The sequence below is a fragment of the Berghia stephanieae genome, chromosome 3 (genome assembly GCF_034508935.2).
Source record: "Berghia stephanieae isolate SIO BIC M18660-M18661 chromosome 3, UCSD_Bste_1.3, whole genome shotgun sequence".
Lineage (NCBI taxonomy): Eukaryota > Metazoa > Mollusca > Gastropoda > Nudibranchia > Aeolidiidae > Berghia > Berghia stephanieae.
The window spans coordinates 22,572,487-22,642,486 of NC_088362.1; the positions used below are offsets into that span (position 1 = coordinate 22,572,487).

Sequence of the window (70,000 nt, forward strand, 5' to 3'; positions counted from 1 at the left end):
GTTTGCCTGTCTTTATTTTGTTTTGTTTGTTTGTTTGTTTGTTTGTTTTGTGGGTTGTCGGGGGGTGGGGTTTTTTTTCTTTATTGGACATGTTTTTTGTTTTGATTTTTTTGTTTGTTTGTTTGTTTTTCGTTCTTTTTTGTGTATTTTTGTTTGTTGGTTATTTTTTGCTTTGTGCTTCTTTTTAAAAATGTGTTTGTTTGTTTGTTGTTGTTGTTTTGTTTTTTGTTTTTCGTCTTAAGAGTACTTTGAGATAACATCAGTATCTTATCCGAAGGGAGTAAGACTAAATCTAATGCTACGGAAATCGCAATAAACTCCTGTTCCGGGAGACTTATGGTTTTAAAAAATTACCACTTTTTATCTTATAGACTGGACAGTATCTTTTGATAACTACTTCAAAACGTGTTGCCATATAGGTATCTAGTCGATATAGTTGGTTCTCGAAATTTGATTAAATGTTGAGTAACAAATATGGCAGCAGCTTCTAATGGTGCTCACACTACTGCTATGTTATGACAATCGACCAAATCTGGAAATTCCGTACCGCACTTCTGTACCGTCGCAAACCAGCCCGGAAGCTTCGTCACAACACACCGTATAACTAGATGCTCTGGGTACATGTTGGACAGGTGATGGAGTGAGCGCGCTGTTAAGGAGGTTCTCGACCGAAGCTGATTGGCTGCCACCCAATGTCTCCTCTTTGTGGTGGTGGAAAAGCCTGGCAACTTCTCCCTCCAATTTCGTGGAGTCGATGTCCCCGCTCCCTCGAGGGATTGAATTCGTCCAAACCGACTTCCATCTCGTATATGCAGCTCTGTCCGAAGTCAGGTAATCTACGTACAAGGGGTGCCACACATACATGGCATCTTCACCTTGACGGTGATTAATGATTCATGAAATGCTAAAGGAGCATAAGATAATGATACATATATATATAAATATATATATATATATATATATATATATATATATATATATATATATATATATATATATATATTGCTGTTTGAGTGAATATTTGAAAAATTATGATGTTTCAAAAAATGTTAATATTTCACTGCCTTTCAACATTTTGATGAGTATTTTAGGACTTTTTTAAAATGATATAATTTTCTAAAATTGATAGAGCCGATATCACCGTGTGGTCGCCAGACGGATTACGCACAAAAAGTCAAAAACACAACAAAGTTGAATAACTGAGAATAAAAATCATTGTTTTTAATGGAATATAGAATAGCTTAAATTAAAAATCATTGTTTTTTTAATCAAAGTAAAAAATGAATCGTCACACCATAAATAAAATTCAAATCAAGCATATTAATTTTGTGGCACTTTCGTACTTCAATAGCATTCAATAGTCTGATGTCACGCCCGCCCAGCAACGAGCAGCTTGGTTCTAAACAAAGAAAATCAGTACTTTTTATTCTTCATGGTGGCTAGAACTTTTTCACATGTCATGTGATCAGAATGTATAAAAGTCAAAACACGAGTTTTTCTCCTCTGGATACACTTTTATGCTCATCGGAGAAGTATTTCATAAGGGCGTCCGACATTGTTCCGATAGTTTAGAACCAGTTACTAAGTTACTATGCGTCATTACGAGGGAAGTGACGTCACGACTGTTGAAGCCTATTACAGGGTCCTCGAAACTTCTAAATCTTGTAAACAATTATTTAACATCTGCAATGATCTACTTGGACGTGAAAGATGCACTTCATTACCATCTACAACCAATCAAAGAGACTTGCCAAACACATTTGTCAACTTTTTTTAAAGACAAAATCCATAACATTCGTTCAGAACTAGATCGGCATGAACCATTTATAGATACAAATACATTCTGTGGTACCCCTTTAGACAAGTTCCAACCAGTTTCACCTAGTTTCATAAACGAGTTGATAAAAAAAGCCCCCATTAAATCCTGCGACCTTGATCCCCTACCAGCACAGCTTTTGGCCAGCTCCATCGATACATTATTACCATCCATTACATCAATCATAAATACATCCATACTGACTGGCGAAGTTCCGTCGTGCTTTAAAAGTGCCCTCGTCAATCCACTTCTGAAGAAACCATCACTGGACCACAATATATTAAACAATTATCGTCCTGTATCAAATTTACCTTTTTTGTCAAAACTTTTGGAGAAGGTAGTTCTTACACAATTAACATCTCATCTTAAGAACAACAGTTTGGAACAACCCTTTCAGTCAGCCTTCAAACATCAACACAGTACTGAAACGGCGCTTCTTAAAATCTTTAATGACTTGTTATGTAATGCTGATGCTAACAATATCAATGTATTATGCCTTTTAGATCTTTCAGCTGCCTTTGACACCATTGACCATGACATTTTGTTAAGAAGACTAGAAAATACGTTCGGCATAAAAGGAATTGCCCTTAAATGGTTTACATCATATTTACAGGATCGATGGCAGACTGTCGTGGTGAATGGTGTTCAGTCAGAACAAGTTTTACTAAATTTTGGAGTGCCACAAGGCTCTGTTCTTGGCCCTGTCCTTTTTACTGTATATATGCAGCCCCTTTCTAGTGTGATATCCAGATTCAATCTGAGTTATCATTTTTATGCAGATGATACGCAAATATATGATTCAGCACCTCTTAGTAATTTACAGTTCTTAATACAACGAATTACGAGCTGTTTTAATGAGATTAAATCTTGGATGTACCACAATAAGTTAAAATTAAATGATAGTAAAACTGAGATTTTAATGTGTGGAAGGCCGAGTATCCTTAAACAGGCAAATAAATCACCTATTACTCTCGGAAATAGCACAATAGAATTTTCAAATAAAGCAAAAAACCTTGGCGTCATCATTGATAAAGATCTTTCCATGACAAGCCATGTGAATAACACCATACAATCTATGTACATAGAAATGAAAAAAATAAGCAAAATTCGTAATTTAATACCGAAGCATATAACAGAACTTTTAATTAATTCCCTGGTTTTATCTAAATTGGACTATTGTAACTCCCTTTGGGCGAATTTAGCTAAAGACAAAATTAGCAAACTTCAGGTTGCTCAAAATAACGCAGCCAGGCTCATTGTACGCAATAACAAAAAATACCCGTCAGCAACTCTTCTTCTCCGTGAGTTACATTGGCTTCCTGTTGAAAAAAGAGTTGCCTATAAGATTTGTACTGTTGTCTACAAATCCCTGAGCACGAACAGTCCCTCCTATATTAAAGACATTCTAAACATATATGTCCCCAATAGAAACTTGAGGTCAAGCAATGACCAATCAATCCTTGTCAAACCTAAGCCATTGCGTAAAATAGGTGAACAGTCTTTTCAATTTTCGGCCCCCCATTTTTGGAACTCTCTCCCATCACACGTGAGATGCTCGGATTCGTTGACAACGTTCAAATCTCGCTTAAAGTTTTATCTTTTTACGTCATAATGTTGCAATATTATTTTCATATTTTGTTGTTGTTAAATTGAATTCGTATCACGTTTCCGTCACACTTGTCTCACTGTAATATGTTTTGTTTTATATCACTGTAAAGCGCTTAGAGCCTGTGACAACGGGGTAAACCGCTATATAAATGCCATTTATTATTATTATTATTATTATTATTATTATTATTATTATTATTATTATTATTATTATTATTATTATTATTATTATTATTATCAGTTGTTAGAGCACTCACTTCACACATAAAAGGCCTGAGTTCGGTCACGGCGGGTGAAGTCGATATTTTTATGACCTCCTGCCCCTACACCCTGTCGACCTCGACCCAATCATTGCTGGGTCTGTTAGATCTAGCGGAAAGTACTTTCCAAAGCGTAGCAAATATTTTCTATTGCCCATTTCACGCTATAGAAACCGGGATAAATTCCGGCTTCATGGGCCTCGTGGATCTACTGGGTACGAAGGTAGCAGGTAAATAAATGGATGGATAGATTGGTAGCACACATGTAGAAATTGTTCCTGGAATGACAATCATTGATATAGCACATGAATGATGTCCATCTGGTTGTCACTTTATATATTTTGGTCGCATGGCCGTTGAGAGAAAGATATATATATATATAATATATATATATATATATATATATATATATATATATATATATATATAGAGTGAGAGAGAGAGAGATAGAGAGAGAGAGAGAGAGAGAGAGAGAGAGAGAGAGAGAGAGAGAGAGTGATTCCCTTCCAGGCTAATGGATGAGTACAGTCAATTTCTCCCATATCTTATCTGTATCTGTATCTGTATGGTTGGTGCTGAAGAAACCAATGGTCTGGTTGTATTTCAGCGGCGTCCTCATTGGGCGCAGCCCCATGTCAGTCGGGCCTTGAAATCGTATCAGTGTGGTGCCATGATGACCAGTTCATGCAGCCCATTCCCCTCCGAGATAGTACTAATGGAGAAAGAATTTATGTTGTTTTGCGTTCTTGTCTGTGGGATTTTGAAGCAGTTCGAATTGTTTGTGCTATAATCTCTCAATGTGGTTTTTGGTTATGTGGTTGGCAAAAGTGAGTGCTTGGATTTTTCTTTTGTTTGGTTGTGGCGTGAAAAAAGAGTCGGCCTTTATTGATTGTATTTGATCTGCTATAATCTTGAACATGAATGACAGACGAGTTTCTTTTCTTCTTTGTTGGAGGCTGGTGATGTTTCTTTCTTCTAACATTTTTGTCATGCATCCTGGGGTTCTGCTCTTATAGTTCCCAGTTATGAACCGGGCGCCTTGTCTCTGGACTCTCTCAAGTTTTTGAATATCCTCTTTCAGGTAGGGGTCCCAAGCAACTGCTCCGTATTGATGCGTTGACTGATTGACTGATTAATTTGTTTAATGTTAGGCTAGATGAAGTGACCAATTGATAATGATGATAATATTTGGTGTTGAATTGCCAAGAATGTAACGAATTGAAAATGAAATGAAAATGTTAATGTTGTGTATGTCGCATGCGTGAAAGAAAGAGAGGAAGAGAGAGAGAGAGAGAGAGAAGAGAGAGAGAGGAGAGAGAGAGAGAGAGAGAGAGAGAGAGAAATGGGTAGGAGTGAGGTGTCTGTTCAATGTTATAGTTATCATATAACGTTATGACAAGTGTAACAAAATGACAAATTGCCATATTTATGGACAATAAAGATCTATTATTATTATTATTATTATTAATTGTGATCTCACAAGTGCGAGGTAGACGTTTTGTTTGCATGACGTTGGGGCATGGCTAAGATTTCGGCGGAGAATGCGAGGGTGGAGCTTGCCTTTTGGGTTATTTTGTTAATGTGTTTCCCCCATTTCAAGTCCTTTGAGAAGGTGATGCCAAGGTATGGGTTATCGTCGACTTGTTTCAGGACTGTGTTGTTTAACTTGTAGGTCTCATTGTACTTTTTAGCTGTGCTGAGGATGTAGCATTTGCTTGCGTTAAATTTCATTCCCCAATCATTAGCCCACTGTTCGAGACTATTCAAGTCCTCTTGTAGCAATTTTTGATCGTTTGCAGATTTTATTGGTCGGTATATTAGACAGTCATCGGCGAATAACCTAATCTGAGATTTTACTCGTAGAGGTAGGTCATTGATGAAACAAAGAAATAGTATGGGTCCTAGCACCGTTCCCTGTGGTACTCCTGATATGACTGGACATTCATCCGATGATGTGCCGTCTATGACTACTTGCATGGTACGTTTTGTGAGGAAATTACAAAGCCATGTGTGTAGAGAGTCACGAATTCCGTAATTTTCTAGTTTCTGCAGGAGTTTTTGGTGGGGCACAGTATCAAATGCTTTGGAAAAGTCGAGGCTGCCGATGTCTGCCTGAGTGTTGGCATTCTGGAGTCTCAACAGGTCGTTTACAGTTATTAGAAGTTGGCTTTCACATAAGTATCCTTTGCGAAACCCGTGGTTCAGGTCAGTTAGGATGTCATTGTTCTCAAAATGGTTCATCATGTTCTTACAGATTATATGTTCTAATAGTTTGGATATGACAGACGTTAGTGAGATTGGACGGTAGTTCTCTGCTTTATTTTTGTTGCCTTTTTTAATACAGGTGCGATGTTTGCCTTCAGCCAGTCATTAGGGAGCATCCCGGTGTCGACCGATTTTTGGAAAATTATGCATAATGAGGGGGACAAACTCTCAGCACACTCCTTTGGTACTGTGTTGGGGATGTTATCTGGACCTGAAGCCTTAGATGGGTCGACGTTTTTCAGCAACTTTTCAAACCTGAGATGTTTATGTTGATATTAGTTAGAGATTGGTCACACCTCTGTGATGTCGGTGGGGTGGTTATATCGTGTTGATCATGGGGGGGGGGGGGGGGGGGGGGTAAAGGCAGATTTAAATTGATCCAAAAGGATCGTTGCTTTATCCTTCCCCTCAATGTACAGGGTTTCATTTTCTTTCAATGGGGCTACACCAATGGAATCGTTTTTCTTGCTTTTTATGTAGTTCCAAAATGGCTTGGTATTGTTTGTTTCAACTCCTTTTTCTATTATATTGTTAATGTGCGTCCATTCTGCTTGCCTTATTTCACGCCTACTTTGACACTGTAACGATTTGTATGTGTCCCAGTTTCCGCTCAGTTTAGCCCGCTTGAATGCTTTGCGTCTTAGTAGTGCTCGTATTTTCCTGTTCATCCACGGCGGCGTTCTTGTATTTTTACGTACTTTTGGGGGAATTGACTCCTTGATTGCACTGAGTAGGCAGGAGTGAAAATGGCTCCACATTTCATTTACATCCATACCACTTTTGTGCTGTTCTGTGATCTCTGATGACACTCCCTCGATTCGTTTTCGTAGTGCGGCCCAGTTGGCCTTTTTGAAAAGGTATGTATGGTGTTTTGGGGGGTTGGTTCATATAATTGGGGTTTTGTGTAGTTTCAATAACAACGCAGGCATGATCTGATATTCCTGGTTGTGATGTTGTTAAATGGATCAGTGATCGATTGGATACGAAAACAAGATCTAAAATATTGTCACCGCATGTGCATTCTTCGTGAATTTGTGTGAGGTGCGCTCCTGTTGTAATGTCGATGAGGCTTTGTTGTATTGCCCGTTGTGGACAGGCAGATAACGTTTTTGAACCGACCCAGCGAAATATATAAGATATCAAAATGCAAAAAATATCTCACCGTGCCCAAATAGAAAGCTCAGTGGATTTCTCTTACGAGTTGAAAAATGTATTGTCTATTAAAACAATAGAAACTGAGTTCGAATTTTATTCAACACTTAAATCATAAATCTGGAGTTGATTGACTTATCACCACGTTCAATGCTTGTGGCAGCAGCTTCTTATGGTGCTCACACTATTATGTTATGACGATCGACCCAATCAGCAAATTCTTCACCGCACTCGTGAACCGTCGCAAACCCGCCCGGAAGCTTCGTCACAACACGCCGTTCAACTAGCTGCTCTGCGGTTTCGAGTTCTATCCCACCTCGGGTACATGTTGGACAGATGTAAAGTCCACACTGATAAAGCGATTTTGTCGTGATGCAGGTTCTCGACCGAAGCCGATTCGCTACCACCCAGTGTCTCCTCTTACTGGTGGAGAATCCTGGCAATTTCTCACCTAGTTTCGAGGAGTGTATGTCCCCGCCCCGAGATATTCGTCCAAACCGACTTCTGTCTCGTATATGTATCTCTGTTCGTAGTCAGGGAAGCTGCATACAAGGGTTGCTGGGACTTATTTCGGCTCGAAACGGAGGCGCCGTCCATAATGCGTTTCAGAGGGGTCTCCCCATTCCCTCTCTCTTTGATCTTATTAAGCCAGTTTACCGTAATCGTCTCCCTCCGGACATCGGGGGAGGGGAGGGGGCTGGATTGCTACCATTATCGGGCCCCATTCTCTAGGCGTTATTGCCAGCGTTCCTGACACTATGTGCATTAACTTGCGAAGTTTAACATCTACCTTCTCAACGTTCCTGCTTCTACCCCACACAGGAGCGCAATACTCCGCGGTGGAATAGCATAGTGCCAAGAGGACGTCCTCGGGAGCGCTTGGTTAGCGCCGCAAGTTGATCCCGCCAGCTTCCTCAGAAGACTGTTGCGTTTCTCTACTTTCCGGGCAACTTCTTCGAGATGCATCCGATAGGTAAGGCTGCGGTCCAGCGTAACCCCTAAATATTTTGGATGCGGCTCATATGGGACTAGCTGGTCCCGGTGGAATGCAGTGGCCACGGTTTTCGGATGTTCATCTTCAGGTACCACTCGTCGAAGTAGGATTTGAGTCTGGTGACGTCCTCGCCGAGTACGCTCTCAAGACGGGTCCACACTTTACCTTGAGTAATGAGTGCCCAGTCGTCCGCGTATCCCAGCCTCAGGGAGGAAATGTTCGGCGTGTCACTAATGTAAACGTTAAACAACCTTGGCTAGAACCGAACCCTGAGGGACCCCATTCTTCAGTTTCATAACTTTACTCGTAGCGTCTCCCAGCGCGACGTGGAATTGTCTTTCCCCTTAGATTGAAGAGAACAACTTCAATGTCTTTTTGCACCTTATGATCTTTGCAAGTTTGAGCATTAATTCTTCGCACCAGACCGTATCTTACGCCACCGATAGGTCTATAAATACAGCATTTTTGCTGGTTTCTCTCGAACCCTGCTTCAATATGCTCTGTAAGGACAATGACCTGTTCCGTGGTGTACCTCCCTTCCCTGAAGCCCGCCTACTCGGGTGGCAGGGCAGCGTCTAGGACCGTCCCCCATCGGTTTAATAGAACTCGCTCCAACAATTTGTAAAGACAGCTCAGTATAGATAATATGGGTCTGTCGACCTCCTTCGCCGGTTTCCTGGGCTTCATTATGGCAACTTTCTTTGCGTACTTCCACACTTGTGGTAGCTTTCCTTTTGTAAGGACGTCATACATTGCCTCTGTCAGCCAGGCCCGTGCCCTGGGGCCCAGATGCGTCACTATATCGGGGTATACGCCGTCTATCCCTGCTGCTTTGCCGTTCTTTACATCGCTAATGGCTGCACCCACCTCTCGGGGACTGAACGGTGATGTCCAGTCCGACTCCGTAGGTAGCGAGTCTAAAATCGTAGGTACGCCTTGCGGACACCAGGCTCAAAAGCATGATTAGCGACCCGTTTGCCAAGCAAAATGGCATTGGAAGAGTCTGATATTAAATTTTTTTTTTTTTTAAAACGATTGATAAGGGAAACAACTCAAACTAATATCATGAATTTTGTAGTCGTGGCTATAGTGTTTAGATTATTTCCCTTGATCTTCAAAACTAGTTGCATTGGATTCACAGACGTGTGATTGGATGAGATGTATTGAAATCAAACACTAATTATTATTAATTATTAACGAGCCAGATTAAACATACCAACACACACAACTTTGTGTAACCTTTAACTGTTATATTCCGGTGACATTATTAAGTAAGAACCAAAGTTGATTCTGGTTAGAACTAATCATGAAACAGGTTGCCTAAAATAATAACAGAACTGAGTAGTGACGTCAACTTCGTTCCTTCTACTTCTATACCGTGTGACTCAGATTTGATACGTGACACGGGTTTTTGAGGACACTGAATTCGTCGCAAAATCCAGGGGTGAGGGGATTTTTTTTTTGTTTTTTCGAATAAAGAGGAAATACATAGAGTGTTTTACATAGTTTTTGATATCCATTTATTTTATGATAAGTACAAAAAACAATCACCGCCATTTTGGCGATTAGTTCTCACTAAATGATATTAATAAGACTGTAAACGTTCAAGGGTACACATAGTTTGTATGTTGATATGTTATATCCGACTGGCGCATAGCCAACGCATTGCATCAATAAATTAACGAAGGCAACGGTCTGTCTCGGCTCAAAACGAAGTGAACAAATAAGAAGTCGCAATAAGCAAATGAATTGTTATTCAAACGGATAATGGGGGTGAATAAGAGTTTTTGAAATATTAAAAAAAGGGGGGAGGGTGAGATGAAATAGATTTAGAAGAAGAAGAAAAATAAAGGCACATACACACACACACACACACACACACACACACACACACACACACACATCGTCCTACACGGAAGGGGGGGGGGGGGGGGGGGCGAGAACGTCTCCTCGAGAGGACTTGTTACACAGAGTGTGTATCCAGTATCCAATCGTAACCTTCGTTAACTCATGCAAATGAACACAAGGCGATGATCACATAAAGAAACTGAATAGTGAATTATATTGAATAGTATTAATGGAATCATTCGTTTCCTTGATGGAGCACTACACTGACAATAACCCACTTTCACTTTCTTTATTGGTGATCGTGCATGCGTGATTTTTATTTTTTTTTTTTGTATTTGTTTCTATTTATTTGATAATATCTTTAATCTCTCAAACACCCTTTAATCTTTCACAGATCCATTCTGTTTCACCAATAATTCATTCATTATTTCATTTGTCATTTGGCACAGGGGCACGTCGGGTCACACTCGTTGCGGTCAAGTCCTTCACCTTGTCAAATAAAATACTCGCAGTGATCTCCCCTTATGAGGTTACACACAATCCAAAATGGCGAGAGCTAATGAGCTAGAATGGGCACCCGAATCACTTTACAACACAGCAATTTCTGCGGTTGTAATGCATTTTGGTCAATACAAGAACGAAATAAAAAGTCTCACAGATGACGTTATATTTGATATATACTATAAGGTAAGAGTCAATCACACTTTAGAATAATATAGGTTGTAGACCTTGACCCAGGTTATGACGTGAGTTGTTTGTTTTTTAATTTAATTTTTAATGATTGTTATTTTATTTTATTTTAAGTAAAAATGTTGGCACTGTTCGGGGATTGATGTCCCTGACGAGAGGGCGGCCATCTTTTTTATATACCTCGGAACTGATCCGATCCGGGTTGCTACATTAGCTCTATATCAGTTTGAATAGTCTAGAAGCCCAATTTAAAAATAAAATAGAAAGTTAGAAAAATAGGTAATGCTGTCACTGTCATTATTATTTATTCTCGGACATGTCTGCCAATAAAGAAAACTGGTTATTGGCAGACACCTGTCTGGCAGTAATTAAAAAAACCTGGACTTTTGACTATTGCGTGAAAATACCAAATATATTCTGAAAAAATGCAGTGGTTATGTGAATTTGTGTCTCAAATCAGTTGATATTTATTGCGATATTTAACTAGGTCTAGATAACACTAACACTAACACAAGATGAAAGTAAATAGTGCTCTAATGCCAAGTCCAGCTTTTTTAAAAAGCCCACCTCTATTGTACTGCAAATAGTGATTTCCTCTATTCAGTCTATTCGCAGTAGTATTAGTACTACTACGAATAATGATTTCCTCTATTCGCAGTAGTACTGCGAAAAGTAGAGATAGCATTCGTATTCGTTATTCGCAGTAGCACCACAAATAGGAGATATCATTCATATCAGTTATTTGCAGTAGAACTACAAATGCGGGTTTGTTCTGTATTTGCAGTAGTAGCCTACGAGCCTGGAGCTTTATTGTATAGAGGATTGGGTGCAAAATTTATTTATTTATTTTTTATTTTTTTAGAAATTATCATTTTTTTTATTAATTAAAAAAAAATGATTACTATTATTATTATTTTGCGTTTCGTTGACGATGACAATATGTCTGTTGTTATGTAATGGTGATGGTGTTGATGTGGTGGTTGTGATGGTAGTGGTAGTGGTGATGATGTAGTAGTGGTAATGATGATGACTATAAGGATAATGATGATGATGATTTGGTGGTGGTGGTTGTTTAGTTTTGATAATGATGTGGTAGCTGTGGTAGTGGTAGAAATGATGATTATGTGATGGTTGTAGTAGTAGAGGTAGTTTATTGATGGTAACTGCAATTATTAGCAGGAGCACTGAGATATGAATTTATGAATTATGAGCAACAGCGAGAGAGGGTGTGTGTATGTGTGAGAGAGGGAGAGAGAGATTCCTGGAACTTTATAAAATATATTTAACTAACTGTATATAATACAATAAACGGGGATGGAACTATTCTCATTACAGTAATCTGACAGATAAGCTGATAGATTTCAAGATGTGAACGAATGATTAAGTCGGAGAGGTTGGGACAGGGAATTTTCGTGGATTGGATCAGGGTAACAAAAACAAAACAAAACACGATATTGTCAGGTTTCAGACATAAAGGCGATATTACAATTTTTTTCCGACAGGGACAATGCTGTTAACTGCCAGGTAGTCATTTTACACCTGTGTAGGGGTGAGAGAATGTGAGTAAAGAGCCTTTTCCAAGGACTCAACTATGCGCCGAGCGAGGCTTGAATCCAGGACCTTCCAAAAGCGAGTGTCATACCACTAGACCACATAGCTGCATACTACATCCACTCAATCTTGTAGAAATTATGAAATTATGTGCAGTGAAACCAAAAGAATACCATATTTGGATATAAATATATATTATACAGATGAAAATAAAGTGTTATTCAGAGGAATAAAAGTAAGGGTAAAACACTGGTCTGTGGAATCTTCAAAATTGAATTTACAACTATAAAAAGAAAAAAAAAGATTTAAAAACAAAACACACACAAACTAAAGAAAAAAGAAAAACAAAACAAACAAAAAATTTTTGTCCCAAGCCTGTGTAAACACAGTGGGAAAATGTTGCAATAGTGGTTAGGAATCTCAACGTTGGTTAATCACAACATTTTCGTTGATCCCAAGGTGTTACGATTATCCGGAGTGGACTGTATTATTATTATTATTATTATTATTATTATTATTATTATTATTATTATTATTATTATTATTATTACTATTACTATTACTATTATTAAAATTATTAATATTATTATTGTGAGCCATCAACTGTGCTGACCTTGGTAGCCCAAGCTGAAATGGCGTTACTAAACTTTTAGGCCAGTATAGTCATGCCCATTGCTATTTCAGATCTGCCCATATCTCCGAAAAAGTTGTAGATCTACGAAAAATGTGTAGTTGGTAGACCTGGGCTCTTAAATGCAGAACTACAAAAGATTTTTGATTTGATAAGACCGGTTGAAAAGAAAAATATGGTGCCAGAGCATATAAATGACTTTGAACTATTATTCAGTTTTGTTGAGGGCATATTAGTCGGTTATAAAGCTGGATTAAGTGAGAAATATAATTTATTTCTAACGAATTTTCAAGTATTCATATCTGCTATTGGGCATGACTATCGTCATATAGATAAGACATGACTTTAAAGAACTTGAGCATGATATTATTCGTGTAAATCCTATGTCACAAGCCATATTTTTCACCCATTTTTGAAATATCTTTTTCAGCTTTATGATAAAAATGGCTTAGTTGAACTGGGTGATGAATTCAAAGATCTAGACATATTTTCGAGGGTACTCAAAGTCAACAATAAAAGGTAAGCTGTTTCGTATTGTTTGCTTTATTTTTTAAAAATTGTATCTGAGTGCCTTTAAGGCCAAAAATGCAGACACACAATTTTGGTCAGTGTTTTCTTATGTATCATTCAGTGAGATATATAAATTTGATAGATGCAGAAATGTGTTGCCTATTTTATTGTTTACATAGCTCTCACTTGCAGGAGATCGGCCTGACTCAGTAATGTCATTCCACTTCAATATTAGATAATAGTTTTGAACCCTTCTTTTTTTGTCCCATATTTTTTTATTACAGTTACAGTCATAGGGATTATTATTATATTTTGTTTTCAAAAATTACAGATTTAGATGTTATTATCCAGTAACACCTTCTCTAAGCAGCCACACATTTACTCACACACACACACACACACACACTCTCTCTCTCTCTCTCTCTCTCTCTCTCTCTCTCTCTCTCTCTCTCTCTCTCTCTCTCTCTCTCTTCTTCTCTCTCTCTCTCTCTCTCTCTCTCTCTCTCTCTCTCTCTCTCTCTCTCTCTCTCTCCTCTCTCTTCTTTCCTCTCTCTCTCTCTCTCTTCTCTCTCTCTCTCTCTCTCTCTCTCTCTCTCTCTCTCTCTCTCTCCTCTCTCTCTCTCTCCTCTCTCTCTCTCTCTCTCTCCTCTCTCACTCCTCTCTCTCTCTCTTCTCTCTCTCTCTCTCTCTCTCTTCTCTCCTCCTCTCTCTCCTCTCTCTCTCTCTCTCTCTCTCTCCTCTCTCCTCTCCTCTCTATCTATCTTTCTCTCTCTCTCACACACACACACACACTATCACATACACACACACACACACACACACACACATGAGCCTATTAAGGAGCAGTATATTTTTAATGGACCTTATATGTACCAAGAGATTCTTCCTCTAATTTCCTAATGATGTTTGGTTTTGTATATAGTATTTTCCTTTTTCCTCCTTTTCTAGAGTTCTCTTACACCGCAGTTTCCAAGCAATCCATGATAATGACCTCCATCTGGCAAACATTTTAGCCGAATCATTTTGTAAGAGGCTGACCCCTGATCTCCTTTCCGATGAAATGTTGAAGGAAAAAACCTTACAATTAGGATTTCAACTAGGTATTTATTTTTTTGTTTTTCATAATTTTACATAAATATATCTTCTTTTTTTTTTTAATGAAAACTGCGACAGAATAAATAGAAAATGAATTTTAGTCTTGACTACAAGGGAACATGGTGACAGTGGATAGTGAATTTCATTGTGATTCTAAGCTACTCTAAGCTGTGGACTGTAAAAACTAATGAACAAAAATTAATATAACAGCGCGTGGCTTTGTGGTCTTGTGGTATGATACCTGCTTTCTGATCAGAATGTCCTGGGTTCGGGTGCATAGTTGAGTCCTTGGAAAAGACTCTTTACTCACATTCTCTCACCGTACTCAGGTGTAAAATGAGTACCTGGCCATTTACAGCATTGTCTATGTCCGAAATAATTGTAGTATCGCCTAACAGGCTTCATGTCACATCCTACATGTTAAGTGTTGCTGCTGGCCAGGGACCCCTTGTAAAGCGCTTTGAGCACGTTTAGTGGATATTGCGCTATATAAAAGCTCAATTTAAAATTTAGTATAACAGCTTCAAAAATAGAACAAAATACCAAACGCAAAACATTTCAAGATCCGTTTTGTTACTGACAGACGTGCCAAATATTTCTCTGTCGTCTGTCTAGATAAAAAATAATGTATTAATGTTTTTATTGCTTTAGTTATTGGGTGATGAAGGGTTTTGAGCATGAAGCATTCCGTATAAGCTATTTTGCTGGGGTTTTTTCGAAGCTTTTATCTTTTGTTTTGTTCATTGCTATTTACACTCTCTTTGTAGCCTTTGTAATTTTCATTCTAAGCTCTTTTTTTTCAGGAAAATCCAGAAGATTTAATGAATATCTATGTTGCTTTTGCACAGGTGGTTTTTTGTCAGAGGCTGGTTGGTTTGGTGCTAGCACATCCATTTACTCACATTGTCTTGAGTCCTGTATTGGTGATGAAGGCATCAATGAAAAGCGTCGTGCCATGGAGTTTGCTGTCAGGTAAAAACTTAAACTTGAGCGCATAGCCGTTGAAATAGTCATTCAATAATTAAATTTTATAACAAGGATTAATTTTTTGAAAATCTTTTTTGTTCATTGTCTATCTTTATATTTATTTTTTATCTTTATAGCTAGATATTATGATAGTTGATTAATATGTGACATTGCATTTGTGAAACAGCTGTGAAAAGTTGATTTCTCAGTCTGTCATTTTTGTATAAACAGACCTTCCAACAAGACTTTATCAAGAAATTCCTGATATCCTGTATTTCTTGCTAATTTTCCGAATTTTGCCTCTGAATAGGTTGAAAGTCTGTATGTGGTGATAAGAAGCTTTTTCATTGTTGACAAATGTGGTGGATAAAGAGCTGCTTAGGGTGTGGAAACATCTCCCCTCCTCCCTCCTCCCGCCTTCTGGGCTGATAGTTTTGTACTGCTCACCTATTCTATCTCTGCTGTTCTCTGCATTATCTGTTCTTTCCAATGGCTTTTGAGTCCTGTTTAGGGTCTTTTGCATTGAAGTAAAGATCAAATCGAGTGTTATCTTGTGACAGATATCACATGGATTTGAGTCTTACATATATTAGCCCTGGAGAAATGAATATACACTAAAAATCCTTGAAATCTCTCTGGGTTTGAGACCTAGGCAAACTTAACAGTATATATTTATCATAGTCATGTCATATTAAAGTGAAAAATTAGGGAGCAGGTACTGATGTAAGATAAAGAATTGAAAAATGTATGCCAGACAAAGTAAGCAAGAAAGAAAAATACAAGGAAAAAAAAGCGTCCCAAAAGATCAGCCTGTCTTGACCGGAGTTCGAACCACAGACCTCCTGATTACTTTTTGGATGTTTTTTTTCCTTGTATTTGTTCTTTTTTGTTTTGTATGGCCCTGTTTGACATACACTTTTTCATATTCATATCATATTGCAATATGAATTTTTAACTTCATGTGTTACAGATATTATTTATATATTATTTGCTTGTTTTCAGATTGCTTCACAGTCAGAACTTCAATTGTAGCTACCAAGAAGCAGAGGAAACCTACCAGAAGGCAATTAGCATCTGCACTGAATTAGAGAGTCAAAATGTTAAAATCAACAAAGCTGTTTTGCATGCTGAACATTGCGCTTTATTATTTGCTCAAAGTCGGTACTCTCAGGTTGGTATGATTTGATCATTCATGATAGGACTTCCAGGAGTTTCAGAGTCAAACGATGATTGGTGATCATACAAATGAAAAAAATAGTATTGGTTGTTGAGGTTGTAATATTTGCAGTTGTTCAGGTAATAAATATAGTAGTAATGATGATGATGATGATGATAATAGTAATAGTAATAAGAATGATGATAATAATAATAATAGTAGTAGTAGTAGCCTTCAAATTACTCAACAACATTTGGAAAGCATCAAAAATTAGAATGGAAACAAAATTTAAAATATTCAATTCAAATGTCAGTCTGTCCTGTATGGCTCCAAAACTTGGAAAACCACGAAATCCATCCTTCAACACCTCCAAACATTTGTCAATAGATGTCTCCGTAAAATCCTGAAGATAAAATGGATTTACAAAATTAAAAACAAAGAAGTGTGGAGAAGAGCAGGATAAGAAGCCATTGAATGCAAATTATACAAAAGAAAATGTTGATGGATCTGACACATTTAAAGAAATCCAAAGGGAAATATCACAAAGACAGTCCTGCAATGGAATCCATCCAGAAGGAGGAAAAAAGAAAGACCAAGGTCAATCTGGAGGAGATACCTTCTAGTAGAGCTGAGGAGGTCTGGAATGGGATGGCAGGAGATGGAAAGACTGGCCAATGACAGAAGAGGATGGAAACGTTTCATCGGTGGTCTATACCCACTGTGGGATGAGGACTGAAGAAGAAGAAGAATCTGTGTTAAAAGCATGATTTGGCTATAAGCTCTCTTGGGGCATGAACGATAATTTTTAATATATAAATTTACCCTTTATAAGCATTCTCTCTCAGATGGACTCCATATATATGCACACTCATTTTTATAATCAATTTATAAAATGCAAATGAAATATAGAAAGAATCAAAATACTCTGATGATGTGTTATCAACTCTTACCTTTTTTAAGACTTTTCTTTTATACAATGTACAAATCTGGGTGGGTCTTTAAACCTCCTGTGGTGGGCAGAAAGGTTAGTGTTGCTGTCTTCTATCCCCCTATATTTCCTTTACCAGGTTGCTTTCTGTCTTTGTCTTAGAATGAGATGACTTGGCATTGTCTTGGCCCTTGTCACACTCCTTAGCTGAGAGATAAACAGTCAAATGTGTAGTACAATTTTTTGCAAAATGATATTTTCTTCTTGTACATCATCTATCTCTGTTGATCCTGTGCTCGTGTCTGGAGTAGACTTTTAGGTGATCTCAAACTGAGTACACTAATGGAATGCTCTTGGAGTCTTCTTCTGTTCCCTATTTGAACCAGACCCCTTTGTATGTTGGCTAGTGACCCTTGTAAAGCGCGTTGCATCTGTTTAGTGGATATTGTGCTATATAAATGCTCAAGTTTATCTTTGGTGCTTTTTATCTCATTTTCTTCCTTTTTACTGGTGCTGGTATGACCGTAATGTGTCACAAGCACTGTAAAACCCTTAGAAACAGAATGAACAATGTACAAATTTTATAAGTTAACATCTCCATGATGAATCGGTCAAAGCTGATACATCAACAAAAAAAAAAAAAAGGAAAGAAAAGTAACTCCTAAAGGAAAAAGAAATTAAAATTTCTCTTGATTGGGTGAATATGGGTAGAAATGTAATTAAATTTGAAAATTGATGATGTGTGTCACCATTCTATTTCTGCTGGACTGATATATTTTCAAACTGCATATTTTCATTTCAGGCTTTCAACGCATGCTACCATGCCATTTGTGAACTGAATGATAATTTGCCATCTGCAGTAAGTAGATAAAATTGTTCACAATATTGTTTATTTACGTATTTTTATTTGGCGGTCCCAATAACTCAGTTGGTAGAGCTCAAGCTTCACACGCAAAGGAATCTAGATTGATTCTGTATGAAGTTGAGATTCTTTTTCTGACCTCCCTGTCCCCCCAGCAGTGATTGAGTAGTTAGGTCAGTTAGATTTAGTGGAAAGTAATTTGTGATAGACTAGCATCCCATCCAAAGGGTTGTAACTCCCCTTAAATACTCAGGATGATTATGACTTATTGTCTGGATTGCTGTTTTTATTGAACTTGATTAATTGTGGAATATAAAATCAATGAAACGTCCTTACATTTGCAAATATATTTCCTTATTATTTTCTCAAATTTGAAAGCCAGATAATTTCAGACATTCACCATCCATCACCTTTTTATTATTATAATTTTTATATATCATGTAAATTAAATGGTCGTTTCAAATGTCCATGTGTGAGATAAGAAAGGGTATATTTGAGGTTGAATAGCATTTCTCGCGTTAAAGATACCAATCCCATTCAGTCTGTTGCTTTAAGATTTATTGACATTCCTCTTCCAATTAAAGGATGCAAATGATTTTAACTGATATGACTAAAATAACAAATATTCTAATATTTAAATTATTTGTCTTGTTCTCAGGCTGTTGTGAACGTTCTCAGACTTTGTTCAAAGGTAAGTGACAGGGAAGGTGGTGGTGGTGTGTATGTGTGTGTGGGGGGGGGGGGGGGGTGGGGGGGGGGTCATATTTGACTTTATATTTTAACTTCCAAAATTCCTTTTATGATCTTACCCATCTTAGATTTAGATCTATTTCTATTTACAAGACTAAGTACTTTTTAAGATGGTAAGTTTGGTTAAAAGATTAAATCAATTCGTTTGTTATACTTATTATTTATTTTGAATGAATAGTTAATGTCACAGAGCAAATAATTGTTTGTTTTTTTTTGTTTTTTTTTTTTGTTTTGTTTTTTATATTTAAGGATTCTGTTTTATATATTTTGACATATATTTTGACTTTTCAGTATACATTACTTGCCATTCTTCAAATGCGTTGTGATTTAATTCTTATCCTTTGTTCCACCTCCTTCTCCCTTTTTCTTTTCCATTTTTTAGGCCTGTGTTGTAAAACGAGAGTTCAAGACAGCTGAACTGATCATTAAATACGCTGTAGCTTATGCAAGGTAAGAAGGTGACGAAGAAATTCTATGTCCTGTAGAAATATATATTATATTTACACAGTTCGCTTTTTTTTTTTAAGCCTTGTATGGTATACATCATAAAGGTTTGTAAGAAGGCATTGGCGCCTGGTTAATTGGGACAGGGGAAGTAATTTTGGATTGCATTTTTTGATACTTCCCGTGTGTCCATTAATAGACATTTTTAAAATTCAAAGAATTAAAGCAGGTATAATCAGAAATCAGCCCGCCTTGCTGGGGATGGAACCTCAGAACATCTGATTACTGGTTAGGTCTGCTACCATTTACACCACAGAGGTTGTCCATAGTTTGGATGATTTTATGCTTTAAATGTTCACAAGAATATGCTCCTTTTCAAAGAATTTCAAAGTGACAAGTAAGGGAGCAGGCACTGGTTTATGATAGAAATCTGAAAAGGAAAATAAGAAGCCAGTCAAATCAGAAATAAAAATAAAAAAATAAAAAAATAATATCCCTATAAGATCCGCCTGCCTTGACCGGGGACCTCATTATTATTATTATTGATATTAATATGATTATTATTTTTATTATTATTATTATTATTATTATTATTATTATTATTATTATTATTGTTATTATTATTATTATTATTATTATTATTATTATTATTATTATTATTATTATGGGTGTGGTTTTAATAAGGTGGTGGTAGCGGGATCATTAGAATTTAGTGATAATGCCATTAAAGTTTGTGTTCTGAAACTGGTGGTTGTGGTAGTATAGTAGTTCATGATTGAATTAGTGTTGGGGTTGTTGGAAGCAGGTATGATCATTTTTGTCATAAAATATAAGCAATATGTACTTAGATTAAGAGCATTATACAATGAATAGAGAGAAAGCCTAGTTAGTAGTTTTTAATCATGACAGCAGTTACGCTCGATCCAGTTTCAGCAGCACTATGTTATCATCGGTGTCAGGACATAGGTATCAGGTTGTCCATGTCTATCAGCAGTATGGGTTTACCCTTAACCCACTCCATACCACCAAGCAGAAAAACGTTGCATGCGTTATGATATAATCACTTTGTTTGTTTTTTTCTCATCGATATCATCATTTATATTATCAAAATATTTGAAGACACTGTTGTAATGATTGTTTTTCTGAATGAATTATAATACACATGCCGCCTTCACTTGAGATTGAGTGAAAAATAATCTATTTTTGTATTATCTGGAAAGGAATTTTCTGGAAAAATCATGAAAAGAAAAGGCCTGGTAAGGAGAGAGTTAATTGACTTACTGAGGCAACTTCAAAACTTTTATTATGATTTTCAATACCTCATTTAGTCATCATCCTTTTATTATTAAATTCATCAAACAGAGAAACATTTGGTAAGCATCACCCAAAACATGCTGACACACTGCTGGACTATGGGTTTTACTTGCTCAACTCTGATTCAGTCACTCCTGCCGTTAATGTTTACCAGGTATTTTGTTGTTATTCATTTAAATTTATGGTTTATATTAGTAACCTTACCAATAGATTAACTGAAATAATTTTACATGCCAGATATTTTTTTGTTATTCATTTAAATTTATGGTTTATATTAGTAACCTTACCAATAGATTAACTGAAATAATTTTACATGCCAGATATTTTTTTGTTATTCATTTAAATTTATGATTTATATCAGTAACCTTACCAATAGAATAACTGAAATAGTTTTACAAACGGTTTTTTTTTTAAAATTGTGGTCAAAGTATCAGTTTTGTCCATACTTTTGCAACACCTTACAAAGCTATAACTACTATAATTTTGATGCTAGATCGTCAGTGGGTTTTTCTTTTTTTTTTTTTTTTTCATTATTCAACCCAAACCCTTTCCATTTTCACCTTTACATTAGTATTTTTACAATCTCAGACTTCAGGCTGCCCCCACCACTCTCTACTTTTTCTCATGTCCAGATAATGATCTTGAAAAGTATAAATTATATACAGAAAGTTTCAATTTGATATTATTGGTTGTTTCGTGTTTGCCTCTCCAGATTGCATTGGACATTCGCCAGCAGGTTTTTGGTGGAAATAATTTGTATGTAGCCATAGCTTGTGAAGATTTGGCATATGCATCTTATGTTAAGGAATACAGTTCAGGAAAATTTGTCCATGCAAAGCAAGTATCAGTGCCTTGTTTAAATGAAAGAAAATAAAATGTATAGATTTCATTGAGTGATAAAGCTTTTTGAATTTCATAATATCTGAATTTATTGAGCATCACATACAGAAAATTTTGTAGCTCGTTACATTTGAATTAGTTGTTTATCCGAACATGAATTATTATCAATCATTTTCTTTCTTATTAATTAAGAAGTTTAATAAAAAAAGAAGTTTAATAAATCATTTGGCCATTTTAAGACTTATTATTTTTAAGGTTTCCTTTTCAACATCAATTCTTATTTTATTCGCTTGCTTCAGTCATTTCAAGTGCTTTCAAATACCCAAATTAATCTAAATAATATATTGTACAGAGCTGTTAAAAAGATGTGTAAAAAACAAAGGTATGCACATTTAGCACACCACTGTTATAAAAGTTGATTGTTTTCTAACAATGAAAAACTTTTTTTAATGAAATAATTTTTGTCAAACAGAGATCATGCTGACAAGTCATTACGCATTCTAAGTAAGATTCTTCCAGATGACCATCTCCTATCATCATCATCAAAGAGGGTCAAAGGTTAGATGTGACTTGATATTCTTTTTAAAGGAACAAAAAGATAAATGCAGAAAGGCATAATATGTTTTTTTACAGTAGGCAAAGATGCCAAAACTCTGGTAAAATTGTGGTTTGGAGCTCAAAATTCCAGGTTTTGGGCATCGTCAATCTATTTTAAATGATGTTCATATCCCATCATTGGCCAGCTATTTCACCTTATATGAACCCAATGGAACATCTATGAGCCCAACGGAAAAGAATACAATGAGCCCATCCACAAATCAATGACAATGACAAATTGGTTCAAACTTTGTTTACATTAGGGAGGCCAATTCATTTGAGTGTATCGAAAGCCTGACAATTTCAATGAGACGCCATATTTGCAGTTTATAAGATGCAGATGGTGTTCATACATGATATTAAAGTAAAATTGATTTTAAGTAAACGTTTTTGGAATTTTATGTTCATCTTTTTGTGAAAGTACTAGAGTTCCTCTGTACATTAAAATATCATATATATATATATATATATTAATCTGCAGAAATGAAAAATCTTTCAAATCGGTATTAACTTGTTCCTTTCCATCAAAGCTGTGAAACACTTTTTAAATGATGTATAGGCATTATCTTTGTTACCTTTTATATACATTATACATTAATTATTTTGGATTTTTTTGATATATTGTTTTGTTTTTAATCACAGAGAATCAATACTTTAAGATTTTGATTTAACATCATTTTCGTTAATATACTTTCAGCAGCAGCTTTTTAATAGATTAATATCAGCTAACAAATCAGATAGGAAGGGAGCAATAATTTGAAAGTCTCCAGCTTGGATTTGTACTTTCTTGAACAGCATTTTTTTTGTCTTTCATATATAATTGTTTGCAATTAGATACAATTTAATTCAACTTTTGGGTGGGGTTCCTGGCCTCCCATAGTGGGCAGGATGGCACTTACTGTGTCTTCTATCCCCTTATGTCTGTTTTCCAATTTGCTTTCTGTCTTTGTCTTGGAATGAGATTGCTAGGTTTTGCCCTGGCCTGGCCGTAGTGCTTGGCTGGGAGGGAAACAGTCAAATGCATAGTTACTGTTTTTGGGAGATGATTTTTTTTTTTACCTTGTAAATCATCTCTCTGTTATGTATTGTTATATTTGTTATTTTGAATGTGCAATGTAAGCATTTGAGTGTATTCCTCGTAGTGGTTTCTTGCACTATTGTCTGGGTGAGACATTTAGGTGATCTCAAACTAAGTAATTGATATTGTGCTCTTGGAATCTACATCTGTTTCCTATTTGAACCAATTCCCCTTTGTCTAACCTTTTTCGTGTTTACTTGAATTGTAATTCTAAAACTTTTTACTATCCCATATTCTTCCTTTTTACTCGCGCAGATTTAACCTAAATGTGTTGCAAGCGCCGCAAAACCCTAAAAATAAAAAAAAATTCAACTTTATTTCCTCATACTTACAGCCCTAATTCTTGAAGAAACTGGAATCGACTGCCAGAACAAGGAGGAGGAGAGAAAATATTTGGAGGAGGCGCTTGGCTTACATTTGTATTCTCTTGAGCAGGCTAGAAAAGCATTTGGAGAGGAAAACGTTCAAACAGCTAAACATTACGGAAACCTTGGCAGACTCTTCCAATCCATGAAACAATACCAGGTGAGTGAACTGTCAAAAATATATAAATCATTACTCTCTACTTTTGCCAAAATTTCTTGCAGAAGATGATATTCTTAATGTACAGAGATATATAGAGATCGATCCCTGGTGCAGTCAAAATTCTTTCTGCCCCCCCCCCCCCCCCCCCCCCCCCCCCCCTGTCCATCCAGCAGTGATTGCGTAGTTGGGTCTGTTAGGTCTGGCAAAAGTACTTCGCAATAGACTAGTGTCCTATCCAAAGGGTAGCAAGCAACCGCTATAGTCCGTTTCGTGCAATAGAAACTGGGATAAACTCCGGATCCAAGGGCCCAGTGGCTACTACTACTACTACAGGGTGTCCATAAACTCTCTCCCTGATAACAAAGACTTATTATTGTAAAACCATTAAAGATTTTTGCATCTAGTTTTCACCTAAATATAAATTTAAATGGTCTTATTTAAGTAAGCTGTCCTTACACTTACTCATGGATTAAAGGGAAGCACCCACTAAGCATCCGCGTAGATTAAACCATAATTATAGATGAATCTGTGCAGCCAGTTGCATAGGATGGACAACTTTCATAATAGCTTGCCTTTGAACTGACAATTGTATTTGACTTTCTTAGTACTGCCTGTGTCATCTAATAAGAGGTCAACTGGAAATGGCTCGCCATTCTTCCCGGTCTCGTACCAGTCTGTTGCATTCTTCAGTTGTCGGCCCAGTCTAGCTCTCAATGTTGTCTAGCCAATGTCATGGTGGACGACCTCTTGGCCTTGCATAGCTGCCTACCGTTACGGAATTTACGGAATTGTTACGGAAATTTGAAAAAATGCAGCGCTGTTCCGGAAAATACGGATGTTAATTTTTTTGTTCCGGAAGTAAAATGCGAATTTTATTTTCTCCGATTGCGATGCTTTAATAAACATTATTTCGAAATAGGACTTTGACGACGTATTGCCAGATTGGACTTTTTGGCACCAATCAATCAGAGCCAAGTTTCTTGCCTCAAACTTTGAATAAAATATCAACTTAGCTCTTTTGGTGTAAAAAAATGAAATAATTTAGTTATTTTTGTTTTGTTATCGACGTTCATTACTATTCTCCGGTCACTTCCCATTTTCATTTCGTCTTTGTGATTCACGTTGGTCGCGGCTTCAACATTTAAATACAACTATCCCGTTCGTCTTATATCTCTAATTTTTAAAAGTAAACTTGATCAACAAGAATGTCTACCATTGGAAAAAGGAAAATTACTTCCACTGAAGAATCTTCTTCAAAAAGACGATTTCAATGTTACCGCGAGGAATACACGGAGAAATATAATTTTATTAAACCAGTGAGCAGTGACGATTCTCGCGTATTTTGTGAAGTTTGTAATTCTGCATTCGGAATTAAACACGGTGGAGTTGATGATGTGAGGAGACATGTTGAAGGCGCACGCCATATTAGAAATTGTGATTTGAAGAAAAACAGTAAAGTCAAACACTTTGATTTCTGGATTTTTCAATAAAGCACCAAGTGGAAATGTGACCGACTTTGACATGCAAGTGATAAGTGCAGAGGCAAAAATGGTGGATATTGTAATTGATTTAAATCTTCCCATGGCATCACTTGATAAGCTAAGTAAAGGGGTAAAATCAATGTTCCCCGACTCCAAGATTGCAAAATCCTTTCAGTGTGGTCGTAGTAAAGGCACTGCTATAGCTAAAGAAATGTCTGCGCTCACTGTGGACAGTTTGGTTGAACGATTGAAAACACAATGTTTTACCATCTCAACGGACGGCAGTAACGATAGAGGTGGTGAAAAACTTTTTCCACTGGTAGTTAGAACTTTCAACCCTGACATAATGGAAGTACGATCGGATGCACTGTCAGTTCCTGCTATCGATGGATCTGCTACAGGTGAGTCTAATTTAAAAAAATAATATTTTCAAAATATAAATTAATAATAAAATTCCTATTTCTATTGGTTTTATTCATATCCTATACTATAAATATTATAAATAGTATTGTGGGATGTGTTTAAAATATGTCTGACTTATTATTATTGTTATTATTATTATTATTATTATTATTATTATTATTATTATTATTATTATTATTATTTTCATTATTATTATTATTATTATTATTATTATCATATTCATTTTTATTTTTATTAATTAAATTGTAAATTGGAGGCTTTTGGAAATATGTTACAGGTAGATAATGAGGCTATTGATGCTGTTATGAATTGTTCTATTTTTTTACCTACAAAGGAGTGCTCTCTTAATAGGTGTAGACATCCCGTAATTGTTATAGTTATATAACGTTTTATATCAAGGTCACTCATTTATATTTGTTTGATTTAACCATTTCAGGTGCTATAATCTTTGGCTTGATTGAGGCTGAGTTTGGTGTTCATTCAATTCCTTGGGAGAACTGTCTGGCTCTTGGGAGTGACAATGCCAACGTCATGGTGGGCAAGGAATCTGGGCTGTATGGCTGCATGCTGAAAAAGCATCAGGAATTGTATTTGTCTGGATGTGTGTGCCATTTAATTCACATTGCTGCTGAAAAAGGTGAGTATTTTGTGACAGTTTGATATCCAATAATTTAGGTCCACTTCGAATGGTTTATAAGGCTTTACTCTGCTCCTTTTATCTCTCTCTCTCTCTCTCTCTCTCTCTCTCTCTCTCTCTCTCTCTCTCTCTCTCTCTCTCTCTCTCTCTCTATCTCTCTCTCTCTCTCTATATATATATATATATATATATATATATATATATATATATATATATATATATATATATATATATATATATATATATATATATAATTTTTTAAAGACCAAACTGATTAATTCTACTTATGCCACGAAGTTGTCTTTGATTTTTTAAAAATTCAAATTTCAAAACTTGGATTTATTGCCTCAAATGCATTGTACTTTCCAATGTTGTGAGTATGAGTGGGGAAGGGATCATGGTTGCAGACAGATTAGCAACACAATTATTTATATTAATGTTATGGGCAACATACAAAACTTTATTTTTCATTTAGTTGTCTATAAGTTTTTTGTTTTACCTTACAGGTTTTAATTGTACTGCTACCCATTCAGATGATTATGACCCCTCTTAATTTGTTTTGTCTATTAGGTGCTGCTTCATTGCCCTTCAGTCCCAGCCAGCTTCTTATTGATGTTTTCTACTACTTGGATAAGAGCAGCAAGAGGCAGTCTGATCTGAAATGCTGTCAACTGTTCCATCTTATTCAGGAAACAAAGATACTGAAGCATGTGGCTACCAGATGGCTGAGCATTGGAATGTGCCTTCCTAGGCTCATCAGTAGTTGGGATGCCCTCTATGCTTTTTTTAGGGAGGAGGAGAAAGGCATGAAGGAGGGATGTAACACGAAAAAGAAGGTCAGGGGTCTAAAAAAACATCTTCAGTTCCACCACAAACAAGCTTTACTGTATGTTTCTTTTTCATGCTGTGAAGCAGTTTGAATCAATCAACACTGAACTCCAATGTGACAAACCCATGATTCAGGAATTGCAGGCAAAGTTAAGGAAATTGTTTAAAGACACCTTGATCAATTTTGTCAAGCCATCTGCCATCAAGGAGGTTGACATTTTGGACGTTGATTTTCTCTCACCTCATAACACCAAGCAGTTTCTGATGTTATCATTGGTGACGAAGCTCTCCAGCTGGTCTTTGAAGGAACTCTCAAACCAGAGAGGGTAGAAACGTTTTACAAAGATGTCATCAAGTTTTATCAGGCTGCATGCTCCTACATGAAAAAAAAACTGCCCCTCACTGATCCACTTCTCAAACACACATCAGTATCGCGGATCCTGCTCAGCAGAACAACACCACATTTACAGACATGCTCTTCTTCCTCAAAAAATTCCCTCAACTGATTAGCAATGCAACATTTACAGACATACAGAAAGAATTTTCAACATACCAATGCACAGACACATCACACATACAAACAGACAGAGCAGACACTTACTGGCACCAAGTCGGCCTTCTCAAGGAAGATAGTAAATTCATTTTTAACCACTTGCCTAGGATAATGCTTTCTCTCCTCACCATTCCTCATTCTTCTGCTCATTGTGAGAGAATTTTCTCTGTTGTTAGAAAAAACAAGACAGACTTCAGAGGCAGCATGTCTCAACAAACACTTGAGGCTCTGGTTGTGGCCAAGTCTAGACCTGGGGATGCACTAGGGAGGAGCTACTCCAAAAAGGATTTGAAGAGTTTGAAGAGTGCCTATTACAGGTCTCTTCAGGCTTAAATCCTCCACCCTCTTTCTGTTTATGTATATATGTAAATATACTGTAGCTGTAAATATTTTGGTGAGTAAATTTTTATCTTTAAAAAGTGTCAATATTGTTAGTAAACCAATCTGTTTACCAAGCTTTGCATGAGTTGGTGCTTGCATTCCTCGCGTGGAAAAAAAATTTCCGCGTAAAGTGTTCCTGAAGTTTGAAATCTGGGGTTGGCAGCCCTGGCCTTGTGCCCTCTTCTTTTCCTTCGGCCATGGTTTTTATAGACGCTGTTGTCATGGGTGCTACTTTTCAAGGTTATCCGGGAATTCCAGGATAGTAAGCTATGTTCTATTTCATTGTCATCCTCTGAGGTCTAACTCTCATTGAACTCATTGAAACAATTATATTTTGTTGAAGAATTGCTAAAGGTCTGTAGCTGTGTTCTGTGAAGAAGTTTTTAAAGTAGAAAACAGATTTTATTCTTTCTTTTTTCTCTCTCTTTAAAAAAAATTATTTTTTTTGATAATGAAAATGTTCATTGATTTTACGGTGCACTAACATTTATCAAAACACCAATCATTTCTTTCAAAGGATGCTGAAATAATGCACAAGAAAGCCATTGCTATTAAGGAGAGACTCTTGGGTCCAGACGATTATGAGGTTGCTCTTTCCATAGGACACCTTGCCTCCCTCTTTAACTATGACACGAGACAATATGAGGAAGCTGAAAAACTTTATCTGCGTTCAATAAAGATTGGTAAGAAAGAATTTTATTTTTTATCTTCTTTTCAAATTGTCACGTCAAGGTGGGAAAGAAAATAATTTGATTTAGAACATAAAAAAAATTTTAATTATCATTTCATAAATAATATTTTGTCGCTGTCAAGATCTTATCAGGTTTTTTAATTCTTAATTGTGATCTGTTGTCTTTCAATGCCCATAATTTTCCATAAACATACCGTAAATTTCTGTGAGTCTTAAATTCTTGTGACCCAAATTCTATGTGTTATGTGATTATATTAATTCAGATATGTTTTCCTTTCAGAAAGATTTTTTTTTTTAAATCTTATGTTTATAAAATAATTTTTCTTTTTATGTTAGCACAATTTTGAAGATGTTCAGATGTCAATTTGTCAAAAATATTCTGTTGTTTCCTTTTTTTTGAAAATTAACTCCTTCGGAATGTTGTAGGAATTGTTTTGCTTGATTTTTTTTTTCTGATTTTTTTATTCTTTTAAAAAAAAGATTTTTTACTATTATCTTTCACTTTATAATGATTGTTGCTCTTCACTGCAATGGATGGCATGTCTCTGTGCTTTCAGGAAGGAAATTATTTGGAGATGGCTACAGTGGGTTGGAGTATGATTATCGTGGATTGATGAGGCTCTATTCTATGATAGGAGATGTAGAGAAAGCAAATGAATACCATTCCATTATCAATCAATGGTCAGTCATTCGAGACACAAACTCTGCAAAAGCGGTAAGAAATACATCATTTTACTTTTCTTATTGTAAATTTTGAACAGGTGTGTATGAAACGGTGCCTGAAAGAAAGAAAAATACAAGATAAAAAAAAAATTCCGAAAATTCAGACTTCCTCGACTAGCACGGTTTCAAACACACTTTTCAGATATTTATCTTACACCGGTGCCTACTCCCTTATTTCTCAATTTTATATTTTCTTATTGCATGAATTCTTATCATTGACATGTACTTTGTAACTCTGAATAAACCGAATAAATAATGATGATAATAAAAGTAATAATATTAATGATAATAATCTATTCTTTAAAAAAAAAAAAAGGGTTGGGGAATCAACATTGTTCCGAACAGCCAATGTTAAACTTTTGTCTTCGAGCACATAATTACTGGCAAATCTAAAAATTATTTAACTATTTTTCACAGATTGATATATGAGTAACGTTTAAACATTTCTTAAATTAAGGGTAATACTATTGTCCATTGATTCAAATCGTTATTTGGAATATCTGATGGGGCGCAATCATGAGTCCTTTGGCCTTCAGATTTGCCTTAATTTGGTGCCATTAATGCTTGATCCTTAATTTGACCTTGGAAATCGCTTACCAGATAGATTAAAGTTGGTGGCTCAAAAGATTTGTCTTGATCTATGATAAGTTCCCAATAAAGTAGTGTAATAATTAGAATAGATGAATGCCTGTTCGTCATAGACTTTATTTCTCCCAAATTCTGTGGGTTCTTCATAAATAAAATACATCAGTCACCAATGCCACAAGACACATTAGGAGTAAAGAAATATTTTGTAAGTTTTGAACTACTAAATGTACAGTGATTTAGCATTTAAAAATGTATTTTAATTTTAAAAATATAAATCTGTATTTAAACATATTTTATTTGTCAATTTCATTAACATTCTTTAAATTATTTACTAATATTCACAATTTTGACACTGTCTTCATACATTATTATATTGAAATATTAGTATTTTTTAAAACATAGCATTTTAAAACAATGCTCTTTATATACAGCGTGTCTGGGTTTCTTTGGGGGTTTTTTAATCCGTCCCCTCACTCAGATATTGTGATGGGTCATTCGACATTGCGAATCACCATCTGACCAGCGACCCTATTGCCAAATTCATTTGCACACACCTACACACTTGATACCAAACTGACTTTGATTGTTGGTGGCTCAAAAAGAATAGTCTCAATCAATTTTAATTTCACACAAGATGATTGTGTAATAAGTAAAACAGATGAGCACCTGTTTTTAATAGCCTTTAATTCCACACAAATATTGCCGATTCTCCACTAGTAATAATAATAATATTAATAAAAAGATTTGTGTCAAGGACATCGTAAAGTTTGCTAATTTTAAATTTGATTATAATAAATATGTCTTCAACTTCGGGAGGGGGGGGGTATCAATTACCAATTATACATTGTACTAAGTAACTTATCAAACTCTGCTTGAATTACTTTTCCAGTATTTCAATTTTCAAAGAAATCATAAAAGAACAAAAAAAAAAATTTTTCTTTTTTTAAAATATTTTGCACGGGTTTAACAGTGCTTGAAAATTAGCAAAATTTTAACCATTTCCTAATTTTATTGTAAATCTATTTCTTTTTAATATATATATATATATTTATTTTTATTTGTTTGAAATTTATATTTTGTACTCCACAGACAAGCCCTCTTGAATATGAAATGAACATGACGATATCAGAACTTGTAGAGAAAGTGTTGAAAACACCTTGCTTCAACAGTATGGCCCTGTGCTGCCCCGGAAGTAAATCAGATGTAAAAGAAACAGCAGAGAGAAGTTCAGGGGAATAACAGTCAGAGTTTATCTTATTTGTATAATAATGTTCCATGCATTCATTGTGGTCATGATTTTATTTTTTAATTCCGGATGATTGAGTGGTTTTCATTTTTAACGGAAAAAAAAAAAGATTAATCCAGATTTCATAAAGGGAAAAACATTGTTAGCCATAGTGGTTATATATAGAGTCGTCCCTTCCCTTACTGACCATTTCCCAGACCGACCAAATAGAGAGTTTTTGTTTTGTTACATCTTTAATTGAATGACTTTTGTTGTTATAACCCGATTACATCATTTACAAAGACTGCTTCCGTCACTACAACCTGTCAAAATAGCAAGTTGTTGCGAAAACTCACTCAAATTGACATTTTTTGATCAGGTAAGATGAAAATGTTTCTTGTCTTATGGCAAATAAGCCAAATGTAACTATTCTAACTGTAGAAATACATTGAGTTGCTTAAACTGCCTCCTGAGATCTATATTTAGGCATTACTATTGTCAAATCGGTGTTGAATCTCCACTGTGCCCTGATAACAGGTTGGTCGGTGAGGGAAGGGCATTTTCGCATGTCCCATCCCCTACCGACCAAACACTTTAAATGGGTTTTAAAAACCCTACCAAACACCTTAAAACGTTTTATGTTGTTTGTTTTTTTTTATATTTCCTAAACCTAGATGTGTAAATTGTTGCTAAATAGTTTGTCGTTTAACAGTGGCTGCTATTAAGAAGGCAGAAAAAGAGGCTACAAAGAAGACTGAGTAGGAAAGGAAACGTCAGGAGAGGGGAAAAAATGAAGCAGAGAGATTGGCACTGAAAGAGAAAGGGAGAGGAAGGGGAAAAAAGAAAAGAGAGAGACAGAAATCATCCTCGGCGAAACTAGTCAGAGACGCATACAGATGTAGATTGCTTCAGCAAAAGAGAATACAATGGCCGAATTAGTTGCGGCCAGTGCAAGCGCTGGTTACGTTTTTAAAAAAACACAAAACAATGTTCGGGCAGCCAGCGTGATATCATTGAAGCCCTTGACAAGGAAGGGCTCGATGATATTTGTTTCAATTTAATGTTTTATGTAAAATCTGCATGTCACGTCTTGTCCTCATCATTGTTACTATATTAACCCTCTAGTGCCCAGACATAGAACCCGGTGGTTTAAAAATTCAAAACTTTGAACAAAGGCACATTATGGGATGCAATAACAGTAACTTTAATCAATTAAGAAAAAAAAATATATGAAGATGCTGAAATAAAATTGGACAAATCTGTCCTATCAGGATTGTGGGGAGGTCAAATTTGTCCCTCTGGGCAGTTAAGGCACTCTAACTTGTCATTTGTTATGATAAAGGTGAAAACAATTCCTGTCTTTATTGAAGCACAGATGAACCCTGCATTTTTTACACAACACATGTGACTTTTGACTACATCCTTTAAGTTTGCATAATTTTCTGTCTTCATATAATGGCCAATGATCGACCTTGTCATATCTAATGTCAGCGATTGGATTTGTTTCAAATTGCCTTTTGTTAGGATTTGAAGGAGCACATTGTATACGAATAGCAGGTCTTCCGGGGTTTTTTTGAACATGAACAAGCGCATCAGCTACATCCTCTATGAAATGACTGAGTTTCATAGGTTTAGTATTCAACACTGTGCAATGGCGTCTGTAGCACAACCAACTCGTGACGACTGCCATATTCAATGTATGGTAGAATATGTATATATACCATCGCCTTGTCTTTATCTTTGCCTTATACAACGAAGTTAGAGAGTCCAGTAAATCTACCCCTCCCATGTACTTGTTGTAGGTAGATATGGCAGCTGGACATGGAACACCAACAATCTCCTTCTGTTTCTTGTCATAACGTTGTACCTCACCGACAGGTTCCACTCCAATGTAGGATGAAATCACATCAACCTTTCTATTATCAAACCATCGGACTGCTACTACATTCGAATCGCACTCAAACAGACAATCCATGTCACCCCTTGGTCCTTTTTTCATTGTTTTTTTTCTGGCTTGAGTTCACACCCTTTCAGTCTGTTTTGCCGTACCGTTCCAACATACCAAATGTTTCTCTCTTTCAACAATTTCACCAATTCAAGACTTGAGAATAAATTATCCGCCAACAGTTTGAAATTTTTCCCGTCCGGTAAATGTTTTGCCATATCTAACACCACTTCTCCCGATAATCCAACTTTTGATACAGAATCGTTTTGGTTTCTACACTTTGCCCCTTGGTAAATATCAAAGTCATGCAGTATACCTTCACTTCCTGCTCTGGCCCATAACTTTATCCCCCATTTGTGTGGTTTATTTCTTATGTACTGTTTGACAACACTTTTGCTTTGAAGGCAACCATGATTTCATCTACCGATTGGTGTTCAGCCGGTATTATTTTTTTCAAATTCTCCCTCAAGTCACTGATCCACGGACGAATCTTCCACAGTTTATCATTATTATCCAGTTTTTCATTTTCAATGAAATGCACGTGTCTACATAAAGACTCGTATCTATTTCTCACCATCACATCGGCAACAGGACCATATCGTGAACGTGTAGCCCAGTATGCGCGTACACTGTATGCTTTCATTAGCCCCATACGAAAGTACATTCCAATGAATTGCTCCATTTCTTTTTCTGTTGTTTTGAGTTCAACACCGTTCCGTGACAATGCGTACATATTACTTTGTATTGTCATATTCTGTATCATTTTGTCAGAAATCAATTCCTTAAAAAATGTGTAAGGACTCTTCAGTTCTGTTGGTGTGATTTCAACTTCACCAGTAAAAATTGTATCAAGTGGAGGAGAATATGGCATTCGTATCCACATTGGTGAGTCGAGCATTGCTGTAAGTATTGCCTCATCATCATATTGCGCTGCACGGATTTGTTCCTGAAGTCTAGCCAGTGGTAAGTCATCATCCTCATCATCATCAAAAATGAAATTGTGATCGAACTGAAAGGAATCGGTTGGATTTCGCTTGTTGATTGGAGGAGAGTTGTCATTTCCCTTTTTTGAGCGAACTTTCTTCATTGATTTGTGTTTTTTGCTAGTTGATGGTAAATCCATATCAAAATATTCTGAATTGCTACTTGATGAGTCATCAGATGGAACATATTCGTCTCCCGAATCGAAGAAATCACTTTCATTTGGGTCGGCTTTATCCAACAAATTGTCAATTTCATCATCACTTTCCATGGCTGTTGAAGCAAGAAAAGAAATAATCTATTAAGCACAATTATATAAACTATGAATTCATTTAAATAATGGTAAATATACACCACATATACATTTTCTTTCTTAGTAAATCCAATCACATAATGCTTACATTCATTGTCATTTTTAAACTATGTCACCCCAAATGCCCAGTTGGACAAATTTGTCCAGCTCATGTTCCCAGTTGGACAAATTTGTCATAGTAAAATTTTGACGCTCACAAAATTAATTTAACTTAAAATTATCATTTAATACTCATTACATATGTTAAGAGTGGCTCTTTATTTCTTATTTAAACCATGCAACATATGAAAATAACTTACCCGAGCTGAGATGTAGGTTGATATTTTCAAGATGTATTCTCTGTTTCAAAGTTTCTTGGATGGACCACATTCAACCGGAAGTGGAAGTACAATGTTATTGTTAAAATGTTTGCCCTCTGGGTTGAAGAGTGAGGTTGGTCAATGGAGATAACTCTTAAAATAAGTATTGTGTTAGTTTTGTAAATTTTGCCTCCCCTTTGGACCCAAATAGACCATAGGACAAATTTGTCCTAGTGGGCACTAGAGGGTTAATGTTTCCTTGGCAGGAAACATTATACATTAGACATAAAGAGCCTCGAGCGACAATTTTAAGCTTATTTTTTAAATGAATAAATGATAGTCTTAATTACTGTATACTTACGATGATATTTACAGTACAGTCTGCCTTGTTATTCATTTGAGCTGTATATCAAATTGTAGTGCATCATAAAAATGTTCTGTTAGTGATAAGATCGGGTGGTCGGGCTTTGGGCGGTAGGGGAACGATGGAAAAGAATGTGGTCGGTAGGGGGAAAATATATCCCATATTTAACACCACTAGAACATGGATAATATTTCTTGCCAGGGAAAAGTCAGTTGACAACCCAAACCTATCAACATGTCTTAAGATTTTTCGACATTGCTCTTTGAAAATGGTATTATTTATAGTGCTTGTTTTGGACAGATTATTTCCCTTTTTCTCGTAAGGCGTGACAAGGCTCTTAGCAGACGGTAGGGGATGGAACGACTCTATATATATCCTAGATATAATTTTTAAACAGTTGTCTCTGCCAAAGATCCCAGTGCTTGTGAACCGAAGAAGAATTACTTAATTTAATTAATTATGGTGATGATGAGGTGATTAAAAAAAAAAAAGTAGTCTGTCAGAGCCATTCGGCCCATTGAGCCGGAGTTTATCCCGGTTTCTACAGCGTGAAACGGACAATAGCAATTGCTTGCTATCCTTTCGATAGGATGCTAGTCTATCGCAAAGTACTAACAGTCTCAGCTACCCATTCACTCCTGGATGGACAGGGAGGTCAGAAAAAAATCTCAACTTCACCCAGGATCGATCTCAGTCCTTTTGCGTGTGAAGCGAGTGTTCTACCAACTGAGTTATCGGGACCCCCGATGGTGATAATAAGAAAGACTAAATTAAGTGCAAGCGTTGAATGTGAATAAAGAAGGAGAAAAAACATCCCCATCCATGCTGTTTACAGAATTACTGATTATCGGAATGTGACTATATTATTTTTGAAATAGGTTTGCCCCCTGGTGGATTTTTGGTACAGAGGAAGTCAGCTGATCCTTCAGGGCCCGTGGATATATCACAGTTTCTGTAGCATTAAATAAACAGTGACAGTAGCTTACTAATCTTTTGACAGGGCACTCTATCGCAAAACTTTCTTTTACAATCAAATTAATACTAAGCTGTTAGATGTTGTGGACTGTAAAAAGTAATGAACAAAAATATATACAACAGCTTTGTACAAGAACAAAATACCAATCACAGAACATTTCGGGATGAAAACCCTTCCTTAGCCAATGACAAAAACAATAAAACTAGAATTATTTTTTTTATAAAACTAGGCTTTTATTCTTTTTTGTTATTGGTTGAAGAAGGGTTTTGAGCCCAAGACATTCTGTGTTTGGTATTTTGTTCTTTTTCGAAGATGTTATATTCATTTTCATTCATTATCTCTCACAAAACCATTACCTCCGGGTGGACAAAGGGTTCAGAAAAAACTCGTGACTCGGCCCATTATCACTCTTGATTTTGTGAGTTGACTGCTCTTCCAAAGAACTCTCAGGTGGGAGGAGATAAATACATCAGCTTGTCACTTCTTAGTTTTACTTGGCACTAGAAGGCCGATTTAGTACAGGCTCTTTTGTGTCTCTCCGAAAATAAGAGTTTACAAGTAATTACAGCACACGTATCAGTTTTCTTGACAATGGGATCTAAACTGAGCCAGATTCTTGGGTGAAGACAACTCTTTTTTTTTATTTTCTGGCTAGGAAAAAAGAAAAGTAAAAAGGAGGGGGGAGGGGGTTGGTTGGGTTTTTTTTTTTTTTTTTTTTTTTAATTTTACTTTTTAATATTCTTTTTCATTCATTTCTTTTTAATTGAAGTTAGGAGACTTCAAGGAATTTGTCAGTCATATTTATTTTTCCAAGCCGGATATTGTGATATCATTGATGGAGTACTAACAACGTGAAAATATTTGCAGGTCTGATAACCCATACGGTTATGGGCTCATTGTAGTAATGGAAATATTCTAAAACCACCGCCCATCATTGCATTCGGTTATCATACTTGATAGTATGTGCACGCCTAGTAATAATGATTGATTTGGGAAACTAGTACAAGTCGAAGTTGAATTGTTTTATAGATTTTTGCATTCATGTTTTATAATATGTCATGAATATTTTTTTTTGTCATGCTTTTATGCAGAATATTTTGTGTTCAAGGCATCCATGCCAATATTCAATCGTTACTTTGTTACTGAATTCACTATCATTTTAATTTACCATTAGCTTTTTACTTGTTTTGTTGTTTTTTTTACCCATAGATATGTTATATTGAACCAACTTTGTATATGTCAACAGATTTTATTTCTCTTTCTTTAGATCTGTGCAATGAAGAGACTGAGAGAAATGAATGGAAAGGGATAGAGAGAGAAAGAGAATGTGTGTGTGTGTGTGTGTGTGTGTGTGTGTGTTTGTGTAAATAGAAAATGATTACTCAAATTTATATAGACGCTCTTCTTCTGTTCCCGTCTCTTTGATATTTTTGAAGTTCTCTTTCTTTCTTCCATTCCTCCCCCTCCTTCTCCCCTTCCCACCAATTCATTGTAAATACCATGTCGTTATAAGAGAGAACTTATTGCACTCAAGACAATCCTATGATTGTTATTTGCTAATAATATGTAAAGAAGACCCAAAGCAAGAATAAAATCCTCCAGAAAGTAGAATTGCACTGTTGAAAGTAAGAATTAATTTTCCATTATTGAATTGTATAGAATTGTCAAATGAATTTTCAAAACGAGATTGATAAAATGTCAAATAAGGAGTAGGTGATGATAAAATGTCAAATAAGGAGCTGGTGAAATTGTCAAATGATCGTCGCATGTTTATTTTCTGATGCAGAACTCTAGAGTCCGTTATTGATGACATAGAATTATTTTATCATTTTACAATTTAGTTGCTTTGTTTGTCTTTGGGTGGCATTTTTTTCGATTTTTTTTTTGCTTTAGAGGGCTGTCCCCTCGGTTGAATCATTCGGGATTTGGTTTCTTGGTCAAGGCTTGCTGGTTGTCTGGTTGGGGCCTTCTTTGGAACTTCACTTGTTCGGAGTGATAGATAGGTTCTTGGACTTGTTTTCAATTACTGTCGGTATTTACCTAGTTGGTGTTTTGTGCTGTGTGTGGTTCACATGGCGTTGAATATTATCATAAATAGGATTCATTGATCATTGGGTTAGGGTCCATCAATATTCATCTGATTCCTCGGAAAATTGGCCGGACATCAGAGGTAGACTGGGTCTGGCCCCACTTCTTTCTTGATCAGAATTATTGATGATGGAGATTGGTCCTTCTTGAACGACATTATGTTGGAATCTGGTATGTCCTTCCTCTCTAAGGTTCAAATTATTGCTGAGTGCATTGCTGAGAACAGTTCCCATTAAGTCTGAAGCCCCAGTTGTTGTCCCACTTCTCTTGGTTTTTTCCTCAACCAGTACCTGAGCAGTCAAGTCTATAATCCTTTGGGCATAGGCATCAAGAGTGCTGCCTACCAGTTGACTGGCTGTGTCACTTTCTTCAGCAATCGTCACAATTTGGATGCCCAATTTTGTTAATTTGGGGGTGGCTTTTTGGCTCAGAGTGGTAAAGACGTTATCGGACAAGATTCGAGCAAAGGGAGCTAACCGATTGAGGAATATACTTTGGTCTTGGTATTTGATCAACCAAGGAATGATCGACTCAATTTCTTTTTGATAAAATTTACAAGCAATAGTTTGAAAGAATTCCTTGTATGTCAATTCTAAGTCAAAACAAGAACGATTGATCAAATTGAGAACTGGCATACCTGAATAGGCAGACCTCATGCCAAGAGTCATGTGAATCATCTTGTGTAATAAGTCACTTTTTCCAACAGTTGAAACATAACCTATTATCATTTCTTTAGTAATGTAATCCTTGGCATGAACCACAGCAGACAAGGCTTCAAATCCTGCCACTGGATATGGTGTGGAGGATGGTATAACCAAACCGAACATTTGAGGGACGAATTTCGGCATACTTTCTTCTACAAATCTGGCTACTCTAGCTGGATCTCTTTTGGAAAGTTGAAGAAGTGATAAAGTTGTTAAAAAGATGTAGTCTTTCCAGTCTATTGTTTCCGGCAAGGTTCCTTTGATGGTTTTCCATGCTTCAATAACTGCAGCAATCCAATCAGTGTTTGAAGAGGCCCCGCTTGATGCATCATGGCCTTGGTTCTTTTTATTGATCATAGCAAGAAGATGAGAGTTCGAGGATTGGTCATAAAATTATTTTCTGAATTCCACCGACAAAGAATTAGCACAAATAGATAAAGATTTAAATTTTAACGAAATCCACTTCCTCTTGACTCACCATGTCCAGTCCCAAACTCGCCGACTCGTGGAAGCTTGATCACTTGCCATTGGGCAACACAAGCACCATAGAAGTCCCATTTTCAATTCAGTCGATTCAGAGCGCGGACTGCAGAAATAAAAAGTCCGCAGTGGGAGAATACTTTCGCATTTTTCCTTTTTTTTTTCGCTTCAGAGCGCGGACTGCAGAAATAAAAAGTCCGCAGTGGGAGAATACTTTCGCATTTTTTCTTCTTTTTTTTTTGTCGATTCAGAGCGCGGACTGCAGAAATAAAAAGTCCGCAGTGGGAGAATACTTTCGCATTTTTCCTTTTTTTTTTTCGCTTCAGAGCGCGGACTGCAGAAATAAAAAGTCCGCAGTGGGAGAATACTTTCGCATATTTTCTAATTCTTTTCCAATTCGAGCTGAAGCTTTGCAAGCCCAATAAACAGCACTACTGCTTTGCGCTCAGACAAACCAAAGAATAGATACACATGCGAGTAAACAAATAAATCAATCAATAATTGAATGAATGAATGAATGAATGAATGAATTTGAATTGCTATACCTAATCTCACGACCACCAGCTCATTCTGATAAATATGAATCTTTTCATTCAAATATTTGTTTATTTGGTTATTTATTTATTTATTTTCAAATTTATTACCAAATAACCAAGGGATTACCTCCTAAAGTAAATGCTAACAACTTGCGTTTCCAAAGTGATCGGGTAACAAAATAAACTGGTAAGCCGATTGGCCCGGGCTCTCGGTAATTGACCAATCAGAACGCTGAGATAACAGGTATATAACACGAACGGGCCCTCTATTACGAATCAGTCACTTTCGAGTAACGAAAATCTAAAATGGCACGTACCAAACAAACCGCACGTAAATCCACCGGAGGAAAGGCTCCTCGTAAGCAGCTGGCCACCAAGGCTGCCAGGAAGTCTGCCCCAGCCACCGGCGGTGTCAAGAAACCCCACAGATACAGGCCTGGAACTGTTGCCTTGAGAGAGATCAGACGTTACCAGAAGAGCACTGAGCTCCTCATCCGCAAACTCCCCTTCCAGCGTTTGGTGAGAGAAATTGCCCAGGACTTCAAGACTGACCTGCGCTTCCAGAGCTCTGCCGTTATGGCCCTGCAGGAAGCCAGTGAAGCTTACTTGGTTGGTCTGTTTGAGGATACCAATCTGTTGTGCCATCCACGCCAAGCGAGTCACCATCATGCCCAAGGACATCCAGCTCGTCACTTCTTAGTTTTACTTGGCACTAGAAGGCCGATTTAGTACAGGCTCTTTTGTGTCTCTCCGAAAATAAGAGTTTACAAGTAATTACAGCACACGTATCAGTTTTCTTGACAATGGGATCTAAACTGAGCCAGATTCTTGGGTGAAGACAACTCTTTTTTTTTATTTTCTGGCTAGGAAAAAAGAAAAGTAAAAAGGAGGGGGGAGGGGGTTGGTTGGGTTTTTTTTTTTTTTTTTTTTTAATTTTACTTTTTAATATTCTTTTTCATTCATTTCTTTTTAATTGAAGTTAGGAGACTTCAAGGAATTTGTCAGTCATATTTATTTTTCCAAGCCGGATATTGTGATATCATTGATGGAGTACTAACAACGTGAAAATATTTGCAGGTCTGATAACCCATACGGTTATGGGCTCATTGTAGTAATGGAAATATTCTAAAACCACCGCCCATCATTGCATTCGGTTATCATACTTGATAGTATGTGCACGCCTAGTAATAATGATTGATTTGGGAAACTAGTACAAGTCGAAGTTGAATTGTTTTATAGATTTTTGCATTCATGTTTTATAATATGTCATGAATATTTTTTTTTGTCATGCTTTTATGCAGAATATTTTGTGTTCAAGGCATCCATGCCAATATTCAATCGTTACTTTGTTACTGAATTCACTATCATTTTAATTTACCATTAGCTTTTTACTTGTTTTGTTGTTTTTTTTACCCATAGATATGTTATATTGAACCAACTTTGTATATGTCAACAGATTTTATTTCTCTTTCTTTAGATCTGTGCAATGAAGAGACTGAGAGAAATGAATGGAAAGGGATAGAGAGAGAAAGAGAATGTGTGTGTGTGTGTGTGTGTGTGTGTGTGTGTGTTTGTGTTAAATAGAAAATGATTACTCAAATTTATATAGACGCTCTTCTTCTGTTCCCGTCTCTTTGATATTTTTGAAGTTCTCTTTCTTTCTTCCATTCCTCCCCCTCCTTCTCCCCCTTCCCACCAATTCATTGTAAATACCATGTCGTTATAAGAGAGAACTTATTGCACTCAAGACAATCCTATGATTGTTATTTGCTAATAATATGTAAAGAAGACCCAAAGCAAGAATAAAATCCTCCAGAAAGTAGAATTGCACTGTTGAAAGTAAGAATTAATTTTCCATTATTGAATTGTATAGAATTGTCAAATGAATTTTCAAAACGAGATTGATAAAATGTCAAATAAGGAGTAGGTGATGATAAAATGTCAAATAAGGAGCTGGTGAAATTGTCAAATGATCGTCGCATGTTTATTTTCTGATGCAGAACTCTAGAGTCCGTTATTGATGACATAGAATTATTTTATCATTTTACAATTTAGTTGCTTTGTTTGTCTTTGGGTGGCATTTTTTTCGATTTTTTTTTTTGCTTTAGAGGGCTGTCCCCTCGGTTGAATCATTCGGGATTTGGTTTCTTGGTCAAGGCTTGCTGGTTGTCTGGTTGGGGCCTTCTTTGGAACTTCACTTGTTCGGAGTGATAGATAGGTTCTTGGACTTGTTTTCAATTACTGTCGGTATTTACCTAGTTGGTGTTTTGTGCTGTGTGTGGTTCATATGGCGTTGAATATTATCATAAATAGGATTCATTGATCATTGGGTTAGGGTCCATCAATATTCATCTGATTCCTCGGAAAATTGGCCGGACATCAGAGGTAGACTGGGTCTGGCCCCACTTCTTTCTTGATCAGAATTATTGATGATGGAGATTGGTCCTTCTTGAACGACATTATGTTGGAATCTGGTATGTCCTTCCTCTCTAAGGTTCAAATTATTGCTGAGTGCATTGCTGAGAACAGTTCCCATTAAGTCTGAAGCCCCAGTTGTTGTCCCACTTCTCTTGGTTTTTTCCTCAACCAGTACCTGAGCAGTCAAGTCTATAATCCTTTGGGCATAGGCATCAAGAGTGCTGCCTACCAGTTGACTGGCTGTGTCACTTTCTTCAGCAATCGTCACAATTTGGATGCCCAATTTTGTTAATTTGGGGGTGGCTTTTTGGCTCAGAGTGGTAAAGACGTTATCGGACAAGATTCGAAAAGGGACAAACCCGATTGAGGAATATACTTTGGTCTTGGTTTTTGATAAACCCAAAGGAATACACTAATTTTTTTTTTGTAAATTTAAAATATTTTGAAAAAATTTTACAATTCAAAAAAAAAACTTGAAAAAATTGAACTGATCCCTGAAAGGAACTTCCAATTTTATCATCTTGTGTTAGTTTTTTCCCAACAAAAAACAAAAATTTTATATTTCTTTAGAAATTAACCCCTTTAAAAAGGGAGGTTCAAATCCTCCCATGGATGGTGTGGGGATTTAAAAAAAAACGCTTGGGGAAATTTTGGATCTTTTTTAAAAAATTGGAAATTTTTGGGTTGAAAAAAATTTTTAAAAAAATTTCTTCCCTTTTTTTTGGCAAGGTTCCTTTTTTTTCCAGTTCAAAATGGAAACCAATATTTTGAAAAGGCCCCGGATACATCTTTTTTTTATTATTAAAAAGAATGAGATTCGGGGTTTTGGTAAAAATTATTTCTTTTTTCCCCCCCAAATTAAAAAAAATTAAGTTTTTAAATTTTTAAGAATCCCTTTTTCTAAGCCACAACCCCCCACTCTAAAAACTTATATTCCATGGAAACCGCACCTTAAACCCCCTTTAATTTCAAAGCGGCGGCTAAAATAAAACCCCATGGGAGAATCTTTTTTTTTTCCTTTTTTTTTTTTAAAGGCGGATGGAAAAAAAACCCATGGAAATTTTTTGATTTTTTTTTTTTTTTTAAGAAGGCGCTAAATAAAATCCGCAGGGGGAGAATATTTATTTTTTTTTTTTTTTGTTAAGGGGATTCAAAAAATAAAAACCCCGGGGGGGAAATTTTCCATTTTCTAATTTTTTTTTCCCAATTGGGTTGAAGCTTTAAAAAAAAAACCCAAAACCGGGTAAAAACCAAATAATAAAGGATTAAACAAAAAATAAATCAAAAAATAAAAAATAAAGAAAAAAATTTGAATTTGAAAACCCAAACTCCCCCCAGCTTTCCCAAAAAAAAGTTTTTCTTAAAATTTTGTTTTTTTGGTTAAATTTTTTTTTTTTTAATTTTTCCAAAAACGTTTACCCCCAAAAGTAAAGCTAAAAACTTGCTTCCCCAAGTGAGGGTAAAAAAAAACTTAAAGCTTCCCCGGCTGGAATTGGACCAATAGCCAAAAAAGGTTTTTAAAAAAGGGGCCCTCTTTAAAGAATCATCATTTATCGAAAACAAAAATGGAACCCCAAAAAAAGGGAAAAAACCCCGGGGGGCTCTTAAACTGCCAAAAATAAAATCCCCCCACCCCGGTTAAAAACCCCAAGAACACCTGGAACTTTTCCTTGGGGAAGACTTAAAAGGCTAGTTTCCCCCAAACCCCCCTTTTTTAAAAAATTCCCCAGTTCAAGCGATGGTTAGATTTGCGTTTTTTAAAAAAATTATTGGTTGGGTTTGGGGTCCCAATTGTTCCCCCAAAATCCCTCTTTTTAAAACCCCCCCGCTCCATCTTTTTTTTTAAAATTGGTGGGGGCCTTTATAATTTTTTGTCTTCCCCGGAAAATGATTTAAAAAAACCCAAATTTGTTTTTTTAAGGGGGGATTAAATGACCAATTTTTAAAAATTTTTTTTTTTTTTTTGGTGGAAAAAAAAATTAAAAGGGGGGGGGATTTTGGGGTTTTTTTTTTTTTTTTTTTTTTTTTTAATTTTTAATTTTTTTATTTTTTTTTATTAATTAAAATTTTAAAGAATTTTATAATTTTTTTTTAACAATTTTTTCTTTAGGGGTATAAATTGAAAAAATTTCCTTTTTGGAGGGTTTGTATTAAAATTTCAAAACCCCCCCAAAAATTTGGCTATTGGGGTTTTAAAGTAAATGTTTATTAAACTTCAATTCAATTTTTTTAAAGTTTTTGATTCAGATATATGCATGAAATTTTTTTTTGTCATTTTTTAAATTCGTTTTTTTTTTTGAAGTTCTTTTTTTTCTTTTTTTCCCCCCTTTTTTTCCCCCTTAAATTATTTAAATACAATGTCGTTTTAAGAGGAATTAAAATTGATAAGACAATTATGATTTTTTTTTTGAATAATATTAAAAAAACCCCAAAGAAGGGAAAAAAAATCCTCCAAAATAGAATTGATTTGAAAGTAAAAATTAATTTTCATTATGAATTGTAAAGAAAATTTTCAATGATTTTCAAAAGGTTTAAAATTCAAATAAGGGGTGGGGATAAAAAGTAAAAAAGGGGGTGGGGAAATTTCAATGGTGCATGTTTATTTTTCTGATGCAAACTCTAAGTCCGTTTTTGATGACATGAAAATTTTATCATTTTACAATTTGTTCTTTGTTTTTTTTGGGGGGATTTTTTTTATTTTTTTTTTTTCTTTTAAGGGTGTCCCCCCGGTTAAACTTGGGTTTGGTTTTTGGGCAAGCTTTCTGGTTGTCTTTTTGGGGCCCTTTTTTGGAACTTTTGTTTTGGGGTGATAGTTGGTTTTGGAATTTTTAATTTACTGTCGGATTTACCCATTGGGGTTTTTTGTATTTTGGGATTCACAAAGGGTTGAAATTAACCCTAAAAGGATTCAAAGAACATTGGGGTTGGGGCCACAAAATTATCTGATTTCGAAAAAAGGCCACAAAGGAGACTGGGGCCCCATTCTTTTTTTGATGAATTATTTATGGAATTGGCCCTTTTTGAACACATTATTTGGGGAATTGGGATTTCCTTCCCTTTTAAAATTCAAATTATTCTGGTCCCTTGCTGAAACTTCCCCTTAGTCTGAAAAAACCCGTTTTTTCCCCCCTCCTTGGTTTTTTCCCCAACCGTTCCCGACATCAAGTTAAAATCCTTTGGCATAGGATAAGATTGCCCCCATTTCGTGTTCACTTTTTCCCAAACGTCAAATTTTTGGGTGGCCCCAATTTTTAATTTGGGGGGGGCTTTTTGCCCAATGGTTTAAAAATTATGGGAAAAATTGAGCAAAAGAACCATTGAGAAACTTTGTTTGTATTTATAACCAAAATAAAGATCAATTTTTTTTTGATAAAATTTAAACAAAATTTGAAAAAATTTCCCCCTAGTCAATTTTTTAAATAAAAAAAACGATTATTGAAAAAACTTGTCCAAAAGGCGACCCCAATCCCGATCAAAGGGAAACACTGTTTAAAAAATTTTTTTTCCCCCAGTTTTAAAATAAAAACCATTTATTCTTTGAATTAAACCTTTGAAACACAGCAAAGGGTTCAAATCCCGCCATGGGTAGGGTGGGGGAAAATTTTTAAAACCCAAATTTAGGGGAAATTTTGCATACTTTTTTTAAAAAAACTGGGACTCAAACTTTTTTTTGGAAATTGGAAGGTAAATTGAAAAAAGATTTTTCCCTCTATTTTTCCGGAAGGTTTTTGATGGTTTTCCCCTTTTAAAAACTAAATCCCCAAACAGTTTAAAAGGCCCCCTTGAAAATAGGCCTTTTTTCTTTTATTAACATTAGCCAAAAGAAAGATTAAGGGTTGGCTAAAAATTAATTTTTAATTCCCCCGCAAAAAATTAGCACAATGGATAAAATTTAAAAATTTAAAAGAAATCCAATTCCCTTGCTCACCAGTCCCTCCCAAACTCGCCAAATCCGGGGAAACTGACAATTTCCTTTGGAAACAACACCAAAATCCCCTTTTAATTATTTAACGGGACGCGAATAAAAATCCCCTGGGGGAATACTTTGAAATTTTTCCCTTTTTTTTTTTTTTCAAGGGGGAAATGGGAAATTTAAAAATCCCAGTGGGGGAAAAAACCTTTTTCAATTTTTTTTTCTTTTTTTTTTGGGCGAATTTAAAAGGGGACTAGAAAAAAAAAACCCCATGGGGAATTATCCAATTTTTTTTTTTTTCGCTTCAGAGGGCGGACTCAAAAAAAAATCCAGTGGGAATTTTGCATTTTTTAATTTCCTTTTCCCCAAATTGAGCGAAGGGTTTGCAACCCAAAAAAAACCCACTTTTTTGGGTCAGAAACCCAAAAAAAGAAAAAGATACACATGGGTTAAAAAAAAATTCAATCAATAAATTTTGGTTTAATAATTTAAAAATGAAAATTTAAAAAAAATTAATTTTTTTATAATAACTAGACCCCCAGCCCTTTAAAAAATTTAAATTTTTTATTAAAATTTTTTTATTGGTTTTTATTTTTTATTTTAAATTTTTCCCAAAAAAAAGGGTTTTCTCCCAAAAAATCAAAATTCTTTCCCAAAATATCGGGGCAAAAAAAAACTGGAACCGATTGGCCCCCTGCTCCCCGGTAATTACCAAACCCAAAAGTTAAAAAACAGGGTTAAAAAACAAAAAGGGGCCCCTATTCGAAACGTACTTTTGGGAAGAAAATTAAAAAAGGACAAACCAAAAAAGACTAAATCCCCCAAAAAGGCTCCCCTAAATTTTTCCCCCAAGGTGGGCCCGAATTGCCCCCCACCGGGGTTTTAAAACCCCCCAAAACAGGCCCCGGAACTTTGCCCTTAGAAGATAACTTACCAAAAAGGATGACTCCCCATTCCCAAAATTCCCCCCCCAGGTTTTTTGGGAAATTGCCCCGGGTTAAAAACGGGCCCGGTTCCCAACCTCCCTTAAACCCCCAGGGAACCCGGAAGTTTTGGTTTCTTTTTTAAAACCCTCTTGTGCCCCCAGCCCAAGGGGTACCAAACATGGCCCCAAGGGAAACCAGCTTATTTTTGTTTTTTTTGGGATAGAACCATTTTTTAAAAACTCTTTTTTTCTCTCCAAAAAAAAATTTAAATTAAATTTAACCCAAAAACCCTTCATTTTTTAAATTGGGTTAAACAAATTTTTGGGGAAGCAATTTTTTTTTATTTTTGGTAGGAAAAAAGAAAAAAAAAGGGGGGGGGGGTTGTTTGGGTTTTTTTTTTTTTATTTTTTTTTTAAAAATTTTTCTTTTTTATCTTTTTCATTTTTTTATTTTTTAAATTAATTGGAATTAAGGGAATTTTTCAGTCAAATTTTTTTTCCCAACCGGGTATTTTGATATCATTTATGGGGTACTAAAAATGAAAAAATTTTAGGGCGAAACCCCGGTTTGGGGCCCAAATAGAAAGAAAATTTAAAACCCAGCCCCCATTGCTTCGACATCCTTTTTTAAATTTTACCCCTTTTAAAAATTTAAAGATTTGGGAAAATATCAATCGAGTTGAAATTTTTTTAGTTTTTTATTCATGTTTAAAAAAGTCCCTGATATTTTTTTTTTTTGTTTTTTTTGAAAATTTTTTTTTTCAGGGACCTGCCCTATTTAATCTTCTTGGTTTCGAATTCCATCTTTTAATTTTTTCCTTGTTTTTCTTGTTTTTTTTGTTTTTTTCCTTAGTTTTATTTAACCCCAATTTTTTTAAGTCCCCCAGTTTTTTTCTTTCTTTTAAACTGTGCAAAAAGGCTGGGGAAATTGGGAAAAGGGTAGGAAGAAAAAAATGTGGTGTTGTGGGTGTTGTGTGTTTGAATAGAATGATTCAATTTTTTTTTTTTTATACTCTTTGATATTTTTGAATTTATCTCTCCAAACTCCCTCTTCTCCTTCCACCATTTGTAATACATTTGTATAAAGAACTATTGCACAGAAACTATGTTTTGCATAATTGTAAAGAAACCAACAAATAACCCCAATGATTGCATTGTTGAAAGTAATTATTTTCATATATTTATAAATTGTAAATGAATTTCAAACGATTGATAAATTCAATAGAGTAGGTATGTAAAATGTCAATTGCTGTATTTCAAAGACTGCATGTTATTTTCTGATGCGAACTCAGTCTTTGAGCATGATATTATATTTTACATTGTTTTTGTTGTTTGGGTGTTTTTTTCATTTTTTTTGCTAGAGCTGTCTGTTAATCATTGATTGTTTTTGGTCAGTTGCTGTGTGTTGGGCCTTTGGAACTTCATGTTGGAGAAGATAGGTTTTGGATGTTTCATTACTGTGTATTTACCTATTGGTTTGTTTTTTTCACAGGCTTGATATATCTATGGATTTAACATTGTTAGTCCATCATTCACTGTTCCTCGAAATTGCGAATAAGTAGAAGGACTGCCCCATTCTTTCTATCAATATTGAGATGAATAGTCCCTGAACGATATTTTGAATCTGTATGCCTAAAATAAATATTGCTGAGTGATTAGAACATTCAATTATCAAGCCATGTTCATTCTTGGTTTTTCTACCATACTGAGCAGTCAAGTCATAATCTTGGCATAGCATAAAGTCTGCACAGACTAGTGTATTTTAAATGAAATTTGATCCCAATTTTGTTATTTGTTGGTGGCTTTTTCTGTAATTTGCAAGGGGCAATGAATAACGATTGGATGTACTTTGTGGTTTTGATCCTTTTGATCGTCATTTCGTTTGAAAATTTACAAGATTATTGAAGATTCTGTTGTCATTCTAGTGCGAACAGATCAAATTAAAATGCATCTTATGGGATCATCAATATAATATCTTGGAAATATTTCCGTGAACATAACGATACATGCTTGAAATCTTGATCACAGACAGGTTCCTGACGGAATTGTGAGATGGTATACCACCAACATTTATGGCATTCGGAACTTCAAAAGGCTATCAGCGCCTTTTGAAATGAAGGTTTTCAAAATTAGCTTCAGTCTTATCTTTGGCATGGGTTCCTACAGTTTTCTGTCTTCTACGCAACTCAAATTGAGTGCCTTGTGATCATGGCTGTTTTTTGTGTTAAGCTAGAAGATTGGAAGAGCAAATTATTTTTTGATTCACAAAATAGAATAGATAATTTATTTATAAAATCAACATTTAATTCTTTTCCATCAAACAGCGATTGAGTTAATTGATGGCAAAACATAGAGTCCTTAATTCATGATTCAGCGGTGAAAATAAAATCCCAGTGAAATACTTCCATTTTTTCTTTATTTTTCTGAGCGACTCAGAATAAAGTCCGTGAATACTTGATTTTTTCTGTTTGTTTTTAACCGAACTTGAAAATTGTCAGTGAATCTTCCATTTTTCTTTTTTTTTTGTTAAGGCGAGGAAATAAAGTATGTAAATATTCGTATTTTTATTCTTTGCAATTCCTGATGTTTCATCCAATAATACACCTACTGTTTGAGACCCCGTCAAGATGATCTCTTATTGAATAAAAAAAGTGATGATGTATAAAATATTAATAAGAATATTGCTAACTAATTAGACCACTTTTATAAATTTCTTTCTTCAAATATTTTATGCTATTATTTATTCATTATTCAAAACAAGACCTAGAAATTAAAATTGCGTTCAAGGCGTAAAAATAAATAGCCGTGGGCTTCGATTCTATGATCAGACCGGCTCAATAATCGCATGAGTACGAATTATGCTCACACGACGCACGGAGAAATAAGCCGCAGGAGATTCCACCTTCAACCGATGTAAGTGCTGGAGAATACTCGAAACTCTCCGAACCTCCAGCTTAAGAATGCGCTCGCATTCATGCGAGAAGAACATAATATTGTGTGAGAATGGATGAAGCATCCACCAGACCAGCTCTCTTATTACTTCATAACGTTTAGGTTTTTTTTCAAATAAATTACAATAAAGACTTAGTTTACAATGCTCAGCGGTAAAAACTTTTTTCGCTGGAAAGAAAAAGGGAGGGTTGGTTTTATTTTCTTAAATCTTTATCATCTAGAGTAACAAGGTTAGCATATCGCCGGATTGTCAGAGGTGAAAAACGACTGATGGCCTAGAGATATTCAAACCACCCATCTGTAGAATGCTATAGATGTGGCTAGCGAGAGAATGCATTGTAAATTTGTCTGCAATTTGCAGCCCATCATATATGACGTTATACATTTTATAGTTTATTGTTTTTTTAATGATACATATGTGAATCTTTACTGCTGAAGAGAAATGAGGAGGGTGTTTTTTTTGTTTTAAATAAAATATCTATTAACTTTTGTCGCTTTTTTTATTTTTTCATCTCCCTTTTCACCAATCTGTCCATGTGAAAATTGCATCGACAATCTATGATTATTTGCTAATAAAAGCAAATATAATGTAAAAATTCTATGAATTGTTCAAATAACGTAAAATATAAAAGTCAAAAAGTAATATCAGTTTTTAATCTAACATAGAAAGAATTTTTTTTATTGTGTGTTTTTGTGCTTTTTCGTTTTTTTTTGCTTTAGAGGGCTGTCCCCTCGGTTGAATCATTCGGGATTTGGTTTCTTGGTCAAGGCTTGCTGGTTGTCTGGTTGGGGCCTTCTTTGGAACTTCACTTGTTCGGAGTGATAGATAGGTTCTTGGACTTGTTTTCAATTACTGTCGGTATTTACCTAGTTGGTGTTTTGTGCTGTGTGTGGTTCACATGGCGTTGAATATTATCATAAATAGGATTCATTGATCATTGGGTTAGGGTCCATCAATATTCATCTGATTCCTCGGAAAATTGGCCGGACATCAGAGGTAGACTGGGTCTGGCCCCACTTCTTTCTTGATCAGAATTATTGATGATGGAGATTGGTCCTTCTTGAACGACATTATGTTGGAATCTGGTATGTCCTTCCTCTCTAAGGTTCAAATTATTGCTGAGTGCATTGCTGAGAACAGTTCCCATTAAGTCTGAAGCCCCAGTTGTTGTCCCACTTCTCTTGGTTTTTTCCTCAACCAGTACCTGAGCAGTCAAGTCTATAATCCTTTGGGCATAGGCATCAAGAGTGCTGCCTACCAGTTGACTGGCTGTGTCACTTTCTTCAGCAATCGTCACAATTTGGATGCCCAATTTTGTTAATTTGGGGGTGGCTTTTTGGCTCAGAGTGGTAAAGACGTTATCGGACAAGATTCGAGCAAAGGGAGCTAACCGATTGAGGAATATACTTTGGTCTTGGTATTTGATCAACCAAGGAATGATCGACTCAATTTCTTTTTGATAAAATTTACAAGCAATAGTTTGAAAGAATTCCTTGTATGTCAATTCTAAGTCAAAACAAGAACGATTGATCAAATTGAGAACTGGCATACCTGAATAGGCAGACCTCATGCCAAGAGTCATGTGAATCATCTTGTGTAATAAGTCACTTTTTCCAACAGTTGAAACATAACCTATTATCATTTCTTTAGTAATGTAATCCTTGGCATGAACCACAGCAGACAAGGCTTCAAATCCTGCCACTGGATATGGTGTGGAGGATGGTATAACCAAACCGAACATTTGAGGGACGAATTTCGGCATACTTTCTTCTACAAATCTGGCTACTCTAGCTGGATCTCTTTTGGAAAGTTGAAGAAGTGATAAAGTTGTTAAAAAGATGTAGTCTTTCCAGTCTATTGTTTCCGGCAAGGTTCCTTTGATGGTTTTCCATGCTTCAATAACTGCAGCAATCCAATCAGTGTTTGAAGAGGCCCCGCTTGATGCATCATGGCCTTGGTTCTTTTTATTGATCATAGCAAGAAGATGAGAGTTCGAGGATTGGTCATAAAATTATTTTCTGAATTCCACCGACAAAGAATTAGCACAAATAGATAAAGATTTAAATTTTAACGAAATCCACTTCCTCTTGACTCACCATGTCCAGTCCCAAACTCGCCGACTCGTGGAAGCTTGATCACTTGCCATTGGGCAACACAAGCACCATAGAAGTCCCATTTTCAATTCAGTCGATTCAGAGCGCGGACTGCAGAAATAAAAAGTCCGCAGTGGGAGAATACTTTCGCATTTTTCCTTTTTTTTTTCGCTTCAGAGCGCGGACTGCAGAAATAAAAAGTCCGCAGTGGGAGAATACTTTCGCATTTTTTCTTCTTTTTTTTTTGTCGATTCAGAGCGCGGACTGCAGAAATAAAAAGTCCGCAGTGGGAGAATACTTTCGCATTTTTCCTTTTTTTTTTTCGCTTCAGAGCGCGGACTGCAGAAATAAAAAGTCCGCAGTGGGAGAATACTTTCGCATATTTTCTAATTCTTTTCCAATTCGAGCTGAAGCTTTGCAAGCCCAATAAACAGCACTACTGCTTTGCGCTCAGACAAACCAAAGAATAGATACACATGCGAGTAAACAAATAAATCAATCAATAATTGAATGAATGAATGAATGAATGAATGAATGAATGAATGAATTTGAATTGCTATACCTAATCTCACGACCACCAGCTCATTCTGATAAATATGAATCTTTTCATTCAAATATTTGTTTATTTGGTTATTTATTTATTTATTTTCAAATTTATTACCAAATAACCAAGGGATTACCTCCTAAAGTAAATGCTAACAACTTGCGTTTCCAAAGTGATCGGGTAACAAAATAAACTGGTAAGCCGATTGGCCCGGGCTCTCGGTAATTGACCAATCAGAACGCTGAGATAACAGGTATATAACACGAACGGGCCCTCTATTACGAATCAGTCACTTTCGAGTAACGAAAATCTAAAATGGCACGTACCAAACAAACCGCACGTAAATCCACCGGAGGAAAGGCTCCTCGTAAGCAGCTGGCCACCAAGGCTGCCAGGAAGTCTGCCCCAGCCACCGGCGGTGTCAAGAAACCCCACAGATACAGGCCTGGAACTGTTGCCTTGAGAGAGATCAGACGTTACCAGAAGAGCACTGAGCTCCTCATCCGCAAACTCCCCTTCCAGCGTTTGGTGAGAGAAATTGCCCAGGACTTCAAGACTGACCTGCGCTTCCAGAGCTCTGCCGTTATGGCCCTGCAGGAAGCCAGTGAAGCTTACTTGGTTGGTCTGTTTGAGGATACCAATCTGTGTGCCATCCACGCCAAGCGAGTCACCATCATGCCCAAGGACATCCAGCTCGTCACTTCTTAGTTTTACTTGGCACTAGAAGGCCGATTTAGTACAGGCTCTTTTGTGTCTCTCCGAAAATAAGAGTTTACAAGTAATTACAGCACACGTATCAGTTTTCTTGACAATGGGATCTAAACTGAGCCAGATTCTTGGGTGAAGACAACTCTTTTTTTTTATTTTCTGGCTAGGAAAAAAGAAAAGTAAAAAGGAGGGGGGAGGGGGTTGGTTGGGTTTTTTTTTTTTTTTTTTTTTAATTTTACTTTTTAATATTCTTTTTCATTCATTTCTTTTTAATTGAAGTTAGGAGACTTCAAGGAATTTGTCAGTCATATTTATTTTTCCAAGCCGGATATTGTGATATCATTGATGGAGTACTAACAACGTGAAAATATTTGCAGGTCTGATAACCCATACGGTTATGGGCTCATTGTAGTAATGGAAATATTCTAAAACCACCGCCCATCATTGCATTCGGTTATCATACTTGATAGTATGTGCACGCCTAGTAATAATGATTGATTTGGGAAACTAGTACAAGTCGAAGTTGAATTGTTTTATAGATTTTTGCATTCATGTTTTATAATATGTCATGAATATTTTTTTTTGTCATGCTTTTATGCAGAATATTTTGTGTTCAAGGCATCCATGCCAATATTCAATCGTTACTTTGTTACTGAATTCACTATCATTTTAATTTACCATTAGCTTTTTACTTGTTTTGTTGTTTTTTTTACCCATAGATATGTTATATTGAACCAACTTTGTATATGTCAACAGATTTTATTTCTCTTTCTTTAGATCTGTGCAATGAAGAGACTGAGAGAAATGAATGGAAAGGGATAGAGAGAGAAAGAGAATGTGTGTGTGTGTGTGTGTGTGTGTGTGTGTTTGTGTAAATAGAAAATGATTACTCAAATTTATATAGACGCTCTTCTTCTGTTCCCGTCTCTTTGATATTTTTGAAGTTCTCTTTCTTTCTTCCATTCCTCCCCCTCCTTCTCCCCCTTCCCACCAATTCATTGTAAATACCATGTCGTTATAAGAGAGAACTTATTGCACTCAAGACAATCCTATGATTGTTATTTGCTAATAATATGTAAAGAAGACCCAAAGCAAGAATAAAATCCTCCAGAAAGTAGAATTGCACTGTTGAAAGTAAGAATTAATTTTCCATTATTGAATTGTATAGAATTGTCAAATGAATTTTCAAAACGAGATTGATAAAATGTCAAATAAGGAGTAGGTGATGATAAAATGTCAAATAAGGAGCTGGTGAAATTGTCAAATGATCGTCGCATGTTTATTTTCTGATGCAGAACTCTAGAGTCCGTTATTGATGACATAGAATTATTTTATCATTTTACAATTTAGTTGCTTTGTTTGTCTTTGGGTGGCATTTTTTTCGATTTTTTTTTTTTGCTTTAGAGGGCTGTCCCCTCGGTTGAATCATTCGGGATTTGGTTTCTTGGTCAAGGCTTGCTGGTTGTCTGGTTGGGGCCTTCTTTGGAACTTCACTTGTTCGGAGTGATAGATAGGTTCTTGGACTTGTTTTCAATTACTGTCGGTATTTACCTAGTTGGTGTTTTGTGCTGTGTGTGGTTCACATGGCGTTGAATATTATCATAAATAGGATTCATTGATCATTGGGTTAGGGTCCATCAATATTCATCTGATTCCTCGGAAAATTGGCCGGACATCAGAGGTAGACTGGGTCTGGCCCCACTTCTTTCTTGATCAGAATTATTGATGATGGAGATTGGTCCTTCTTGAACGACATTATGTTGGAATCTGGTATGTCCTTCCTCTCTAAGGTTCAAATTATTGCTGAGTGCATTGCTGAGAACAGTTCCCATTAAGTCTGAAGCCCCAGTTGTTGTCCCACTTCTCTTGGTTTTTTCCTCAACCAGTACCTGAGCAGTCAAGTCTATAATCCTTTGGGCATAGGCATCAAGAGTGCTGCCTACCAGTTGACTGGCTGTGTCACTTTCTTCAGCAATCGTCACAATTTGGATGCCCAATTTTGTTAATTTGGGGGTGGCTTTTTGGCTCAGAGTGGTAAAGACGTTATCGGACAAGATTCGAGCAAAGGGAGCTAACCGATTGAGGAATATACTTTGGTCTTGGTATTTGATCAACCAAGGAATGATCGACTCAATTTCTTTTTGATAAAATTTACAAGCAATAGTTTGAAAGAATTCCTTGTATGTCAATTCTAAGTCAAAACAAGAACGATTGATCAAATTGAGAACTGGCATACCTGAATAGGCAGACCTCATGCCAAGAGTCATGTGAATCATCTTGTGTAATAAGTCACTTTTTCCAACAGTTGAAACATAACCTATTATCATTTCTTTAGTAATGTAATCCTTGGCATGAACCACAGCAGACAAGGCTTCAAATCCTGCCACTGGATATGGTGTGGAGGATGGTATAACCAAACCGAACATTTGAGGGACGAATTTCGGCATACTTTCTTCTACAAATCTGGCTACTCTAGCTGGATCTCTTTTGGAAAGTTGAAGAAGTGATAAAGTTGTTAAAAAGATGTAGTCTTTCCAGTCTATTGTTTCCGGCAAGGTTCCTTTGATGGTTTTCCATGCTTCAATAACTGCAGCAATCCAATCAGTGTTTGAAGAGGCCCCGCTTGATGCATCATGGCCTTGGTTCTTTTTATTGATCATAGCAAGAAGATGAGAGTTCGAGGATTGGTCATAAAATTATTTTCTGAATTCCACCGACAAAGAATTAGCACAAATAGATAAAGATTTAAATTTTAACGAAATCCACTTCCTCTTGACTCACCATGTCCAGTCCCAAACTCGCCGACTCGTGGAAGCTTGATCACTTGCCATTGGGCAACACAAGCACCATAGAAGTCCCATTTTCAATTCAGTCGATTCAGAGCGCGGACTGCAGAAATAAAAAGTCCGCAGTGGGAGAATACTTTCGCATTTTTCCTTTTTTTTTTCGCTTCAGAGCGCGGACTGCAGAAATAAAAAGTCCGCAGTGGGAGAATACTTTCGCATTTTTTCTTCTTTTTTTTTTGTCGATTCAGAGCGCGGACTGCAGAAATAAAAAGTCCGCAGTGGGAGAATACTTTCGCATTTTTCCTTTTTTTTTTTCGCTTCAGAGCGCGGACTGCAGAAATAAAAAGTCCGCAGTGGGAGAATACTTTCGCATATTTTCTAATTCTTTTCCAATTCGAGCTGAAGCTTTGCAAGCCCAATAAACAGCACTACTGCTTTGCGCTCAGACAAACCAAAGAATAGATACACATGCGAGTAAACAAATAAATCAATCAATAATAATGAATGAATGAATGAATTGAATGAATGAATTTGAATTGCTATACCTAATCTCACGACCACCAGCTCATTCTGATAAATATGAATCTTTTCATTCAAATATTTGTTTATTTGGTTATTTATTTATTTATTTTCAAATTTATTACCAAATAACCAAGGGATTACCTCCTAAAGTAAATGCTAACAACTTGCGTTTCCAAAGTGATCGGGTAACAAAATAAACTGGTAAGCCGATTGGCCCGGGCTCTCGGTAATTGACCAATCAGAACGCTGAGATAACAGGTATATAACACGAACGGGCCCTCTATTACGAATCAGTCACTTTCGAGTAACGAAAATCTAAAATGGCACGTACCAAACAAACCGCACGTAAATCCACCGGAGGAAAGGCTCCTCGTAAGCAGCTGGCCACCAAGGCTGCCAGGAAGTCTGCCCCAGCCACCGGCGGTGTCAAGAAACCCCACAGATACAGGCCTGGAACTGTTGCCTTGAGAGAGATCAGACGTTACCAGAAGAGCACTGAGCTCCTCATCCGCAAACTCCCCTTCCAGCGTTTGGTGAGAGAAATTGCCCAGGACTTCAAGACTGACCTGCGCTTCCAGAGCTCTGCCGTTATGGCCCTGCAGGAAGCCAGTGAAGCTTACTTGGTTGGTCTGTTTGAGGATACCAATCTGTGTGCCATCCACGCCAAGCGAGTCACCATCATGCCCAAGGACATCCAGCTCGTCACTTCTTAGTTTTACTTGGCACTAGAAGGCCGATTTAGTACAGGCTCTTTTGTGTCTCTCCGAAAATAAGAGTTTACAAGTAATTACAGCACACGTATCAGTTTTCTTGACAATGGGATCTAAACTGAGCCAGATTCTTGGGTGAAGACAACTCTTTTTTTTTATTTTCTGGCTAGGAAAAAAGAAAAGTAAAAAGGAGGGGGGAGGGGGTTGGTTGGGTTTTTTTTTTTTTTTTTTTTTTTTAATTTTACTTTTTAATATTCTTTTTCATTCATTTCTTTTTAATTGAAGTTAGGAGACTTCAAGGAATTTGTCAGTCATATTTATTTTTCCAAGCCGGATATTGTGATATCATTGATGGAGTACTAACAACGTGAAAATATTTGCAGGTCTGATAACCCATACGGTTATGGGCTCATTGTAGTAATGGAAATATTCTAAAACCACCGCCCATCATTGCATTCGGTTATCATACTTGATAGTATGTGCACGCCTAGTAATAATGATTGATTTGGGAAACTAGTACAAGTCGAAGTTGAATTGTTTTATAGATTTTTGCATTCATGTTTTATAATATGTCATGAATATTTTTTTTTGTCATGCTTTTATGCAGAATATTTTGTGTTCAAGGCATCCATGCCAATATTCAATCGTTACTTTGTTACTGAATTCACTATCATTTTAATTTACCATTAGCTTTTTACTTGTTTTGTTGTTTTTTTTACCCATAGATATGTTATATTGAACCAACTTTGTATATGTCAACAGATTTTATTTCTTTCTTTAGATCTGTGCAATGAAGAGACTGAGAGAAATGAATGGAAAGGGATAGAGAGAGAAAGAGAATGTGTGTGTGTGTGTGTGTGTGTGTGTGTGTGTGTTTGTGTAAATAGAAAATGATTACTCAAATTTATATAGACGCTCTTCTTCTGTTCCCGTCTCTTTGATATTTTTGAAGTTCTCTTTCTTTCTTCCATTCCTCCCCCTCCTTCTCCCCCTTCCCACCAATTCATTGTAAATACCATGTCGTTATAAGAGAGAACTTATTGCACTCAAGACAATCCTATGATTGTTATTTGCTAATAATATGTAAAGAAGACCCAAAGCAAGAATAAAATCCTCCAGAAAGTAGAATTGCACTGTTGAAAGTAAGAATTAATTTTCCATTATTGAATTGTATAGAATTGTCAAATGAATTTTCAAAACGAGATTGATAAAATGTCAAATAAGGAGTAGGTGATGATAAAATGTCAAATAAGGAGCTGGTGAAATTGTCAAATGATCGTCGCATGTTTATTTTCTGATGCAGAACTCTAGAGTCCGTTATTGATGACATAGAATTATTTTATCATTTTACAATTTAGTTGCTTTGTTTGTCAAACACATAACGGCCAACTGTCCTGATAAAATCATGACTGTCCCAATTTGGCAATCTGAGAGAAAAATTAAAGAAGAAAAAAAAAATTTTTTTTAAAAGACTGTTTATGTGTATGGAAATTACTCTTGCATTTCCCAGGGTTATGCTTTTTTGACTAGCAAATTAAAACAAGGAACAAGAAAAATCTCTAAATGTAGATAGATTATATTATATTATGATATTCCGAACATGCTGCTGTGTGGGATCATGACAATATTGTGAGTAAGTGTGTCCGGTTTTAACTAACTCAACCCTAACACCGACTATATCAGTAGTTTACCTGGGTTACTTTTACCCCATGCCTATTTATTACATTTTTCTGAGACATATTATAGACGTAGTATCAAAGCTGTTTTTAGCTTCTGCATGTAAATGATAGTTGAATAAAACAATCTATGTACATGCTCATTTTTAATACTTTTTTTTCCAATTTTGAAAAGTAGCAAAAATCTCTAGGATTTAGTGAGTTAACTCTTTGAAAAGTTGGCCGCTATGCTAACTGATATACAAGTATATATACTTGGTTATTTTCTCTTGGGATCAACCATAAAGTTCATCGCAAAAAGAAGAATCTCCACATCCCATAGCTATGTATGAATGTATTAGCTGTGAGTACATGTTTTCTTTTTGTCTGTTCAGTCATCATCCAAATCATCTTTATCACCATCACCATATTGCCATGCAATGATCAAATTCTAGATTTGATATCATGCTGTAAATCACATTTTATAAAAAATAAAACATATGCCTTTTTTACACAGTGATGAAATAAATTTCTTATGAAACTGAAATCACACTAAAATAATTAATTTAACTGCTGGCACCAATATTGCATAAGTTTGTGGTACCTTTACTCAGTTACTAAATAAAGTAGAAGAAGGCTTTTCTTAGCATTCACTATACTCGCTTTGCAAATATAATAATAATGATAAGAATAATAATAATGATGATGATGATAATAATAATATTGATGATAAAGTACTTTTTTGTAACGCTATGTATTGCAACCTGACGTAACTCACTCACATTGCATTAAGATCTCTACAGCAGTTGCCCTGACTAAATAACATTTGATGATTTGGCAAATAAATACTGAAAAATATTAAATAAGATAATTTAATTGTCAAGCAGAAAGCATCTATGATCAAAACAGATAAGTGATGTTTATGTTTTTTGCTAAACTTTATCATAATTCAATTGAAAATTTTATTATTCAGTCAATATTTTAAAAGCAAGATGATGCAAACAGAATGCAGTTCAAATGGTGCCGAAATTTTCTCAGAATGCGAACTACAATCCGGAAAATATGCTTTTAAGTTATAATTTTGTCTTGTTTTTTACTAGAATCATTATTAACTCCCCTCTGTTTTGATTGTGATAATGTCAGATTTTCCATTTGTAATGGTAACCCTTGTATAAAGTACACCCATGAGTATTATACATTTTAATATTAGTTCTCTAGTTTTTGATGCAAACCTCAATTGTAAGCATCAACAAAGTAGACTTCCCACCCTCAACCCCTTTGTATGGTTATTCCACTATGTAGATCAAGACATACTTTAGGTCAGTTTTTACCTTCCGTATCACTTTACATTTGTTGTCCTCTTATTATATATGGTTCTCTTTTCTTGTCCTAGGATGAGACACTGGGTGGGCTGGGTGGGGATCCTGACCTCCCATAGCGGGCAGGGAGGTACACACTGTGTCTTCTATCCCCTTATATCTGTTTTCCAACATGCTTTCTGTCTTTGTCTTGGAATGAGATTACTTAAGTTTTTTTCCTGGCCCTGGTCGGAGTCCTGGCTGGGAGGGAAACAGTCGAATGCATAGTTATTGTTTTGGGAGATGATATTTTTTTCCTTGTAAATCATCTCTCTGTTATGTATTAGTATATTTGTTATTTTTTAATGTATAATGTAAGTATTTGAGTGTGTTCCTCTTTGTTGGATTTTGTTCTTCTGTCCGGATGAGACTTATAGGTGATCTCAAACTCAGTACATTGGTGATATGCTCTTGGAATCTACATCTGATCCCTATTTGTTCCCAGTTCCCCTATGTCTTACTTTCTCTTGGATGCTTCAATTGTAATTCTAGAACTTTTTACTATCCCATTTTCTTCCTTTTTACTGGCGCTGATATAACCTAAATGTGTTGCAAGCGCCGTAAAACCCTTAAAAACAAACAAACAAACATCTTTGTTGGATTTTGTGCTTATGTCCGGATGAGACTTATAGGTGATCTCAAACTAAGTACATTGGTGGTATGCTCTTGGAATCTAATCTACATCTGATCCCTATTTGTTCCCAGTTCCCCTTTGTCTTACTTTCTCTTGGGTGCTTTAACTGTAATTCTAGAACTTTTTACTATCCCATTTTCTTCCTTTTTACTGGCGCTGATATAACCTAAATGTGTTGCAAGCGCCGTTAAACCTTTAAAGAAATTTTTAAAAAAAAATAGGATGAGACAATTATTATACTGCAGTAATCTCGTTAAAAAATCATTTTAATCGATATATGAAAGACAGGTTTTCTGGCCAAAATTTGAAATAGGTGGGGGGGGGGGGGGGGGGGGTGTGTGTACATCAGTAGTATACTGTTTTTCGTGATGATCAGACCCGTTTTCAATATGGAATCAATGTCTTTCAATTATTGTTAATATAAATATTAGTATGATAAATATTTCGATGATTTAAGTCTGATTTGATGCTCTATCTATGCTTTTGATTTTTATTTGAAATTACTGATGCATTGTTTTCTCCATTCAGAAGTTTTACCTGTCAATATATTACCATTCATACGCAGTGGGCAAATTTTGTGAAAATGTCTGTCCCATTCCATAACCTATTTCAAGGAGTGGAGAGTGAAATTTAGGTGTACTAATCAATGTCCTAAATAACAAGTAGGACAAAGTTAATATTTAATGTTTGATTATTGCTAATAATGACTTGATCTTGTGGTTTTTATCCTATAGAAATATCAATTTTTGGTATCCATTTTTTTGGACGAGCTGAATGAGAACTGAATTTGCCTTTTCTATGTTTGTTTTGATGTACTTGAATATTTTCCATCATTAAGCTTGCACTAGACAAATATAAGGACTCCCTTCTTGTTACACATTCAAAGTAAATCAATTTTTTTTCCAGGTTCTTTTCTGTTGTGATTACTTTGTTTTGACCTGGCTCTGGCAGGAGTTCTTGGCTGAGAGGGATACAGTCAAACGTATATTATTATCTTTGGGAAAGGTTGTTTTTCTTTACTTGTAAATCATCTCTCTGTTATGTACTTAATGTTTTTTTTTTAATAATATTGTTTATTATGTGAGCGTATTCCTCATAGTGGGATCCCATGCTTGTGTTTGTGATGTCAAAGTACATTGATAGTTTTCTTGTAGAATCTACTTCTATTCCCTATTTGAACCAGTCCCTTTAACCTGCTTAAAAAAAAGAAAAAGCAAACAAAAGCAAAGCGAGGTTAAGAGACATACTCATAAATTTTTCTATTGGTGTGTAATGTGTTCAGCACTGGAAGGCTGCTTTTCACAGAGCTCTTCAAATTATCTCGGAGTGGAATGGGCTGGATGAACTGGTCATCATGGCACCACACCTAAACGATTTCAAGGCCCAACTGACATGGGCCCACGCCCAATGAGGATGCTGCTGAAATACAACCAGACCATTGGTTTCTTCAGCGCCAACCATACAGATACAGAAGTTGGCCTCAAATTAGGGGGGCTATATCTTAGTGATAACTCCAGTAAAAAAAAATTAATTAAAAATTAAGCTTTTATACAGCGCAATATTCACTAAACGTGCTCAAAGTGCTTTACAATGTGTCCCTGACTAACAGCAACACGTAACATGTAGAGACATGATACATGTCAGGCGATATTTTTCCCAACATAGACAATGCTGTTAACGACCAGGTACTCATTTTACACCTGATGACAGTGAGAGAATGTGAGTAAAGAGCCTTTTCCAAGGACTCAACTATGCGACAAGCGAGTCTCGAACCCAGGACTTTCCAATCTGAAAGCGAGTGTCATACCACATAGTCGCCCAACGGTAATGGCCCTTTCCTAAGTCAGTTGTAAACTCTTCTCAGAAAAACAGTGGGTTTTTTGGGGGTTTTTTGGTGTGAAACCAAAAATGTTTATTTATCACAAATCCCATATTCTAAGGTTCTAATCAATCTTTATTTTGTATTGGATATGAATCTAAACCCCCGTACTTATACCCTTGTTGGCCAGGGAGATCAACTCTTGCTGTTTCTTTTGTCCTCCAATCATATAACTATACTATAACTTCCAGGTTTGTTTTTTGTTTTTTTGGTAGTTTTTTTTCTTTTGTTTTTATGTTATTGTTTTGTTCTCTTTTTAATTTTTTTTTTTTTCAAATGAGCCCTGTCTGATGTTTTGTGCCATCTTACTTATGTTTAACCTTTCTGTTCTAAATAAACGAAGGCACCACAGTGTCTCTTGGAATCATATCCTAATATTTTTTCAGTGTTCCCTATTATTGAAAAAAAATAATGTAATTTTCCTTATGACCTGAACTACTCGTATTAAAGTTTTCATACGTATTTTTCTAGTCAAACGTTTTCAATGAAATTTCACGTAATAGTGAGTCAGATAATGTAAAAGATGATCATTAAAAAAAATAAAAAGTTATCAATACCGTACACAGATGCAACAATAGTTAAGGTTGCCAATTTTCAGTATATTTACGAAATTCAGTATATTATAAACCCTCAGTATATTCCAATCACATGCTAAACTGAAAAAAGTAAGTACATTATGTTTTTGTTTTTTTACTGGAGTAAATTGCTTTCTGTCTTTGTCTTGGAATGAGATTACTTGGTTTTTTCTTCCTGATCCTGTCCGGAGTCCTTGGCTTGGAGGGGGGAGGGGGGAGTGGAACAGTCGAATGTATAGTTATAGTTTTGGAAGATGATATTATTTCCCTGTAAATCATCTCTCTGTTATGTACTGTTATGTTTTTCATTTTTAACATATAATTTGTAAACGTTCGATTTTGTATTCCTCTTAGTGGGATCTTGTGCTGGTGTCTGGGTGAGACTTTTAGATCTGGGTGGGAATCCTGACCTCCATAGCGGGCAGGCGGGTAAATACTGTGTCTTCTATCCCCTTATATCTGTTTTCCAACATGCTTTCTGTCTTTGTCTTGGAATGAGGTCACTTGGTTTTGTCCTGGCCCTGGTTGGAGTCCTGGCTGGGAGGGAAACAGTCAAATGCATAGTTATTGTTTTGGGAGATGATATTTTTTTCCTTGTAAACCATCTCTCTGTTATGTATTATTATAGTTGTTATTTTTAATGTATAGAGACTTATAGGTGATCTCAAACTAAGGACATTGATGGTATGCTCTTGGAAAATACATCTGATCCCTATTTGTTCCTAGTTCCCCTTTGTCTTACTTTTTCTTGGGTGCTTTAGTTGTAATTCTAGAACTTTTTACTATTCCATTTTCTTCGTTTTTACTGGCGCTGATATAACCTAAATGTGTTGCAAGCGCCGTAAAACCCTTAAAAACATTAAAACAGACTTTTAGATGATAATGTGCTCTTGGAATCTACATCTGTTCCCAATTTGAACCATTCCCCTTTGTCTTACATTTTTCTCAAGTCCTTTTAATTGTACATCTAGAATGTTTTTACTATCCAATTTTCTTCCTTTTAACTGGCGCTGATATGACCTAAATGTGTCGCAAGCGCCATAAAACCCTTAAAAATAAACAATTCACAGGACTTTAACTTGATTTTGGATGGATTTGCTTATGAAGTATGAAAAAAAAGGAAAATGGAGTAAATGTAATCTGACACCGACGTCAGCTGAGAAAATTGATTGGCTTGACGGTGGTAATATCCATAAAATAGATAGGAAACAACTTTATGCCATGATCTTCATTTTAGCTGGTGCTGACATGACCTTAAACTGTTGCAATCGCGGTAAAACTCCTTAAAAGTGAAACAAATCAACTTAGTGGTAATGGGGTTTTTGCTTTGATTTTTTTTTTTTTTACAATTTAAAGCTCACGAGTGTTTGGATATCTCTGTTTTGTTATCATTATTATTAATATTGTTATTGGTATTATTATTATTATGATTATTATTATTATTATTATTGTTATTATTATCATTATTATTATTATTATTATTATTATTATTATTATTATTATTATTATTATTATTATTATTATTATTATTATTATTATTACAGCTGTATTATTATTACTATTATTATTATTATTGTTTTCAATTGCATCATCATCATCATCGTCATAACAAGAATGCCCAGACTATGAGACTTTAGAGAACAAAATACTCCAGTACCGCCTAGCGCCTTATCAAATGCCAATCTTAGTTTTGTTTCGTTTGAATTCTGGGTTAGAATTGTTGTTATTTTTTTTTTAAAAAAAGCTTTTTTCTGTTGTTTCTGTGACATTTTGTCAAGAAAGATAACCGTCAATCTAAAAAGTCATGTCAGTACAACAAATTATGCCCTCGCACACCTTTGAGAGGATCTATAACTTTTTTTCAAAATTTGTTATAATTTTTTCCATGTCTTTTAAAATGTTTAAGCGGTCTTTGTTTTGCTGTCACATCAAACGATCTTAGATCCATTGATTTTTAGATAATTACTATTAGTTATTATTATTATTTTATCAACATCATCTGGGTGGGGTTCCTGACCTCCCATAGTGGGCAGGGAGGTACATACTGTGTCTTCTATCCCTCTATATCTGTTTTCCAACTTCCTTTCTCTTTTTGTCTTGGAATGAGATTACTTGGTTTTATCCGGGCACTTCCCGGATACCCTAGCTGGGAGGGAAACAGTCAAATGTACAGTTAGTTTTGGGAGATGATATATTTTTCCTTGTAAATCAGATGATATATTTTTCCTTGTAAATCATCTCTCTGTTATGCACTGTATTATGTTTTGTTTACGTATTATATATGATTTGTGAACATTTGAGTGTATTCCTCTTAGTGGGGAGCCTGCGCTTGTGTCTGGATGAGACTTTTAGGTGATCTCAAGCTAAGTACTTTGATAATGTGCTCTTGGAATCTACATCTGTTTCCTATTTGAACCAATCCCCCTTTGTCTTACCTTTTCTTGGGTGCTTTAATTATAATTCTAAATCTTTTTACTATCCCATTTTCTTCCTTTTTACTGGCGCTAATATGACCTTAATGTGGTGCAAGCGCCGTAAAACACTTAAAAACAACAACAAACATCATCATCATCATCATCATCATCATTATTGTTGTTATTCTTCTTCATATTATTATTATTTTTATTACCATTATTACTATTATTATCATTATTATTATTTATTTATTCACCATTGATACGTGATAATAGCAAGAAAGTTGTATATATAATATTACTGTGAAAATGAATGTATTATACATACTTGAATAATTTCCTAATTTCCTGTTGTATTATTGTTTGACATGAAACAACCATTTTCCATTTGTAAATAAAAACAATTTGAGAGAAACAATAATAAATGTGTGTTTGTCACTGACTTATTATTTTCAAACGGAGGCCTAAAACAATTGCCTGGAGGGATTCCTGGCCTCCCATAGTGGCTAGGGTGGCAATCACTGTGTCTTCTATCCCCGTATATCTGTTTTCCAATTTGCTTTCTGTCTTTGTCTTGGGAATGGGATTACTTGGTTTTATCCATGCCCTGGCTGGAGTCCTTGGCTGGGAGGGAGACAGTCAATGTATAGTTATTGTTTTGGGAGATGATATTTTTTTCCTTGTAAATCATTTCTGTTATGTATTGTTATATGTGTTATTTTGAATGTAAAATGTGAAGATTTGAGGGTGTTCCTCTTAGTGGGGACCTGTGCTGGATGAGACTATTATGTGATCTCAAACTAAGTACTTTGATGGTGTGATCTTGGAATCTACATCTGTTCCCTATTTGAACCAATTCCTCTTTGTCTTACCTTTTCTTGGGTGCTTTAATTGTAATTCTAGAACTTTTTACTATCCCATTTTCTTACTTTTTACTGGCGCTGATATGACCTTAATGTGTTGAAAGCGCCGTAAAACCCTTAACAACTTAACTTAAAACAATTGCAGACCCGTGTTTGGTTGGGTCTACGTGCACATATTTGCAGTTCTGATTACCGAACACGATTGTGGGCTTGATGTCTTCTTTCCCCTCGTGATGTCTCTTTATGGCTGAAGGTCAACAAGATGCAGGAATGTTCTGGTCTTCCCAAGTTGCCATTTTCAGACTTCGCTGCAGACATAACCGTCTCCGACACCACATGTTCAAAGCATTTAAGATTGGAGAAACAAGACATTTGTGAATGTGGAGAGGGCAAGCAGGATGCCACACATGTTTTGCAGGGTTGTGCAAAGTACAATGAGCAACGGGTGACCATTTGGCCTGAGAAAACTACACTAAAGTCGGAAGTTCTACTGGTCTCAGCAGAAACTTGGGGAAGACCACAGCGTTCCTGCATCTTGATGACATCTCTGACACCCAGTCCAAATTGGGAGCGAACCAGTCTCAAGAAGAAAACAAGTATGAAATTGGTAAGATCAAATCCCGTATCCAAACCAAGGCCAAAACCTAATGGAACAAGAAGCACCCAAAATACAGAATGTCTCCAAAAAAAATGTAATGATTTGGTTCGAGTCTCGCTCTGAGCGGCGCATAGTTGAGTCCTCGAAAAAGGCTCTTTACTCACACTCTCTCACCTTACTCTTGTAAAATGAGTACCTGGCCGTGAACAGCGTTGTCTCTGTCCGAAAAAAAAATTTGTAATATCGCCTTACATGTGAAATGTTGCTGTTGGCCCTTGTAAAACGCTTTGAGTACGTTTAGTGGGTATTGCGCTATATAAAAGTTCTTGTTTTTATTAGTTCTTTATTCCACATCACACATTTTTAACACAATATTTGAAATGTTATCGGGCCCACTTGCTTTGTATATCCTATGTGCCCATAATAAGTTAATGTCGGCCTGTATCAACACGAGAGAAGGGGGGGGGGGGGGGGTTTATAAACTCCTGTTGAAGAATAAATGTCAAGGTCTGGAGTGGGGAAAGCTAGCGATGTGCATATACTTGCAGGTCTGATAACCCAATTTATTATGGAGCCATTGTTGTAATGGTAATCTTTAAACAAAATGACGCAAATTATTGTCCATTACAACATGAGCAGGAATTGAAAGCAATCATTGAGAAGGAACCACCCAAATGTTGTGAGCTTGACCCACTACCAAGTTCTCTGTTGTTAGCGTGTTTTGACGATACAGCATATGTAAAACAAATAGTTAACTAATCAGTTTAAACTGGCGAAGTACCCCAAGCATTCCAATTAGTTTTGGTAACACCACTTCTTTTTTTAAAAACTGACTCAGATAAAGACAGTCTTCGAAACTACCGACCTGCGTCGAACCTTCCCTTTTTCTTTAAAATAATTGAGAAAGTAATTTTGAAACAACTTCTTTGACTTTTAACATTGAATGCATCACTTTAGCCATACCAAATCTGCTTACAAGTAAGGCATATCAAAGCACCGAAACGGCACTCTTACGCATAATGAAAGATCTTTTGGTAGAATTAGATTTTCAAAAACTTGAGCTTTTATATAGAGCAATATCCACTAAACGTGCTCTTAGCGCTTTATAAAGGGAAAATTACAGTCCTCAATCCTCTGAATTTATTGGCCGCATTCGATACCATCGACCACAAAATGAACATATTCTTTGGAATCGGTGGAGTCGCCTTAAAGTGGATGTCCAGTGGCGTGGCATGCTTACAGTAAAAGGTGGTGCCAGAATCAGAAGAAGAAATTGACTTCCACATGATGTATTATTTGTAAATACAAAACAAAGAAGAAGAAAAAATAAAGAAAAGACTTTCTGAAATACTTGTAAAGTTAATTTGCATGGTGATGTTTCTACCCTGTTCATCAAGATATGAAGTGAGTAGAAAAGTGCCAGAAGACAATAGAGAATAAAAAATTTTTTCGCGGCGGTGGTGGGGTTTGAACCTGCGACCTTATTGGTACGACAACTCCGCCTGGCAGGTGAGAGTGTGGCTCTACCGTGTGAGCTATCCACGAACACAAAAAATATTCGTTTCAAACCCAAAGTCATTTCTAGATCCCTCTCTCACCCACTTCTTGAGATCGCCGATTCGTTTACCACCATCGCGAAGCAATTTTGACCAGCAATTAAGCTTAATAGCCAATATTCTCATCACAAACATATAACATAGAAACGATTGAGACATTGAGTATGCTCCCGTGTATGGGGTGAATTTTTAATTCAGAAAAGTGAGTGGAGCAGGCACTTATGTTGGTAACAACAAGATATGAAGTGAGTAGAAAAGTGCCAGAAGACAATAGAGAATAAAAAAATTTTTTTTTTTTTTTCGCGGCGGTGGTGGGGTTTGAACCTGCGACCTTATTGGTACGACAACTCCGCCTGGCAGGTGAGAGTGTGGCTCTACCGTGTGAGCTATCCACGAACACAAAAAATATTCGTTTCAAACCCAAAGTCATTTCTAGATCCCTCTCTCACCCACTTCTTGAGATCGCCGATTCGTTTACCACCATCGCGAAGCAATTTTGACCAGCAATTAAGCTTAATAGCCAATATTCTCATCACAAACATATAACATAGAAACGATTGAGACATTGAGTATGCTCCGGTGTATGGGGTGAATTTTTAATTCAGAAAAGTGAGTGGAGCAGGCACTTATGTTGGTAACAACAAGATATGAAGTGAGTAGAAAAGTGCCAGAAGACAATAGAGAATAAAAAATTTTTTTTTTTTTTTCGCGGCGGTGGTGGGGTTTGAACCTGCGACCTTATTGGTACGACAACTCCGCCTGGCAGGTGAGAGTGTGGCTCTACCGTGTGAGCTATCCAC

The 70,000-nt window shown here is 35.9% G+C and overlaps 3 protein-coding genes and 1 pseudogene across 3 annotated transcripts; all 4 read left to right on the top strand.

The window, feature by feature from the left end:
- Positions 1-10,392: 10,392 nt before the first annotated feature.
- Positions 10,393-36,131, top strand: LOC144967362 (amyloid protein-binding protein 2-like). Its single transcript, XM_078904485.1, has 15 exons — positions 10,393-10,630; positions 13,246-13,334; positions 14,274-14,425; positions 15,269-15,392; positions 16,389-16,557; positions 18,273-18,329; positions 18,991-19,023; positions 19,465-19,532; positions 20,889-20,994; positions 21,553-21,677; positions 22,153-22,238; positions 23,690-23,880; positions 28,701-28,866; positions 29,432-29,589; positions 31,275-36,131. Exons 1-15 carry the CDS (start codon positions 10,490-10,492, stop codon positions 31,422-31,424), a joined length of 1,815 nt encoding a protein of 604 aa, XP_078760611.1. The 5' UTR covers positions 10,393-10,489; the 3' UTR covers positions 31,425-36,131.
- A 4,151-nt stretch (positions 36,132-40,282) lies between these two features.
- LOC144967366 (histone H3-like) lies at positions 40,283-40,939 on the top strand (annotated as a pseudogene).
- Positions 40,940-52,616: 11,677 nt separating this feature from the next.
- On the top strand, positions 52,617-57,034 carry LOC144967365 (histone H3-like). The gene has a single exon (XM_078904488.1). It carries the CDS (start codon positions 53,258-53,260, stop codon positions 53,648-53,650), a length of 393 nt encoding a protein of 130 aa, XP_078760614.1. The 5' UTR covers positions 52,617-53,257; the 3' UTR covers positions 53,651-57,034.
- Positions 56,899-58,779, top strand: LOC144967364 (histone H3-like). Its single transcript, XM_078904487.1, has one exon. The coding sequence runs from the start codon at positions 57,279-57,281 to the stop codon at positions 57,669-57,671; it is 393 nt and encodes a 130-aa protein (XP_078760613.1). The 5' UTR covers positions 56,899-57,278; the 3' UTR covers positions 57,672-58,779.
- The last annotated feature ends 11,221 nt before the right edge of the window (positions 58,780-70,000 follow it).

What these genes read in the sequence shown, in the direction of transcription:
- LOC144967364 (XM_078904487.1), top strand. Translation starts at nt 57,279, where the DNA reads ATGGCACGTACCAAACAAACCGCACGTAAATCCACCGGAGGAAAGGCT.
- LOC144967362 (XM_078904485.1), top strand. Translation starts at nt 10,490, where the DNA reads ATGGCGAGAGCTAATGAGCTAGAATGGGCACCCGAATCACTTTACAAC. An exon ending in ATGATAATTTGCCATCTGCA is followed by an intron (nt 18,330 to 18,990) that starts GTAAGTAGATAA and finishes TCTTGTTCTCAG; the next exon opens with GCTGTTGTGAACGTTCTCAG. An exon ending in TACGCTGTAGCTTATGCAAG is followed by an intron (nt 19,533 to 20,888) that starts GTAAGAAGGTGA and finishes TTCATCAAACAG; the next exon opens with AGAAACATTTGGTAAGCATC.
- LOC144967365 (XM_078904488.1), top strand. Translation starts at nt 53,258, where the DNA reads ATGGCACGTACCAAACAAACCGCACGTAAATCCACCGGAGGAAAGGCT.